This window comes from Chroicocephalus ridibundus, chromosome 1 (genome assembly GCF_963924245.1).
Source record: "Chroicocephalus ridibundus chromosome 1, bChrRid1.1, whole genome shotgun sequence".
NCBI lineage: Eukaryota > Metazoa > Chordata > Aves > Charadriiformes > Laridae > Chroicocephalus > Chroicocephalus ridibundus.
The window spans coordinates 130220177-130291215 of NC_086284.1; the positions used below are offsets into that span (position 1 = coordinate 130220177).

The 71039-nt window shown below is 49.0% G+C and overlaps 1 protein-coding gene across 1 annotated transcript; it reads right to left on the minus strand.

The window, feature by feature from the left end:
• Nucleotides 1–1118: 1118 nt before the first annotated feature.
• Nucleotides 1119–37632, minus strand: CASQ2 (calsequestrin 2). The gene is made up of 11 exons (XM_063351677.1): nt 36962–37632; nt 22475–22559; nt 20873–20973; nt 18577–18688; nt 17181–17254; nt 15626–15756; nt 10859–10904; nt 8373–8427; nt 7593–7693; nt 7159–7233; nt 1119–3312 (listed from the first exon to the last, which is right to left on the minus strand). The coding sequence occupies exons 1-11, from the start codon at nt 37193–37195 to the stop codon at nt 3109–3111; spliced, it is 1218 nt and encodes a 405-aa protein (XP_063207747.1). The 5' UTR covers nt 37196–37632; the 3' UTR covers nt 1119–3108.
• Nucleotides 37633–71039: the final 33407 nt, after the last annotated feature.

The following is a 71039-nucleotide window of genomic DNA, read 5'->3' on the forward strand; positions in this document are numbered from 1 at the left end:
ATGAGAACTGTAATGGGGGGATGAGGGAAGAGAGAAAGGGTGGCCCCATCAAGGACCGCACTGGCATCGTGAAGGAGTAGCAGCCCTAGGCGCAGCCCTTTCATAAGTCAAGGCAAACTTTTCGTAAACTCCTGACACCAGCCCCAGTATGAGCTCAGCCTCACTGACCTCCGTATAAGCCTTAGCACCGCTACGTCAATTATTTTTTCACCCCAGAGTTCTGTTGCTTAATGCGTTGAAATGCGTACGTGCCTGAGAAATACCCGTGCGCTTAACACGTCCGTAGTGCCTTTTTCAGGGTCTGCCTGCTCTGCCCATGTAAGCTCTGCCTCTCGGAGCATCTAGAGGGGGACACGTCAGAACAGATGGGCATCCACAGCGGTAGGGGAGGTACATGGAAAGTACCCAGGCAATCGGGATTTCCGGAGACAGTGCCAGTTAGGAAAGGCGGTAGGGCAGCTCTTTGTTTATTCTTCATGTTTATAGAAATTCGTGGTGCTTTGCGGGGACTGATCTGTAGCTGCGGGGCCTGTGCAGGCTGTTACCTTATGCAGGGTGAAATTGTGTGTGTTTTGCTCCTGGGAATAGCCCCAAGGTAAAGATAAACAAGCACTTTGCTCAGGTGAGTTTTTGTCCCTTAATCACAGATTAGGAGACTACTAAATGGCTAGTTTTGCCTGTTCTTGCTCCTTACCGATGTGCATCAATGAGACCTTGAGTCCAGCTTGCTGCCTTTCTCTCTGAGCCGGGGTTCTCCAGCAAACCTCTGGAGGAAACAGCTGGAAGGAAAGAGCAGAAGAAGGGTGCTGGGCACCCCTCTGTCCAGGAGAGGAGTGGACCTCCAGGCTGAGAGCACTCTGCATTTTGAGCCTTCTGAAAGTCTCCACCAGGTCCTCTGGGATCGGGCCGAGTTGTTCATAACCCCAGTGCGACCAGGTGGACGGTCTCCCCAAATACACTTGGATCAAGCCTTCCAGGCAGTGCTTATGCATCGTAAAGAAGCAAGAAAGGGCAAATAGTTGGCCTGGGGGCTTTGCTGTCCCGTCTATTCTTCTAACAAGCTGTGTCTGAAAAGGACGTGTTGAGTGTTTGATGTTCAATGAGGAGCTAACATGGCCTACGGTCATATACCATATAAGCACAGTATTCATTCATATACACGGAGATATATAGATACCCAGCTGTGTGGTGTTCATGCTGGCACTTTCCACCAAGGGGGTATGGCACATGTAGGAATATATCAGTACTTCAGCTTTTTTATACCAGTAGTTTCAAATTTCTATTTCAGCTAACGTAGAGAGAGAGAGAGAGAGAGTCAAAGAGACTGATCAACAGGCAGGAAAAAAAAAAACACCTATAAAATCTTGCTTTGCAGTTCATCTGATAAAGGAAATATATAGTGTGTAAACCTTGTTTCTCATCATTTGTACAACGAATCTGATTCTTCTGTGCCTCACATCGTTATTTCCACTAACATCACTTACCTCTGACGTAAACCACTATAAGAAAGGTCAGAACAATATTTTTCATCTGTAGCAAGAGAGGACATGTGTACCCTACCTATGCTAACAAGTCTGAACGGCTGGAGAACATATTTATAAATGTATTTATAAAGATAAAACTGCCTCCAAACTCTCCATTCATTGCACTATTGTCAAACCTAATAAGCTAAGACAATTAAAATCTGCCGGCATGGGAAAGCAGGGAGACCTAACACTGTTGCAGTGACCTGCACATGGATGGTGCTGCACTCACCAGGACGGAGTTGCTGACCCTTTGCTTTGTGAGTGACCCCCCGTGACTGCGAACTGGTGCCCTGAGCTCCTTCCCAGTCTGCAGGCAAAAAGGGGCTTCTCACAGGCTACCATGGGACATCCGATTCTCTAAGCAGGGAGTAACTGTGCAACTGAATACTTAAAAGCCAAACGGCTTGAATCCTTTCACTGCTCATTGCCCAACGCACATTATCCAGCATCTAATACAGTTGGACGGATGTGTTCCCGCCCAACGACTTGGTCATGGGAAAAGACGCTACGTAGGCTTTGGGTTAAAAGTCAGCTAAAGCTGGAAGGTCGTGGGGAATAAGGGGGCTTCATGGTGGGCCCCTATGAATGTTTCCCTTGGCAGTAGTATGCTGTGTATCTCATGTGCACCACCTTCAATCCAGATGAGGTTCACCTGAAAGGGAAGATAGGCCCAGCCCAGCCCAGACCTGACTGCGAATGTTTGGAACTGGCCTGGGGTCTGCTCTGGTGTTTCTCTGGGGTTAAGACCCACGGTTTGGCTCACTGCCGTGATCTTCATCCTCAAGAGTCTGGGCTCAGACCTGGATGAGCCTATCCAGCGGTTCAGGAACTTGCAAGTTTTGAAGTCCCATATCAGACCACCTGCACTTACCCTATCTTTCACCTAAGCTTTCAAGAAGAAAGAGGTTCAGATGGGGATCATGGTCTTTGGTTTTGTATTGCTCTGCCAGACAAGAATATACTGTTCTATGTAATCACTGAAAATTTAAATAGTATCCTTAAAACCTTCCTCCCCTCGCACAGCTTTTTGCTACTCCTAGTATGTTAATGAGTAGCTATAGACCCTCGCAGCAGAACTTGCAGGATGGAGTGGTCTTGGCAGAGTAGCTGCAAAGGGCATTGTGTTTAATAAAAGGACTAAACTTTACAGTGGCCTTCCCTATGTCTTGAAGTGAGATTTGGTCTTTGGATGTAAGTGCTGGGCCGATGAGCATGAAAAATACAAATTGTCTCCCTGTGTCCCTCTGGCAGCAAGCAGGCAGGCACTTTCCTCCTGCCCTGGGGCACTGGGGGCAGATTCCCTGCAGATTCCTAATGTCCTTTCTAAGGAGGCATGATTTGCAGCGGTGCTGGGTGCCTGCAGGTGCCACCAGCCCACTGCAAGGGCAGTCCCGGTGGCTCAGCGCCGCTGAGAATCAGGCCAGGGGGGTCCCGGCAAGGGCAGAGGCAGGGGGAGCGGGGCGGGGGCGGGGAAGAGGAGCAGCGGTGCTTGCTGACGCTCAAACACAGGTCTTCCGATGGAAGGACCTGCCACGGAGGGAGGCCTCTCAGCCCCCACAAGTCAAACTGCACAGAGTCACAGTTAGTCATCGTCATCGTCGTCGTCGTCGTCATCATCATCATCATCATCGTCGTCGTCATCATCATCATCGTCATCATCGTCATCATCGTCATCATCATCTTCGGTATTTATCTTCCCAGAAAGCACATCCTCTATCCAGTCCTCCAGCTCCTCGGCCGTGGGCAGGTCATCATCGTCTCTGATCTCCATCCAGATGCTGTCAGCCTGAGGGAACAGGTGATGGGGGATTAGCCACCCCCAGGGACACAGGGAAGAGATGAGGTTTGCTGCTATTGAGGGGGTAAGGGTTGGACCACAGGTGGGATGCAGGGTGGGGGGGGTGGCAGTAGCTCCCTCTCTGCCACAGCCTGTGGGCAGGCTCAGCCACAGTGTCTCTCTGCCCACACATTGGGATTACCACTTCCCCTGAAGTGCTGTTGCTTCTCACTAAGGGCAGTGGGTCGGCTCAATGGGTTTACATGAGTGTGTGGTACTGTTTGCCCCAGGTTAGATGTGTGCCTGCTGCCCGTTCCTCTCCTGCACTGCTTACACCTGTGAGCAAGAGCATCGTCCACCTGATGCATTGTCTTCACCCCATCTGGCCAGTTCTGTAGACTCCAAGTCAACATAAAAGAACGCATAAAGAGACATATGCCAGCTCCCCATTCATCACCCAAGTTCACAGGACATCACAGCATTTCTCTCCTTCCTTCCAAGGCCTCTCTGGAACCTCTTCCTTTGAGCATTTACACCCTACTGTCAGCACCCCTTCTCCCCAGCCTTTTTTACCACCACCTTTGCCTCAGGATGTTGCTCTGGACTCTCTACATGTGATAGCAGCTCCTCCTCTTGGAATAGCCTTTCCTCAGATCATCTCAACCATGCTCCAACTGAAGAATGGTGAAAAACACCGATGCGCTGGACTGTAGGTGCCCCCTGCTCTTTTTCTCCATCTGTCTGCATTACTTTCACAAACTGTAGGGTATGGAGGCATTCAGTAAGAAGATGCTCTCTAAAATGTGGTGAGAAGATGCTGACTAAATTGTGGCTGTTACCCAGGGAGACGAAGCTTAGATGGTCTCTGAGACCTGGAAATGAAAGGTTTTCTCCTTGCTTTGCTATAGGTTCCTTGGGTAAATGCCTGGGTAAGCCCCTTTCCCTTCACTGTCTCCCCTCCATAAAATAGGAAGAGCATCCTATTTTGAAGAGGTGCTGTGTGGTTATCTTGTTCAGCATTTGGTGTTGCAGAAGCAAGTGCTTTCCACATGTCAGAAGAGAACTACCAGCTTTAGCAAACGTGCCCCACGTCTTTCCCTGTCTGTGGTACCTAATTCTCTTTGTCGCATGGCTTGCTAAAAAGCCAGACCAATTTTTGCTTAGGGAAAACTGTTTCTCCCTTACAATATTTTCCTCCTAAAACACCAAAACTGTAACAAAAAAGAGGCCATGGAGAGGCATGCAGCTCTTTCTTCATGCAAATGACCTTGTCCCCAACCTCAGGACTGTTCATGCGGCAAAAAGTGATACCTTTAAATAAGGGGCAGAGGAGCGGGCCCACTGCACCTACAGAAGATGCTGTGCAAATAAATCTGCAATATTTTGCAGGGCGTCACGGCCCTAGTCCTGGGCCACTACGATGTGATGGGCCAGTGGGGGCTGCTAGGAGCTCTGGTGTTTGTATTGGCAGGTTTTTAGAGAAGCAATGGGGTCACGGGGGTTATGTCCACCAAAGCCAACAGCAGTGTTTATTTTTACTCTGCTGCGTAAGGCCCACTTTGTACCTGTGTAACTTGGCTGAATGCAGTGATGTAACACTGAAATAACGAAATGAGCTCAGTGTTTGTTTTAGATATCACCTGCCAACCTAGAACTTTCTTAAATCTCTCTCTTGAGGAGTAGAAAACAGACTTAAGAGGAATGAAATAGAAACTGCAAATACTATAATCAACAACCTGAAACACTTACTATATCAAAGATAGATCATGCATGAGTTTTTACAGGTCTCTGAGTGGCTGATGGATAATAAGGCATGTGTTCCTGCCTAACATTAGTTTCTGTATGATTCTCTTGCCACTGACAATCCTACTCCCATGAATCTCCATTGATAGTTGTTTAACGTAGCTTTGACATCACTTAAACATGGCCAGCTGCAGTAAATATAATGAAGGGAGATACTATGGAGTAGTAATAAGGGCAAAAGACTGGAAGACTTGGGGTCTATTTCTGGCTTGTCTGTTCGTTTCTCTCATGACTTTAGGTGACAGATGCTATCTTGGCCCTCTTCCCTTTTGTGTCTCTCTTAACAATTCTGCTCACAACCCTTAGCCCACTGGGTCCCCACTCTCTAGGTGTCTGTCCCACGTTCTGGAGGATGCTGCTCTGTTACAGGAAGAGCACCGCTCACATCCAGCCAGAGCCACCATCTACTCCATAGCTCCCAAGCCATGCCTGTGTGATTCCTTCTCATTCTCCTCAATGGGATGGGTAACATCCAGGGTCTCCACTTTCTTTATAACATCATTGCTTTGCTTTCCCTACCACGTCTCCCATCTTATGGTCTTGCAGCATTTGTTATAACAGGAGGAACAACCCTCTAGTACTCCCTCCCTGTCCCTCTTTTTCTGGCAAGGTACAGAAGAGACAACATCGGGGCTGGGAGCAAGGTTGGTTGCAGGGCCAGGACCATCATCCAGCCCCGGATAGTTATCCCAGCTCTCTGTCCCTTTTTGCTCTCTTGTAATGAAACATCAGCTTCCCATATGGCTGAAATTTCAAACACAAAGAAGTCAAGCCCCAAAATATGAACACTTCTGCAGTGGAGAGGTTTCTGCGTCCAGAGACACTTACATACCCACACAGGTTCATTTTAAAGAGATTAGAACCACCCAGCACCTAACCATCAAAAATAAACTAAGGTAATAAATGAGCCAGGCTGGAGCACGCCCCATTACATGTTTTTTGATTGTCTGGACTATTACTGTCAGAAAGAGGAAAAATGGTTCCTCTCTGTAGTTGTGTCAGGGCCATAATGCACATTACATTGCACTCAGCAGCTCTCCCCACATCTCTGTTTGTGGGGGTCAGACGGGTCCCTCTCCCACCTGCCGTAAAAACTCGCAGTGTGTGGGCAACCTGGCATCAGTTCCATGGCTTGCTGGCTTGAGGGCAACCATGGTGAAACCAGTAGCTGCTAGAAAGCTGGCTTGATAGCACAGCTGTGGATGCTGTGGTTACCACCACCACCACAGCCGTGCCAAAGCAGCACCTGCCTGTGCGCCTCCCCCTCTGCAGCGATGCCGGCTGCCAGACAGTATTGAAACACTTTACTGCCGCTGAGAATGGGGTGGACACATCTCCTCTTCCCACCCAAATCCCTCCAGAACCACCCGCACGGCAGTGACTGAAGGGGAGGAAGGACTGGATGAACCCCAGTTTACCCTCTTCACGCCAGCAGGATCCCTCCATTACCATTTTATGTCATATCCTTATTAAGGCTGTGTATTTATTTGTGGTTCTTTTTTTTTTCCAATCTGTGCAATTGCTCCCTGTCATCTGTTGGGGACCATCTTTCCCTCCTACGCTCAAGCTGGGCCATTCTGCTTCTGATGCAAAAACACCTTCCTTTTTCTCCTCTTCTCCTCCCCCAAGCACGGCTTTCTCCCCCGCTCACAACACACACACTTTCCCCGCACAAGCACTCCCAGGTTCAGTCAGAGCACGGCACGGACAATGGTGCATGCTGTGGGCTGGGGTGGGCCTTGAAACCAAAACAGGGCAAAGCCCTGAAGCTCAGACCACAGGGGCTGGTCCTCTCCTCGGCAGACATGGTCTGTGTGTCACTCGGCAGCAGAAACACTCTCAGACCAAAGCCCTGAAGCCCAGTCCTGGAGATGTTATGAACCCAGCTGCACACAGGAGTGGTGAAGTCTTTACACTTTCTCCCTTGGGAAAAAGCCTGGTCTACCTGCACTCAACGGCAGAAATCCCACAGATTCTGGAGGACCTCAGATCCTGTCCTTTCTAGCACCCTAATCTTGGGATCGCTGGATTTTCTGGGCACGTGCTACTCACGTCTGTGACGTTCACCACCCCGATCTGTGGTCTGAACAGGTCAATCTTGAAAGTCTTCTCCCAGTAAGTGATCAGCTGCAAGAGAGAGAAGCAAAGCTCAGACAAGGATGTTTGCTGTACCCCCTTGCATTAATCCATCCATCTGGGCTGTGGTGCAGGGAGCGTGCATCCATGAAAGCACAGGAGAGAAGAGAGGCCCAAGCCTGGGCCACCACACATGGCAAAGGAAAGTGCCCAGCTCTGGGAATGTTCTCTAGACACCACCTTTATGGAAGGCAGACCCCAACAAGCAGCTCTCAGGCATCACCCGTGGTCCAGTTTCACATCTTTCCCTGTCCCACATTCCCTGGGGCAATTCCTGTGTTCATACACACACACTCACACACTGCATCCATGAATTAAACCAAGGAAGGCAAGGAGCCCCTGCCACTCACCAGAGGAAAGTCGTCGGGGTCAATCCAGACAATGCTCAGGTCAGGATTATCGGTGTTGTCCCTGGCAACCTGCTTCAGGATTTCCAGGAACTCAAAACCATCTGAAATGATATATGAACCGCTGCAGCCCACTCCTGCAAACACGCAGGCACTTTTCGCTTGCGGGGCTTTCAACTTCCCTCACCCCCCTATGCACACAGGGGTTGTATATAGATCTCATTAAAGTGCTGTCTCCCAGCTCTTTCTTCTGATAATAAGGCTTTTAATTTCAAGTATCCTCCCCGGGTATTGAAATTAGTTACACATGAATTAAGTCTCATAATCCTTCCGTGGAGTGGAACAATGTCACTATTTTCTTGTGGCAAGGGAGGAACCGAGCCCCCGAGCGGCTACAGCTTCTCGGCACGCTGATGGCGCAGAGAAGCACCGATGCCACGGCTTTTCAGGAGCCGATGCCCACGGGTTTCCCGCATGCACATCACACACCCAGCCCTCAGCACTTTCTCGGAGCCACACAGCAAGACGGCTGCAGAGTTAGGGAGCAAATCCTGGCACTGGGGTTGGGGGCAATGACTTTTTTTTTCCTCAGTCAGACATCCATTTATATCTAGAGACCATAAGTTTGAGTCCCAGCTAGCACTCCTGCTAGCATAAACACCCAGAAGCATCCCTGCTCCCTGTCCCGGCTGGGGTGCAAGGCTCTGCAATGCCAACAAACCACATGAAACTACACCACCTTGAGTGATGGAGAGTCATGTGAGGAGGAAAACGGACTCCTACCTGGGTCATCTTCTTCGGCGAAGGCCACAATGTGGATTCCGTCCATGTCATCCTCCTGGAAACAACAAAACTATTACTGGTGGGCCAGGGAGGGAGGAGAGTCCAGGCAGTTCCTGGAGAAGAGGAGCAATGGGATGCCTTCAAACGAACAGGACAATTGCAAAGAGAGGCTTGACTGGACTCCCACTGAGACACCAGAAATGGGACCTGAGGTGAGGCTGAGTCATGGAGGTATTAGGTGCTGAAGTGGGTACTTTGGGTAGCATTGCTGAAACCCTTTAGCTAAAAATGAGGTGAGCACAACAATGGCAAAGGCTCTCTAGCATGGGAACATAGGCTTACCCTCCATGCCCGAGGCCACCTACCCTCATAAATTTGCAGCTGCCAGGGGATGGTTTGTGGGGAAACAAAGATCTGCCACCATGCTCAGACCCCAAACGTGCTCCTTTGGGGCCAGCAAAGGAGGTTTCCTCACAGTGTGAGAGGTGAGGTGGATCAGTTGGGCACCTTTCAGGAGGTGATGGGTCACTTGCTCTGGCTGAGGGCCTCCGTGAACAGTGAGAGGAATTGAGTGGGAAGCTCATTTTGGGGCTCCAATGAGTGGAGGACAGAAATGACAGCCTGCTGGACTGCTTTTCTCCATGAGACACGTGAGTAACGGGTAATGATATTGGCAAAGGCCAATAGATCTGGCACCCGGTTCATCATCTGCCTGCTATGAATGTCATCTCTGAATTATCCCATGGATCGGTTTTGCCTTCCTCACCCGCTGCTGGTCCCGGTTTCCATTTCAGTTGGTTTTAATGCGAGCAAAAAGTCCCATCTAAATGCTAATTTCTTTTCCCTTCTGAGCCCAGAGGTGACAAAGCCACCATCAAAAACTGAAAGGAAAAAAAGCCCTGAAAGACTAAGTGGAAAACATTATCTTTCAAAACAATAGCGGATGCTGGGCCTTTGCTGGTGTCTTCAGGGAATACGTTTTTACCAGGGTATTCTAGGCAGATTTACTTGGGATTCAGACCGCTTACAGCTAGCAAAATCTGCACTGTTGCTTTTTCTCCATATTTGCCCACAGCATTGGCAGACAGCAAAATAATTTAAAAAACCCCATATGCGATATATAATTATATACACAGCTATATAATATAGCTACATTCTGTCCCCCAAGGTAGCAAACAAAACGAGAGTAACTCCAGTGAAGGTATTGGGGATGTCCTGAACTTGCGGCGAGATCAGAATCCAGCCTGTTGTCACCTGTAGGTACGAGTTCCCTGCTCATAGCGGAGGCAACTCTGTACTCCCAGGATGCTGGTAAAGTGAGCATCCCACTGCCCACAATTCACGCTTTTCCTGAGGTTATTTTAGAACACATTCAGTATGAAAGCAAAACCACTGCATGTAAAATTTGCATCCCACTGAAACCCTGGGAAAAAACTTTGAGGAACTTCAGTGGATCTAGGAAGCTGTCTTCTGTACAGAATCTGTATTTCAAAACAAAATGAAAAGCTATCATGCCTAAGTGACTCGTAACTCCTGCGTCAGTTTTATTACCTCTCGCCTTGTTGTCCTAAAGACTCCCAAGGTTTTTGGTGCTTCAGAGTCCCTCAGCGTTTCATGTTACAAAGCCAAGCAAGGATGTAACTCAATTGCTGTTAGAAATGTGCCGAGCTTTTTGAAGGAATGACTGCATCTTTCTTAGCATCTGTAAAGCACCTGTTTATCTTTGGTTTTCAGCATTCAGCTCACACTTGACGGTCCCTGACTGACTATTAACATCGTACTCATTCACAGAGAAAGGATAATTTGTTATACACAATTTTTCTTTCCTTTTCACCCTTCCCCTTTTCCCCCACACTTGCAGACCAAGAGAGTCCTCTGCATGTCATCAGTGCCAAACCGCTGGTTAGTTCTTCACAATCGCTGACGTGCAGCTTGCTCACACCACGAGAAGTGCAATCAATGCGCAATTTGCTCCGTAACCTATATAATTATCTGAACTGCCTGCCCTCGCTTGCATTTTGAATTGTATGACCACCCCAATACAATTTTCGTGAGTCATCTGTTCGGTACAATCTCCATAGCTCGCCCAGTGAGCAGGCCACTGAAGTGACCCCACCACCAGCACTGAGGTGCATAAGATGAGACAGAGCATCCTTGGGAAGAATGCCCTCCATAGCTCTATCGCAGCCGCTACAGAGGCACAACACCCTCCTGGCACACTTGGTTAGCTTTCCCTGAACCCTCTGGGGAGCAAACGGGACCCAGCTCAGCTGTCCACCGCTGCTGAGCAAAGCAGTTGAACACACCGTTTGAACCCAGGCACTGGGCATCACATCCAAGGCTTTCCCTTCTTCCCAGAGGAGGGGAAGTGGCTTTGCAAGGAAGGAAAGACAATGTTTTGCCCAGCCAGAGGCTTCAGCTTTTGAGCAGCGGTTTCTTGTTGGAAGCTAGCAGGGGACGCAAGGCTTCCCACCACGCGCGCTTACCCACGTCTCAAACATGTCCTCTGGGCGCAGTTTCCTCAAGGTGGCCCTGAAAGGAAGACAGAAATGCTCTTTGAGGACGCGTCCAGCACTGTCACACATGATGCCGCTGGCATCATGGAAAAGGTCACTGTGGCTCATTTGGTTGGTGGCTGGAGTCAGCGCCATTGGCCACCATGTTTTGAATGCAAGCACAGGGGCACAGTAGGTCAACTTATGCTTTTATTTATGGTGATAAAACCCTGCCCTTGACCCCACTGGAGTTACTGCAGACGCTATTTGTGCTTGGGAAGATGAGATGCCTCTCTGTGCTGGGGTACACTGGTGAATTAGTCCCACACATGGCAGATTGTTCTGCCCATGCTGAGAGCATGAGGTGACCCATTCACTTGTGTATTGCAGTCCCTGTGACGTTCCTAGTGGGCTTTGTTCCCCTTTTTCTCCTGGTTTTACCCCAGCATAATTCCACCATAAAAATCCTTCCAAACTCTGCTGAAGCAAAGACAACAGAATAACCTCTGGCAAAATTTAGATCATAATAAGCACTGGTGAGAAAATTTAAACTGTAAGACTGGCCAAAGCAAATATTTTTGAGAAGTAGCTCATAAAGACCAAAAAAAAAAAAAAAGATTAATAAATGTTTTCAGACACATCCGTAGCAGGAAGCCTGTCAGAGAGCCTGGCAGGATGAGAGGTGACTGAGGTGTCAAAGGGGCACCCAAGGAACACAAGGCCATAGCAGACAAGCACAAGTAGTCCTTTGCAGTTCTGCTCCCTCCGGTTCAGGGAGGTTCCCCCAGCAGAGCAGGACTCCCGGGCAAACCAGCCCCGGGAGCTGTCGCAAAGAGAAGTGTCGGTCAATGAGGCCCTACAACAAATTGGCAAAGGGAGTAGCAGCACATTGCCAGGACCAGGTGGCATTAATGAGATGTGTAACCTGCCGCTTTGGTTTGCCTCGCTGCAAGAGCAGTGGAAACAAGGAGCGTTTTTTAGAGGTTCCTAAGGGACCTGAGGAGCCACAGATCTGAAAGAGTGACCTCCTTATGGACACGATGCTACCAGAAGTTGTTTAGTTAACAGATGTTTGAAGGAATATGACGTGATAGGACAAGACACATGTGGCCTTTAAGAGGAAAATCATGGCAGTAGATATGCTGGAGTTCCCCGAGCAAGTCAACGGGTGGGCAAAGGTATGCTGATCAATGCAGAGAGCTGCCTTCAGAGGACCATTGGACAAGGTCCCTTACTAAAGGGTTTCAGAGAAACTAAGCTGCAGTTAGGTCAAAGGATAGGTCCTCCTGTGGATTCATGACATTGGAAGATGAAAGGTGGAGATGAATGATCAGCTTTCACGACAGAGGGAATGAACCAATTAAGATTCATAGATTGTACTTTAGCATGATGATATGCAGAACATATTCTCACATAATCTCAAAGAGACAGAAAATACGAATACGGAGCATTTCCTTATCATATCAAATTCTTCAGACAACCAACACAGGCCTGACTATGAGGAGATACAGAGGGATCTCCTGAGACTTGAGTGTCTGCATGATAGACATAGGATGTAATGCACTTGCAGAAAAACAACCCTGATTATGCAGGTGCAACAGTGGGTTCTAAATTAGTTATAATTAATTCTTGCTTCTCAGGAAAGGGGCCCAGGTGTCACAAATTGAGAAAGCATCATCTCCAAAGGCAAAAAGAAGGTTATAAACCGTTGGGAAAACACATCATGCCATTATAGCACTGGACAACTGCACTATGCACCTCCACAGTGAATGTATTTTTGATTCTGGTCACCCCATCGCAGAAATTATACGGGACAACTGAAAAAGGGACATGGAAACGTGGCAGCTGTGAACGAAGGTATGGAATGACCGCTGTTTGGGGGAGATTAAATAGATGAGAACTAGTTATCTTGTAAAAGAGGTGAACAAAGAGGATATTGGTAGGGGGTCTAAAAGATCAGGAGTGGTGAAAAAAAAAAAAAAAGTGCAACAACAGGGAACGGCTAGTCATTGTTTCTCATAACACAAGAGCTAGTAGGCACACAGTGAATTATTAAGTAGCAGGTATAAACCGAACAAATAGGAATGCTCTTTTGATGCAATGCATAATTCAGCCACTGAACTCATTATAATTGGGGACATTCAGCATCAAGATAGAAATGAGGTAAAAAATGACTATAGAGATTGAAGAAATAGCCACTAAACACAAGATCAGGGATACAATTTTTGACCCAGCAAGTCTCCTCATCGCTGATTGCCAGAAACTGAAGATTATATCAGGTGAATGCATATTATGTACTTGTATCTGGCTTTCAAGATGCTTTCCCTAGCTGTTCTCTGGGGGCAGCTTGGAGAAAGGAAACTTGGTGGGAAGGATTTGATCACACCCACACGTACCGATTGTTGTGGAGTTACTGAAGATTTACTCTGGTTACTCCCCAATGCCGGAGGGAGCAAGATAAGTGGGGTTTAGGTGAATAAGAGGGAGCAGAATTCAGCCCCCACATTTGGCCACCACAGTCACGGAGAACGGGGCTGGGGCGCGGTGCCCACCCCTAGCATTTTGCATGTGAAACATGCATAAACCCAGAGGCCTCTTGCTGTAGGCAGGGGAACTACCACGTAATTTGTATTTGTGCAAGTCAGAGCAAAATCTGGGCTGAGACCTTGGCGTGACGGCACCCAGCCACCGTCCCCAGCCGGACACCTATTGACCTTGGACAAGTCATGCCACTGTGCTGAACACCGGCTTCCTGATCTGCTCGGGAGAGGATGAACTGTCTCATCACTGCCTGCAGCTGCCCAGGGAAGCATCAGCCAGGAGGCTGCGTATGGGGTCCTCCTGGCCACTCGCTTCAGTTCCTGCCTTGAAAAATCCCAATTTCCACATAGGGCTGGAGAAAGAGGTGGTGAAGCCTGCCTGGGCATGGCAGTGGGGACCTCTTTTTAGAAGGCCTGTTTAAAGCATGCCAAAGAGCCTGGGTACCGCTGAGCACTGTGAGCTTTCCCCGGTGATATGATGGGGCTCCTTCTGCAGGATGGAGGAGAGGTGGCAGAAGGGTTTTGCACCTCAGCGTAGGGATAGCCCATGCCTGCTGGATGGGGTGAAGTGAGAACATCTGTTTTGTGAGGGCATGGAGGTAAGTGATCTTCTACACCTTCCTGCAGAGCAGAAGATCCTGCCAAGTTATCTACAGGGAACCAGCACATGGCAACTGCTGAGGTCACTTTGTTTTTCTCTACAGGCCCGATTATCTCTGTGTCTGACTATTTCCACTTCCAGCCTTTGGCTTTAAGTCCTTTACTGGGGGCAAGGCAGGAAAAAGCACTTCTGCTCTGAGAGACTCAGTGTTAAATGCTGAGAACATATCACTGTCACCCCAGGGTTTTTCCACTGTCATGGCAGCATCTTGGCAGGTTTGGGGTTTCGGGTATCTGATTTCATGAGATTCCTTTTAATTCCCTTCTGAGCCTCGGCACCAGCAAAATATATGGCCCAACCCCTTGCTCCTACCAAGCACAGCACAGCATCTTGAAATATGTAAGACTTGGTGGGTTTCCACTGCAATTTTGTGCTGGTGAAGAGCTTGCCTTATTAGGCTAGCAGTTAGCTGACTCTGTTTAATCAGCATCCTGACACTGCTGCCTGACAGAAAGAGCTTAGGAAGAAAGATGGGAAGGACTGAGGCCAGGAAGTCCAGGAGGTCAGCAAAGTGACCTGCGAGTACATGGGAGATAGAGGACCCGTTCATATTTCAGAAAAAGCAGAGATCTGTTTCCAAGTCTGGTGACTCGCAGACTCTAGAGATGATCTCCTGTCTCTGAAGCCTCTGTGTGCGAACACAAACCTCCAGCTCAGCCTGATTTGGGCTCCCCTAACACTATCAATGGCCCTGCTTTTCTTGAACTCTTTTCTGCTCCCTTGAATATCTGCTGGGCAATGCAGTTGTAGGAGCAGCAGATAGCCTGTGCGACTCTCTGATGTATTTTTAAGGGCGTAAAAATACAGTACCTCATAGATAATTATGCCCTTATTTTTAACCCTGTGCTTTTAGATGGGATCAGCCTTTCCGGTTGCTTCCAGGCCGTTGGTGCCCAAGTCCCTAAACAACTGTGCAATAAACCTCATCGCAAAAAGCACGGAGCATCCACAGCTCACGCTGACTTGATCAAACATTGTAGGTGCTCAGCACCTTTGCAGATGAGGACTAAGACAGCCATAACAGCAGTGGCTTCCTCTCTGCCCCTGCAGTCAGCAGGGGCCTCTCAGTCCATCGCAGCTCCTCCAAGCTTGGTCTGAGCTCAGAACTGCCTACAAACATATCTGGCACCAGGAGAGGGATATACCCATTAGTGAAGCTGTTTTGGGGAAAGAGGGGACTGGACAGAATTTGATTTTGGCTTCAGAGGCCTTGGAGAAGATCATCTTCTAAATTAAAGGCATTGGCAAGTAGGACAAGGTTTCCACTCCCCACTGCCTGCAAGCCTCCCTGCTCTTTGAGGGAGGACTAACCAGGGAGGAGGAGGAGGGAAGCTGCGTCGTCACAGCCCCATGGTGGTGGGCTCTGATTGTGGCACAGATACTTTCACTTCTGGGTGTAGAAAAAGACCAGACAAAATCTCAAAGCTGGGTCAGCAAATTGCCAAAAGGTGGTCATTATCCTAATTTTTACTGAGGGATGCCCTAGAGTGATAAGCCTGTGATGAGAGACACCTTTACCGATACCCTTTGGCCAGGAGCATCCTGTACGCTACGTACCTTTTGTGCTCCTTCACAAATTCAACCAGCTCCTCTTCTGTGTAAGGCTTATCAGGGATGTGAACAGGTTCATCCATAAATGGTTCATAGAAGTCCACCTCATTCATCTTCAGACCTAGCTTCTTGGCAACCTGTTGCAGTGCAGATGGTCAGAGGTGAGTGAGCCTGGCGTGCCTCTTTGCCTACCCAGAGTCTCTCCCAGTGGCAGAGCTGAGGTCAAGGTGCTTGCTCTCTCTTCCAGAGCATGCACTCTTAGGGGTGGCCAACAAAATATGGATGGACCCTTCCTTGGTTAAAAAAGACTGATGCTCTACACTACTGGTCTCAAGCACTGGGGCAGAGCAAGGCCAGAGTCAAGATCCTGCAAGCCTAATGTGGCTGGTTTCTGAACCCAGGACCTGCCTCCAGGCTTGGAGCAATGGCCTTTTATAGAATCATAGAATCATTTAGGTTGGAAAGGACCTTTAAGATCATCAAGTTCAACCATTCACCTAGCACTGCCAAGTCCACCTCTAAACCACGTCCCTAAGCGTCACGTCTACACAACTTTTAAATACCTCCAGGGATGGTGACTCCACCACTTCCCTGGGCAGCCTGTTCCAATGTTTGACAATCCTTTCTGTGAAGAAATTTTTGCTAATATCCAGTCTAAACCTTCCCTGGCACAACTTGAGGCCATTTCCTCTTGTCCTATCGCCTGTTACTTCGGAGTAGAGACCAACCCCCACCTCGCTGCAACCTTCTTTCAGGTAGTTGTAGAGAGTGGTGACGTCTCCCCTCAGCCTCCTTTTTTCCAGGCTAAACAACCCCAGTTCCCTCAGCCACCCCTCATAAGACTTGTGCTTGAGACCCCTCACCAGCTTCGTTGCCCTTTTCTGGACCCGCTCCAGCACCTCAATGTCTTTCTTGTAGTGAGGGGCCCAAAACTGAACACAGTATTCGAGGTGGGGCCTAACTAGTGTTGAGTACATGGGGACGATCACTTCCCTAGTCCTGCTGGACATACTATTCCTGATACAAGCCAGGATGCTGTTGGCCTTCTTGGCTACCTGGGCATACTGGTGGCTCATGTTCAGCCAGCTGTCAACCAACACCCCCAAGTCCTTTTCTGCCAGGCAGCTCTCCAGCCGCTCTCCCCCAAGCCTGTAGTGCCACATGGGGTTGTTGTGACCCAAGTGCAGGACCCAGCACTTGGCCTTGTTGAACCTCATACCTTTGGCCTCAGCCCATCGGTCCAGATCCCTCTATAGAGCCATCATACCCTCAAGTGGATCAACACTCCCACACGACTTGGTGTTGTCTGCAAACTTACTGAGGGTGCACTCAATCCCCTCATCCAGATCATCGATAAAGATATTAAACAGAACTGGACCCAGTACTGAGCCCTGGGGAACACCACAGGGCCAAATCTAAATGCGGACACCAACAGCACAAATTACAGGAACACTGAAAATGAGAAGCTAGAGCCAGATATTAAATTTGTGAGCATCCTGAGCTTCTGGAAAACAAGTGGTGGAGGCTATGAGCTCCCACAGTGGGGTCCATGGATGCTTACCCCTTTGTCGAATGTGGCGAAGAACTTGATGTAGGGCTGGAAGTGTTCAGCAGCTTCTTCAAATGCTTTGTAATCTGGAAGGAGAAAAGGGGAATGAAGAAAAGATTTCACAGGCAGCTGGCCATGCTCTGATCAGCACAGAAGGAAGAATAAATATAAATTATCACAAAATACATCAGATGGCAGCACTATGTTTCTTCTACCCTTCCAGGGTTTACAAACAAGGACCATTTCATGTCGAGTGAACAGGATGCATGTTGTGCACCCCCCACAACACTCAGCAATACTACGGATCCTGGTAAGCCACACTTAACTGGGGCTGAAATCAGCAGCCTGGGAAATATATGGAGTTGCTCCAGCATTAATGATTGCTGCCATTCCCTAAACAGTCATCAAGCATGATTAGGCACTCTCCTCCTGCTGCAGGAGGAAGGGGGAGGAATGAGGTACGTTCTTACTGTCACCGGTATCAGGTCCTCAGCTGGGGTCAGGATTGACGCTCTCAGCCTGGTGAGAGCTCTTTACAACAGGTATTTCCCACCTTTCTTCAAAATACTTATTACTGAGCAGCATTGTGTGCACAGCCCTGCCTGAGCTGTCCCCGCAGCCCATTTTGAGCAGGTGAGAAAGCTGACGGGAGAGGTGGAGGGGCTTTTGCGGTGCAGCAGACCTGGTGATACATTGCTCGCTCAGGTAAGAATACGCCTGTCTTTCTGCTAAAGGCAAGTCTTGCAAGTGTGGGGTGCCACCTGGAGAGCAGGGGGAGTGCTCAGGCTGGCAGAAGAGACTGCTGGAGCCTGCTGGGGAGAGACTTGGGTGAGGGTTTCTCAAGGCTCATGAACAATGATGGTTTTGCCTGGAATGGTCCCTGAGTTGCACGTCTCTCAGGGCATGGGACCAGCCTCTTCTCAGTCTTGGGGTTCAGCAAGGAGAAACAGGTCAGTCCCCCTGCCAGGCTGCCCTAAGGCGTCCTGCTTGCTGCTGCTGTATGTTTGCCAAGTTAGCATTTAATGAGTGTCCCCCTCTTTCCCTTTGCCTCCCTCCCTCTTTTTTTGACCTTTTGGGCTCACTGCTCATAAGAGGTGAGCATTTAGGTGCTCACCCAGTGTAACTGTAACCTCAGCTGATTTTGGGTGAGGTAGACAAGTTCTTCAGGAGACTCTGGATAATCACCCCCTTCTCTTGCCAGCAGACACCGTGCAGAAGCATCACCGCTGTTGGTGTTGGAATGGGCTCATGCATAGCAACAGCAGAAACTTGCCTGCAACCCCACCACATCCTCCAGCTACTTTGCCATATACTCCCACAACCTTAATGTCCATGCAGAAGAACCAGCGCCTGGCCCCCAGCGCCCCCAGCCAGGCTCCAAGCCCCATGAGGAATAGATTCATCTTACGTTCAGAGTCTTCTCCTTTGAAGTAGCCAATGAGTTTGATTTCCTCATCGATTTGGTCAAAGGCCTGAAGCTCCAGCTTGCTGTTTATGATCTCCACAGGGTCTTCTAGCAGCTGCCATGACAAATGCATTTGATAACGCAACGATTTGCAGCAGGAACCTATGCCTGGCAGGGTGTGTCACTAGCAGCCCAAGTGGGGAGAAAGAGGTCACCCAATTTCTCTGCTGCTGGAAACCCTACTTAGTGCTCTCTGCCTTAATGTGAGGAACCGAGAGATGCAGGTCACCTTCAGAGGGAGTCATTAGTAGGTTCACTGCGTAGGTTGAAGCATCAAGAGGGAAACTGAAAGACATCTGGGTAACCCAAATTGGATGCTGAGGGACTGCTGATATGAGATAAGGGGTAGCAATTGCAACTGGCTTTAGAGCAGCTGAGAAAAAGGGCGAGCAGTTGAAAGGGGCTGGTATGGAGACTGTGAGCTTCTGTGAATGATGGATATATTTGTTCGTAACTGTAATTTGCTGGAAGGGGTTACTGCGAAGAACTGGCTTTTGGAAAACGTTAAAACTAGCATGCTAGAGCGTGGCCAAACAGTGTTTTGGAGCAGTGAAATGTCTGGATGTGAATTTTCCTGGCTGATCCTCCCATGCAGAATGGGTTAAACCTATGCTTTGTCCTCAGACATGTAACAGTGTTGATGAGGAAGATGAAGACCTATCTGCTGCTTCAGCCTCTCCTTAGTCTAAACTTTGTTTCTGTTTTCTTAACTAGCCACTGCTGGTGAAAAGATTGGGTCTGATTATTTTGCCCAGCAATACTGGTGTAAATCAGGTGTGGCTTCACTAGGAAAAAAAAAAACCAAAGGCAGGCCACCCTACAGCCTACAGAGGAGGAGAGGACCTCTGGGTTTGTTTTCCTTTGAGAGCAGGCTGCCGAGGCACCACAGATGTGTTTGTTCTTATTTCCCTGCTTTGCTGGGTATTTTCCCTCTCGAGTGGAAAATACACCAACAGAAATCTTTGTGTTTTCGGTTTTTCGGCGGCGTACCGCAGAGCAGAGCGAACAGAACCTCACAAAGTGCCTTTACGCTGCACCCCTTGCGAGTGATGCTCTGGCATGTGGCTGTGCCTCTGCTGTGTCCAGAGCAGGGTGGGCAGCTCCCTGCTGCCGTAAGTGGCCTGAGCCACAGGAACCAGGGATCCCACCGCTGCTGGGGTCGCAGCAAAGCCCTGCCCTGCCTGTGGCCCTCCTGTGTGGGGCAAGATGCCTGCTTCTGTCCCTGAAATCACTTGTATACGTTTTGGCTATAGTATGTGATGCACGCAGCCACAGCTGCATTGCCGTAGGAGAGCTGAGGTCCTAAGGAGCTCTTTCTCTCCCCGAGAGGTGCCTTTCACTACTGGCACTCCTGCACCACAGGTCTCCATTTAGGCAAGCTGCCACCCTGGGAAACAAATCCTGCCGGCTTCGCTGCTTGCCTCACCTCCCTTAACTGCATTACTGCAAGGCTGCCCGTAAAGGGAGCCTTATTTCAAAGGAAAGCCAAAAAGCAGCAAAATGTTTTCGCTTCAGAGCAAAGACCGTGTTTCTGGGCTCTGGGAATAAAAGGTAGAGAGGAGCGCAACACGTTGGTGAGGGGTTCAGCATCTCTTTTGCATTTAGGCACAAAGGTGAGTACACAGTTGTGCCCGCGCACAAAATGACCTGAGAGCACTAAGCGTGAGGGCCTTGATCTTCTCCCACTCATGGCAGTGCAATTCGGTAAATTCACTGAAGGGGCAGTAGTACACTACGTTGTTTGCGCGGTTGTGTCTAGAAATGGGCAAATAGTTTGCAGCATATACATTTTTCAATGAATTGAGCTGCTGTTAGCTGCTCCATGAGAATGCCACTTCTTGTATTTATTTTTTTTAATAACTCTTCTTTTTTTTTTAAAAAAAAAAAAAAAAGAGTGAAAGGTTTCTCAAATGGCAAAGTGTTTGCACACTAGCTTGGTAACTGAGGTGGGTGACAAGCAGTTAGTTATGTGGGATTGCTGCTTGCTTCCAATCCAATACACCATAAACAGGAAAGAGAGCAAAATACCTTTAAGATATAAGTGGTTGGTGGGATAGAAAGGGACCAGCTTTCCTGGGAACTCATGGTCAGACGAGTATTTGGGAAGCTGGCAAATGTCATCTCTACCAGTGTGTAGCAAATAGGGATGGAATTTCAAATAAAGATAAACCCATGTTCTTTAGCAAAGTGAGTATTTGCAATGTCTTCTCTGAGAGACTTTATCTATCTCTGTGCTTACATCCAAGAGAAATTCCACCAAGACATCCGTGGCCAGTTCCCCATCAAATTCAATCAACCGCTCTTCCTTAAAGACATAGAGACTTCCCTCTTCAACCAAGCCTGAAAGAAGGAGACAGGAAAGACAGCAATCACTAGACAGAAAACAAATTATTTCCCAGCTGCGACCAGGACATGTGGCCAACACATCACTAAAAGCATTTTTACTACAGAGTATCTTGCTTGTCGTTCTAGCAACACCTCCTGGAAAACACAATTGCCAATTCAGCATGTTGGTCCAGCTAGAAACAACCTGAGCAAGATCCTGACTGCTGTTTCGTAGCACAAGGGACAGATGTCAGCCAGAAGTTGTGCTAGTTTCTTCCCAAATGTCGAACGTTTTCATTCTGGTCACAGTTTGGCCTCAGTTGGAAAATTTCTGTACCGGGAACTTGTTTATTGCAGTAAATAATACTGAGCTCTAACTGATATCCCGAATTTGAACAACCTGACACTAGATGAAAAATGGATTTTTGGTGCGGGCTGTACTTTCTGCCCGAAGAAGGCTGAACTATGTGAACATAAACAGTGAACGGGAAGCCAAAGCGAGCTTCAATCTCTCTGTCTTAGCTAGCCTTGGCAAAAGGATTAGAAACCTATGGTAGAGACGCCGCAGATGGCAGGCTGGCAGATTTGTATGGTATATCACTGGGCTGAGGACTCGTTGCTGCAGCATCTCAGTGGAGGCTCCAAAATCACCGGCACTAAGCTCCTGCAATGCATTGATGGCAGGGTAAAGGTGGTTGGTAGTTTGGTCCTTCTTGGAGAGGCAGAAGCTCTCAGCTTTAGTTTAGCTTCCACCAGCACACTTAGCCTCTAATTTAGGAAAGAAAATCACAGTCCAGTATACAGTCCAGTATGCTTGAACAGTCTCTGACTTTAAGCCTAGTGGTATATTTGTGTGCTATTGTATTTATGTGCCATAGTATTTCCACATTGCTTTGTGGGCTAAAATATGAAGGAATCGCCAGGAATTTCCAGGGGTGAGCAATGCAGCAGCCTTTCACCTTTGCAGGAGGTTTCCTATTCTGCTCTGTGCAGCAAGTGAGGAAGGGCTGGCACCTGGCTGCCAAACCATTGCAAGGCTGTAGCTCCCCTATTAGTGGCTGGGGGTCACCCTGCCGAGGGCCTGGTGACATTTGGGGGCCTATGTGATGTCCCTGTAAGCTTTGGTTCTGTGCCGCTGTGTCAGACCTGTCTCTGTACAGGAAGAGCATGGGGTTGCTGCATGACACCTGTCTAGTTTCTGCTCAGCAAGCTGTGAGCTTCCACCCTGTCATCGCTATGGCATGAACTGGTTTTCTTTTTCACTTGGTTTGGTTTTGTTTTGGCACTCTCAGCCAGGAAGCTTTTCCCTGGAAGGGTGTTGGGTCACCCCTCTCATCCTTGCCCCCCAACTTGATCCTGACTATGTTGGGGTAGGCAGGTGCTCAGTCTGCGATGGCCAACATCACCCTCTCCATCCTGGTGACAAGGATTTGGCTGTCCTCTATGGGGCTGGCTATTGGGCATCACTCCAACACCCCCTCCAAGCTATTCCAGAGATATCAGATACGGGACTCACCTAGCTTTTTAGCAAGTTTGGCATCCTTCTTGGAGTCTACCATCCCGAAGCCAATGCTCCTGGGCTCCAGGACCTGAGCCGCCAGCTGTGGGAGGAACCAGAGAGCCCAACGTTAGCGGCATTAACACCACAGGGTAGCTAAAGGGCATCATGCCCTGCTACCATGGCACGACAGACACAAGTGACCCATATTCTGCTTTCAGGCAGCACCAATGGGTGGGATGCATCACATGCTGCCTCCCCGCTGAGATAACACTGCCCAGAGGTCACAAGGGTTGGGTTTCTTCCCACTGTGTCACAGCGCCGAGTTTGCTGGCGATACCACATGCTGCTAACTGCTGTTTGACACTTGGGCACAGGCAGAGGCACTCTTGGCCGAATGGGGGACACCAGAGCACTGCAGGCATGGCTGGGAGAAAAACCTGTGCCACCGACACAAAGCAAAAGCTGTCTCCTCCTTTGTGCCTTGGTGGCCCCCTGCGGGGCAGCGTGACATGTGGGCACCATGGACGTTATAACTCTGAAAGTGCTTGGTGCCAGGCAGTAGTGGCTGCAAACTGGAGGGGATGCAGGGCACTGCAGCATCACATTTCCTTCATACATGTGATGGGGTGGCCAAAGCAGGCTCCCAGCGACATAAAGCAGAGGGACTCCTGGCTTTGCAAAAGCTGTCCCTTCTCCTATGAAATGCTTTAAGTCATGTCTCCTGGCCAGGCTTCTGTCAGCCCTCAGTTCCTGGTCCTTTCTTTTTCCTAAAGAAATAAGTCTAATCCCAGCCATGCTCGCATTTGCCTCCTTGCAACTTCGGAAACCACTGCCTCCCATTCCCACCATTTTTGTCGAAGGGGCCTCTTGAAGATATCGAGTTCCTGCCTGTTTTGTGAAAATAGATATGTGAGGAAAGGAGAGACGGTCTGCAAGTGCCCCATGGTGGGGAGCGGCCCCGGGTGAGACCCTGTGAATTCCAGACAGGCTCCATAGAGTTGCAGTGACCCTGGGAAATGAGTCCGCTTAGTCACCAGATGACTGACTTAAGAACACCAGAGACCCTACAAGGCGGTAATGATGCTCTGAGACCAACAAGCAGCTGTAAGAGCCCCCTCCTCTTCCCTCTCCCTTCCTGCTCCACGAATGCCACTGGTGCTGACAGTCTTCTTGCTGTCCCTCCTTCCCAACCCTGACAGAATAGGGGCGGGTGATGGGGATGAGGGTTTGGGGGCCTCCAGGGCAGGAATGTCCCTATTAGGGCACAGCTGCTTATGTGCAGTGGTGGGAGGTTGGAGGGGGGCAGAAGAAAAGTGGCCGGAGGGATGGCAGGCTGATTTATGAGGAACGCCCTCCTCCAGGACCCCTTTTTGGCACACACACCCCCAGCCTCAAAGCTGGTTTGAATGTCACCCAGCGGCACTGTCCCCATGGCCATGTGGCCCCTTGGCTCCCCTGCTATAAATAGCCTCCGCCTGCGCCCGGCTGCTGTGAGACCGAGCAGCGATTAAAGGCGTCGGGGAGCAAAAGTGGTGGGGTAAACCCCCCACCTGCACCCTGGGGCATCACAGGGCCAGCCACCTCCCCATGCTGGCAGTGTCCAGCCTTTCCCCAAAATCCTGGGAGAGATGGCAGGCACCCTGGCAATCAGGTCTCAGGGACCTTGCTTAGAATCATCAAATGGTTTGGATTGGAAGGGACCTTGAAGATCATCTAGTTCCAGTCCCCTGCCATGGGCAGGGACACCTCCCACTAGACCAGGTTGCTCAAAGCCCCTTCCAGCCTGGCCTTCAACACTTCCAGGGATGGGGCATCCACAGCTTCCCTGGGCAACCTGTTCCAGTGTCTCACCACCCTCACAGTAAAGAATTTCTTCCTAATAGCTAATCTAAATCTGCCCTCTTTCAGTTTAAAGCCATTACCCCCCGTCCTATCACTACACTCCTTGATAAGGAGTCTCCACCTTTCTTGTAGGCCCCCTTTAGGTACTGGAAGGCCAGAGCCTTCTCTTCTCCAGGCTGAATGACCCCAACTCTCTCAGCCTGTCCTCACAGGAGAGGTGTTCCAGCCCTTTGATCATCTTCGTGGCCCTCCTCTGGACCCGCTCCAACAGGTCCATGTCCTTCTTATGTTGGGGGCTCCAGAGCTGGATGAAGTACTCCAGGTGGAGTCTTATGAGAGCAGAGTAGAGGGGCAGAGGCAAAGGGGAGCAATGGAGAACACGGTTGTCTCCTCCCACCAAATACGCATCCCCAGGACTGTCCTGAAGCCTTCCAGAAGGACATATATTCCACCAACCATCACAGCACCACTGCAACCTTGATTCCCATGTGGCTACCTGGCCTGTTGTCTTTAGAGGGAAATGCCACTGTGTGAGGCAAAAAGGGTTCCCCGTGTTATGCAGGAAACACATGGTCTCACTACTCTTTCCTTGCTCTCTGACAGTGCTTTGAAATAAAGGTGAGGTTGCACGTTCAGGGCTGGTGTTTACAGGGGATACTGCCTGAAGGGGGCAGAGCAGTGGTGCATATTTGCACATCCATTGATAATGCATCTCAGCACAGGTCTGACCAGTCTGACATCCCATTTCCTGGCTCAGGCCACAGCTGTCCGCATTAGAGCACCTGAGAGCAGTTGGTACCCGATAACACAGGGAGAGATGGACACCTCTTGTGAGCTCCCCAGACATTTGCAAGCAGGTGGCGGCGAAAAAAGCTGTTTTCTGTTCCCCATTGTGGGGATCTGCCTTTACTGGACAAAGGGATGGAGCCTGTAGGTTCATCAGCTTTAGGGGATATTGTCAGCAAATCCCCACTTTTTGGCAGTTGTGTAGGAGAGCAAGAGGTTCCTCAGAGTCAACACTTGAGGCTCTGGCTGCAATGTGACCAGAGGTAAAACACAGAAAGCCCAAGGGAAAAAGATTGTCCAGTCACATCCAGTCCAGTCCGTGTTTGATCTAGCTATCTACTTACAGCTATGTTAGCCATGTGCCAGACAAAGTCAAGGCAGTTTAAGACCAATAGTTCTTGACTCCTGCACACCGGAGATGGTTAGGGTTTCTTGGGGGAGTTTGAAGCAGCTCAGAAATGTGCCTTCATTGTGTGAGGCCACAACACCTGCTACAGACAAGTAGTTGGGTGTGAGAGGGGACATTTGCGAGAGAGGAGGCGTTGATCGGGAGTAATGTATGTGAGCATGCAGCGTACGCGAGGTCAGTCTTCGGAGTGGTGGAGTGGTGTGGGTGCAGCCGCATAGCTGCGAGCGTGGGAGCTTGCTGGGAAAGAGCAAACGTGTCTAGAAAATGCGGGTGGTGGGATGAAAGCCTCTTTGTGTGAGACTCTGGGAGTGTGCACTTCATTAGGGCTCGGGAGGCAGAAAAGGTCACAGTGGCGCTGGAGGTGTGCCTGTTGCTGTGGCAGGGCTTGCGTGACCGCGTCTAGCGAGACTGTCCCTAGGAGGTGTATGTACCGTGGGCAGGAGTGTTTGGAGGTGTTCCTCTGAAGAGGCGTGTCCCAAGAGAAGATGTGCCACAGTGTGTGACTTTCATGCTAATGAGATAACGAGGTGAGCGGTACAGCCTGTGCCCATCTGCAGAGCACTGGACTCCTGCACCAGGGAAATCTCTATGCAACACGAGACTCTTGGGAGCTCTTTCCACTGGGGCAGCGCCCGGAGGCAGGAGACCTTTGCAGAGTGTCTGTACCTGTGGTGGCTTTTTCTAGTGCCAGCTCTGCAGGGGCTAGGCATTGCTCCTGCCTGTGCTTTCCCTGCTTTCCACTGCGGCAGGTAAATCTGACCAGTGCTTAGGTGAGGACGAATTCCCACACTTATATTTGAACCCCACAAGGCAACAAAATATAGAGTATGCCAGAGGCACAGCAGCTTGGCTAGTTGGCCCCTGCTCATTACAGTATCAAGCATTTATATATCCCCTTACAGTATTTTCTGATTCCATAATGCTAGCGGGATTTGAATGCAGATAATGTTTCTAATCTTGACAGTCCTCTTGGCTCAGGACCCTGGGACAGAGACAGCTGTAATGTAAGAACACAGCCCCTCCTCCTCCTCTCTCTCCTCCTCCTCCCTTTAAATTCATATTGCCTGAAGTCTTGGCCAGCCAGAGCCCTTGTCTTTGTGTCAGCTTCTATAGCAAGTAATTTACCTTGGGGAGATGGAGGGGAGGAACTGCCCTGGAAGAACTGGACCTAACTGGTCATGCAGTCCCTGAGGTACAGCAGGAGCGTTGGGCAGGCAGAGCTGGCTTAGACCATAAGCAAAGACCACAAGCAAAGACCACAGTCGCTTGTAAGCTCATAGCCCATGCACAGTTTGCAGCCCTCCCTTCATGTGCATGAAGCCTTTGCAGTGCACGCTTTCTAGCCACAGGATCACAAGCTGTGTCCTGCGCAGTCCTCAGAAAAGGAGGTGTGAGTTTGGGAGCACTTCCTCCTTTCTCCCACTTCCTTCAGGTAAGAGCCATACTTGGATTTGGGTAAGGTGAGGGAATGCATGGCCGTCTGGGTTGTGTGAGAGGTGCCAGCCCAAAGTGAAGCTTGGGTACCACCAAGTAAGCAAGTGCCACCTCATTTTGGACAGTGTCAACAGTTGCAGGCAATCTGAATAATGGGGATGGAAAGAAGCAACTCCCTGCCAGAACATCTCAGCTTCCCACCTACCATACCTATCTGAACCTAGGTGTGACACTGGGACATTTAAGAAGACCCAGAGGGTCATTCTGAAATCTTAGGTTATAAAGCAGCAGAATTGTCACAGGCTGCCTGACCATGCTCCTATTCCAGCTGCAGACAACACTAATTGTGTCAAACCTTGCACTTGGTGTCAGTTTTCCTGCTAAATGGCAGAAAAAACCCAGCAGAGAGGGTTACAAATGCGGGTGGGAGGGGTGGATGTCTCAGCATGGTCAGTTTTTCATTGTGGAGTGACATTATGATTTTGTGGCCTGGACTTTCTTCCTACTTCTACAGCAGCTGCCTGGAGCTCCCACAGGCAGTAAGGTTCATCTTCCCCAGCCGCTCAGGTTGGGAAGCAGGATGTTGTGTCTCTGTGAGAGCCGTCATGAGCAAACTTCTTTTAAGCATGGGGAGCTTTCTGTTCCCCTGGCTGGCAGCGGTGGAAGAACAAAACTCAAGCAGTGCAAGGAGGAGAGCAACAGGAGACGATGAGGGAATGTCCCTCAAGCAACCTACACTTCTTTGCAGTTTCTCTCCTTACTCTCTTTAAAGCTGCAGTTTATGTTGGTGGTCAGAACCTGGTTGATGATGATTTTATATCCCAAAATGTTAGGATTTTATTTTCAGAAACAGCAGGAGGAGATGGCAAAAGATGGCATTTCCCCAAAAGCTTTGAATCCGTATGCAGGACTCACGCCTTCATGCTACAGTTGGCTTCTCTGTTGTTAGAGCTGGTAGGCAGGTTATTGGAGAGCAGAGGGGGATATCTCTCCTTCCTAATGCTGTGTGGTCTCCTCTAGCATCCCCTTGCATACCTCCACCAGCAACATTTTGGGTTCTTGCATAATTCAGACCAGCGAATTACAGGTCCTGACACATCATGGTGGTCAAAGGGAAGGGGCAGAAGCCTGCGGAGCAGCTGCCACTAGAGGAGCCACTCTTTGGCAGCCGAACTGGGGGAGAGCATGTTGGTCCCACCTTCCTGCCCTTTTCCACCACCTGAGCTGCCAGGAGAGGCTGTTTATGGCTGAACCTGCCCTCCCTGGGAGTCGCTGCTCCTCGGACTAAAAGGCAAGTCCCCAAATATGGAACACCCAAAGGTCACTCCTGCGGAGGTGGCTTTCACAGGTAATGCTCCAAGAACGCCTTCCCGGGGCTTTAATTGCCGCGCAGCCGCTCAGCCCGGTCAGACATACGATGTGCTCTTTGGCTGCCTCCCTAAAGGTTTCGCATAGTTAGTATTTTTATCCGCAGCGGGCATCCCTAATTTTAGCGAGGGGTAAGCCAAAGCACAGCCTCCCCAGCCCTGAGCTGACCGGGGCCGGTGCCCGTGCCCACCCAGCACCCACGGGTGCAGGGGCCACCTGCCACTGCTGCCGGCCAGCCCTCGCTGGCACCGCATCACAGGTGTTTTGCCGACTCAGCTGGGCAGCTGGCACGCTGGGGACAGCCCGGGCCGTGCGTCCGTGCGTGCGTCCATGTGCTGACCCAGGCTGTGGGCTCTGGGACGGTGCCCAGGGGCCACCCCGCTAAGCTCCCCTTCGACAAAACGGAGACCAGAGGTGCAGCCTGGAGGCTGTCCTCGGCAAAAGTGAGGCTCTCACTGCCTTGTTGTCCTTCTGGCCTCAGAGAGGCTGCTTTGCAACCCAAGGCTGGATGCTGCCGTGAAGCCTACGCAGGGCACAAGCTGTCTCCTTTCAGTAGCTGCTGGAGGAGGGAAGCATGCTTGATATTCAGCCCATTCACCTCCGCAGACCATTGCCCATGTCATTCCTACACCTCCAGCTCCCAGGAACAGGTCAGATTTCTCGAGTTTCTGACCAAGTGGGTGTGAGCCAGCGCCTATGAAACCCCAGAGAGCCCAGGACGCTGCAGGCAGGAGCGGGGAGCTCCCATCCTGCATCCGCAGGAATCATCAGCGAGGGGGTGGTCCTGCGGGAATGGAGGGTTCCTTGAGACAAGACAAGCCTTTTACCCAAGAAGGTGAGAAACAAGAACTGAGGAAAGCCTTAAAAAACACAGAGCCCCATTGCGCAGGGTTCGAGGTGTCAGAGGTCTGCTAGCTGACAGCATCCCATCTCCTGCCAGGGCAGGACAGGGTTCCCAGAAAAAGGACGTATCATGTACGGCAGCTGGCCTTCGCCAGGGCTGTGCCAGCGAGCGGGCAGGAATGAGCACCATCAGCATTGCTTAGGAGGGAGCACTGGCCGTCCCAGGGCGCCAGGGAGGGGAGGAGCGAACGCCAGCTCTGCAGCCCCCCCCGGGGAATTGAGTTCTTCACCGCTGCTACTCGTTCTATTTCCTCAGGCAAGGTTTTGTCTCATGTATGTAGGTAAATCCCAATGTGCAAAAGAGAAAAAAAAAAAAAGAAAAAAAGGAAAAAAAAAAAGGAGAACTTGGACCTTGCTAAGTCACTTCTTTCCTAGGCCATGGATTCCTTACCTGAAGCCTGTCCTTTAGGGACGGAGGCTGCAAAAGGACATCTCTGGTCATCAAACCAGGGACAGTGTCATTCAATCTGTCACAACCCGGTCAATGTCCATTTAAATCTCGTTGGGCTGTTCTCCCCTTGATGTCTTCCTCCTCCGGTGATTAGGGACTTCCTAGTTCCCAGACTTGGTTTATTCATAGCCAGTTTGTCCTCAGGCTTGGTGCTTAAATAGCTCTTTTCCCTCTTGGGTGTTTAAAGAGAATTATCGTATTCCCTTTCCACTCTTCCCCACAAATGAAGCTCAGGCATGAAGGAAGGGCAGTCATGGGCTTTGATTAGTTCAGTTTTAGATGAAGGGCACTGGCAGACCAAGTTCTAGTGTAAGATCATGGTGGACAAGCGCAACATGGCCCACCAGTCTGCCTCGCAGAGCAACAGCTGTCCCAGCCTGCGGGCAGGCTTGCGAGAAATGTCAAGGTCTGGGGTGGAGAACACGAAATGAAAACTGTAAACACCACATGTGTCCACTGAGTAGGCGAGTGTGAGCTCAAGCTAGTCCTTTTGAAGGCCTCCACTCAGGATGGGGCAAAGGCACCTCCTTCTACAAGAGTGAGACCCTACCTCCCAGGAACCAGCCCAACAGGAAGACTAACAGGAAACCGTCACCAGCACAATTTTTGGGAATCTGACTAGCGTGGCAGGATGGCTGAGACCTAAGAGGATGGGATTTTCAACTTTTTTCCCCAGTTGCATTTCTGAAGGGAGGGGTGACACAGAAGGAGTCTCCATGTGACTTAAGGTCTTGCATGGCACCTACAGAGGTTGTCTGCTCTCCAGCTGGATAGTGAGAAGAGCTCCTCGCTTTGGGGACAAGAAAGCCTGCAAAGCCTGAGCAGACTTGGCCTTGCACTGTGTTAGTAAGTGAATCCAAGCTCACAGGGGTCTGCCATGTCTCCAGATAACATTTGCATAAAGGCTGGGTCTCTCGATGAAACCACCTTGATTTTCTTTAGAACCTGGGCTTACAGCTGGTCTCTGCTCTGAGAACTGCTGTCAGCACACCTCCCTCCAGTCATACTTTAGCATCTGAGAAAGGTGCCTTTCAAAGAGCTGTATGGCCCCGAAAAGGGGGTCTTATGCTAGATGCTGCCCTTATGCTAGATGCTTCTCATGCAGCAAGTCCAAACTTACTGCTGGCAACTGACAGAGGAACTTCAAAGAAAGAGACTGGGCAATAACAGGTAAAGCAGCCTTGGAAATTGTTTCTGCCACTGTTATACAGAAAGACCAAATCAGATACTTGTCCCTGGATGTCAGTGTGCCCATATGTGAAATGAGGAGCTCTCTGCAACTTGCTTTTGTGACTGGCATGTCAGTAAGTGAAGTCCTCCTAGGTGCTACTGCTAAAAATCAGTGCTCTGCTGGCTGTTGATGAATTGAGACCTACTTACATGGTCTCAAAGGGCAAAGTAATCAGTGCACGCTTTTTCCTTTTCTTTCCCTTCCTTCCTTATTTTTGCATTAACTTATCTGTACTGGAAGCCACTGCTTTAGTAGCCATGGAAACCAAAACACCTCTTTTATTACAGGCAAGTAAAAGGCACTTGCACTGTAGGCTTCTACACATACCTATCCAGCCAGGTGTGCCTTGTCTCTCACCCTGAGGACTTGTTCTGTAGAGACCCAGGGACCTGGCAGTTTCTGTGACACTCAGTGAAAGTCTTGTATAACGTGTCAACCCAGCCCAGGAAATTGTGTTGAGGCACTGTCTCATGAACATGCCCATTTTCAAAGAAAAAGACTGAAATCTGGGTCTGTGAAACAAACAGAGAGGGCTGCTAAAAAAGAAAGCTTATATTTATATTTATATTTATATTTATATTTATACTCTATCTAGAGATGGGGATAAACTAGAATCTTGTGTCCTGGTTCCTATAAATTTCTGGGATAAACTACACACCTAAACTTGTAAACCTTTTTCCTTTGTTGCATCAGAAGCAGAGAAGGACTTTTTGCTATATATTACATGGCTCTGAACTCTCATGGGAACATCTGCTCTCCAGGGATTTCAAGACCATGTGGATTGAACTATGCCCAAACCAGCTGATCTTGCACCAGTTTTTCCATCCTGAGCTGGAAGCTGCAGTAGTTTCAACACTTGAAAATAAATCCTTGCTCTTGAGTGAACTGGGAGGTAAGCTTTACACCCAGTTTAGCCCTTGCCTTTTGCTGGATTCAAAATTTGTCTTTCCCTCTCACACCACAGGTAGCTACTGGCTGTGGTTGGGCACGAGGAGGATCTCATGCAATGTAGTCTCTTGGATTTATATTCCCAGGTTCATAGGAGAAATTTTCCCTTGTGTTACAGAATTGGACAAATACGTTAAGCAGTTTCACTTTTTCCGGCCATTTATTGCTAGAGACCGGGCTGATCCTAGACCTTATCTGGAAAGTGGAGTACCACGTCCCTCTTCTCTTATCTCTAATCAGAATGGTTTGTGCTAGGACAGTTCTCCATGAATTTTTGGACCAGGGACACTGTTGCACTGAAGGACCTAAAGTACCTGGGCTTGACAAACCACTTTTTGTAAAGGATATTACACACGCACACAGATGACAAGGAAAGAATGACTGGGGAGCCAGGACTGAGCGAGTTTCAGCAGAGGAGGTGGTAACGCAGCGCATCGCAGGCAGCCTGCTATGGTAGTGAGACAGCCTCAGTTGCTGGAAAGAGCTTCTCAGGTGCAAAAGGAAAGCCCCTAACCCCACCGCTCATTATTTTTCTACATGACTCCTAGAGAGGGGGGCTGGCCCACTGGGAAAGTGGAAATATCCCTAGGAGATTCAGAGATGAGAGGGAGAGGGGAGAAGGTCTGAGAAGCGGTGGTATGAGACAGGATGAAATATGGTAGGGGAGCTACAGAGGAGAAGAAAAGCAGAACAGATATTTCTCAGCTTCACTGCTTTGGTCTTTTCCTCTTTTGTCCCTTCTTCATGAAAGCTGAGACCTTTTAGGACAAGTAGCTTTTTTTCTTACTTGTCTGTTAAATAATTGTTGTGAAGCCTTGTGCCTGGCTGTTCCATCTGCTTCTTCACTGTGCTCACCTCATGGGGCATGCAGGGCTCTTGTAAACATCTCCGCAGAATAAGAATAGCCACCGTTAGCCCTGGGACTGCCTGGTTCTACCTCTGCGTTGGCCCATACAATGGCTTTTCCCCACTCAAGCTGCAGGTGCTTTTCGGTAGTCAGAGGTGCAGAGTGAGGTCATAGCAGAAGGGCACGCAAAGGAGAAGAGTCCTTTAACCTGGGCTGTGAAACAGTCTGTGCTCATGCTGGTTTTGCTCTGGGTTGTCTTATAACAGTCTTTCCCCAAATCTTTTCCGCCCTAGCCAGAAAGCAGTAGGCAGCTGTATCTTGAATCATTGCTTTGATTGTTTTCCTGACAGACTAACCCAACAGCTCCCAGCTTTCCCACCCTGACCTGGGCTCCTGGCACTGCCACCCTTGGAGCTGTTGTCAGGCACAAAGGATGGTCCAAAGCTGCTGTTTCTCCCAGAGGGGCATGGTTATCTCCAGACCCTGTCCTTGCCAGGTAGCACCCAGCAGTGTAAGCGGCAGGAGCTGTCAGGACTGCTTCATGATGGTCTTCACTTTCATTCTCTTTCTAAACTGGAAATGGACCCTGGGCTCTGTGGCAATCTGGTGACAGCTCCCAGTACACCTGGGTACGGGGAGCTGAAGACCCCGTGTGCTGTCCCACTGTAATATCAGCTTAATGATGGCATCCCTTTTCTGGTGATAGCTGGTGTGCTTTGACAGCGCCCGTCAGTCCCGCATGCTGGGCTTTTGTCCTGGGGAGGCAATTTTTCCTATCATATCACTTCCCCCTCAGTCAGTTTGTAGTTATGGTTTGGTAAAGTCCTTAAATATGTGCTTAACTTTACTCATGTGCTGTCAGGTTTTCAGCTTGATCTCCTAAGGATACGAGACCTGTGTGATTCTCTTCTCTCTCCCCCCAGGTCCGTCTGTCAGCTGCCTCCCCTAATAATTTTTCTAGCTATTGGCCCTTTTCAGCCAAATTTTCCAGAGGCTGGGATATCAGCATAATAAAGTTATTGCAAGTTTCGTGAAGAGCAAGACTTGGAAGGGAAGAGACTGAAGTGCTCTGAAGGAAGGAAATGTCACCACATGAGCTCAACCCCTCTTAGACACCAGAGGACCTGGTAAGAGAACCTCACAGGCTCCTCACTCATGGGAGAAGCCCAAGTCAGAGCTTGTTACTGTCCACAAGGTTCATATTTCAAGGAAACCATGCTCATGGTCAAGGGACCTTTTTCTAGGTTGGAGGAGTGTTTGTCTACACCCATCTTGCCCTTCTTCGGCAACCCCCAGCTTTGTAGCTGTGGGTTTTTTTGACTTGCTGAAGCCTAAACTGGTGGCTGGATCTGGAGTCAAGAAGGAACTGGTCGTCACTGGTGGGACTTTTGTTGGCTTCAGCAACATGCCATGTCATCTACTATCTGGACACATCTTGGAGTTTCTCCTAGCAAATTTGCAGGAACCTGGGCATTGGATCTCTCATTCTTTTCTTGGTGTCTAAGATATTTCTTCAGGTCTTTGGTCTTCGGAATTATAAATTTCTTATAAAAAGCATGTGAGAGGAACAGAAAGAGTAGACTCTTTGGGTTTTTTCTGGACTTAACATCCATTAAGCCCCTTCCCTCCCATGTGCACACACACTCATGTTCATCAGACAATAGGACATAACAATGCTTAACCACCCAGCTCAGATCTCTGCTTAGCTCCACACCTGCCTGTGTTTTGGTTGAAGGCTCCCTAGTATTCCTAGTGATGGAGACCAATGCCATTTTATGGATGAGAGGCTAAGGACGTGATGTTTCCCAGGCTGTGGAAGCAACACCTCTTGTTGTAAGTCAGTAGGTAAATTCTCAGTAGAGTAAGACGGAAAAACATGAGGTGCTCCAGAAAGACATCTTACCACAGGCTTCGTCCTATGCTGGGAACCCCCCAGGCTGGCTGTCAGGGAACACCAAGGGCTGGAGTGTTTGCCTCTTAGATACCTTATTTCAGGCATAAAGGACTTTCTGCACTCCGAGCCCTGAGTCCTCTACGGAAATTAGATACATAAAGCCTTCCTGAGTGAACTTTTCCCAGGTTTGGCTGGAACGGGAGGCCCTGTCACTGTTCCTGTGCCTACCCAGCAGCTCGCTACTCTGGGTACTTACTCAAATTATGGGAGAGCTGGGTTCATCTGCTGACTGCCTCCAGGGAGACTGATCCCAGGCAGTTCAACTCCCGGATGAATGGCTCCACACCTCAGCCACGGGGCCACTGCAGACATTTCTTTCCCTCTCCCTGTCCTGGTGAACATGGGGTGAATTCCCACAGCCGGATGAGCTCTGGCAGGGCAGATTGAGAGTGACCCCCATGGCACAACACGTTATGGTTTGAGGTAACGGAGGAGGGAGCAGACCACAACCTGGCTCGCCTGCTCCTTTCACAAGTGCTCCCATGGTTGACTTAGTACAGAAATCGGGAGCCCCAGCACCTTGCTGGGCTGTGACCCATGCAGGATAAGACACATCCTATCTTCTCGGTTGCTTTCTGAGAGCCTGTCCCCGTCTGATTCTCTCGGGTGACAGAGGCAAAGGAGTGCTCAGTCTGCAATCGCCCTTGTGCTTGGGCTGTCAGATTGCTGCTGCTGCGGTTCCCAGTCCAAGGGAGGACTGTGAAACTTTGAGACATGCACTGAATCAGCATTGCAAGCGCTTGGGAAATTTTGAGGTCCAAGCCACAAGCGCCGGTTGCTGAGGGGCACGCTTAGCTGCTAGCTGAGCATTAGCGGACCAGAGCACTACAATTATGTAAAGTCTCCTGAGGATCTAATCCTAAATCTCTCGCCCAAGGTCACATAAGAAGTCCGTGGCAGAGAGACAACTGGAAACCAAGTCACCAGAGTCCTAAGCTAATGTGCTCACTGCTGAATCCAACCCTGCAAAATAAAAGCCTTAAGCCCGAGTGTATTGCAGCCATTGCACCCTTGATAGAGCTGATTCTTAACACGGGTATAGGTGTCATGGGGACTAAAACTGATAGTACACAACAGATACCTGCTTCTGTCAGATTTCTATAAATATGTATTTAGCAACCGCTTGCCATCTATTGAGCATGAAATAGCTATCCTATTAAATAACAACGCAATTATACCCCCAACCATAAACATTTCAACGGCAGTTCCAACATTATTCTTTCTTTTCTTTGCCAAATTTTATTTTATTGCTCACTGTCCTGGTTTGAGGAGCAAGTAACTGTTTCCTGACAAGTGAGTAAAATCTGGTGTAGTTTTTGAATCTTCCTTCTTGTCAGACTTGCTGAGGAGGTCAACAGACTTTGAACTTGACATTGGACTTTTTCAGGTCCCAGACCTCAACAAGTGTATTTTCTAATTCATGTTTGCTATACTCCTAGGGGTGCAATGAGTTTTCTCTCCGGATCTGATAAATACAGCTTATATGTTTCTTCTGCAATTCTCTCTTTCTTTCCAAATGTGTCTTTTAGTTAAGAGGGAATATTTCTAAGCCCCTGGTAGGAAACAGGCATCTAACAATCCAGGCGTGCAGCTGTACGATTCCCTAGATTACAGCTATACTACAGGAAAGAATGCTATGAATCTACTTCACAATTTTTACCACGATTTATTTTACTGAGGATTATTTAATCATTCTTTCACCAAAGAATTAACAACACTTTTTTTTCCAGCACAGAAACGATTGGTTGCATTAATAAGCAGCTACAGACTGATTCCAAGCAGGCAACCCAGTGTCAGAAAAACAAAAAGGGATTTAATGCTGCATCAGTGAGAGGCTTTTGAGATGGGGAGCTAGGGCACCCGTTTGCAGCACAGTTTGGTAAGGCTTTTTGGTTGATTACTCCTAGTGGGATAGAAAATGGGACCGAATCCAGAATACAAGGGGGATACTGGCTTGCACAGAATGAGAAAGGATCTAAAAATTTCAAGCTACGGACTCAGGTCTGTGCCGAGATTTGGGAAAGCTCAGCTGAACTGAGTTCACATTGCTGAGGTTTGCAAGGTTACTTGCTACTGCCTGGGTTTCTGACGTGCAATCCAGAAAGACTATTTCCCAGCAAAACAACTCAGAAGAGCACAAGAGAGGCTTTTTCCTGGGCTTTGCAGAACTCAGGGGCTTACTCAAATCCAAGTAAACAAACCTAAACTTTTGGGTGCTCAACCTCCCCCCTGCACCAGACCCTTAGACGGTCCTCTCCCGTGGCTCCTCTCCACGGCTCCAGGCAATGCTGTGATATTGACCCCGGCTGGGACATGCAGCGGCGCTTACCTCCAAGACCATCTCTGTCATCTGGAACTGCTTCTGGGAGACCTTGTCAGAGCTTACGGGCTCGTGGAAGAGCAGGCAGAGCATGTCATACTTCTTCAGGGCCTGCTTGTAGTTCTTCTCGTTCAAGTCGATCACTCGGTCTTTCCCATCATAAGTGGGGAAGTTCAGTCCCTCTTCTGCCTTGCAGCAGAAAAGCAGGTAAAAACCTGCCAGGATCCAGCAAGTCGCCTTCATAGGGGAGGCCTTGGAGTGCAGCGGAGGACAGGTAAACGTCCCCCTCCTTCTTAATTTGGGAAGAGGGGGAGACCAAAGGCTCCAGGTGAAGTTTGACCTGAGTTTCTCTTTCTGCTGCCTTCCTAGTGATCAGCCCAAACCCTGCAAGGCTGGTGGGGAGCAGCAAACTCTGCTGTCCTGGGCTCACAACAAAGAGACAGACAGGAGAAGCTGTCAGGCCAAGCCCTGGATACCTTACATAGCTGTGTCCAGCTCCCGTGTCATTAGGAACTCCATTTTTAGGAAGCAGTTGTTTCAGGCTAAAAATAAACCCTGCAATGAATAAAAAGGACAGATATGACACCATTGAGGGCCTTGCTGGCACTCTGCATCATCTGAGAGAGAGGGAGCGAGCAAGAGGGAGGGAGTGGAAGATGTCGATGCTGGGAACACGCAGGCAGGGTTTGCGAAGGGACAGACTTCACTTGCACAGGGAACCAAGCCACAGCCTGCCCTACTAGGGCTTAACAAAAATAGAAGGTTACTTACTGCATTTTTTAATAAGGGTATCTCTCTTTGTAACCCCTTGGGCATCACAGTGATTAGGCTTTGGATAACAGATCTCAGATTAAACAGTTTCAGAGCCTCATCGGCACCGCTAGAGGAAAAGTCCCGTTTCCTCAGCAGCAAAGGAGGTGAGCGCTCGTGGGACTCCCTCCTCCTCCTCCTCCTGCCTCGGGCACCAGCCGGAGCTGCCGGCTGACATTCAAACTCTTCTGAAGAACCTTCTCTGCTTACAGGGTACCAGGGGAATTGCTGGCCCTTGGACTTGTGATCCCAAAGCAGAGGGCAGCTTACGCTGCAGCCTCCCTGGCCCACAGCAGTCACCAAGCCCCACACATTGCTGGCGAGGGGTTAAAACCTTATCGTGTTAAGGGGGATGAAGGGTAGCAGGCACGTGCCCAGGCCGGTGTCTTGGAGCAGCAGGCAGGGTTCTCCTCAAGATGATGGACAGATGCCACCATCACTGCTGGCCTCCCAGGCGATAGGACCTGCCTGCTGGCCCTAAGGGGTTTTTTTTCCCCAAAAAAGCAAGCTGTCCTGCATATTCCTTCCTCTTCATTTCCCAGGAATGGTGACCGGGAGCTGCCGCTTTGCTGTGCCTCCCACATCACGCTGCTGGGGGAGGAACGGCTTGGTGGCACTGTCTTTCACCTCTTCCCCTCCTCTGACCGGGGTGTCACTGCTGCCCCATGACTGGCAGCAACAGGCAGGTGGAGGCAGGCCAGCTGGCCGCATGCCACCACCGGGGCTGACGTGGATCCGCTGGAGAAGGCACGCTGAGGGGCTGGCAGAGAAGAGCTTGACAGGGGGCACGGGTCTCTCCCCCCTGCCAAAGTGACGTGCAGAGAAGTGGCCTTATCAGGCCTCCTCCTTGCATGTTGCTCCATCCCAGCCTTGCTCCATCCATGCCGGGGAGGAGGTGATGTCCCTTCTTGGTGCATGCAACTCTCACCCGGACCAGCTGTTCCCATTTCACTGTAGAGCTGGGATTATTTCAATATTTGGGGCAAAAGGCGAGCATTACTTAGCAATTACAGAATCATAGAATCCTTTAGGTTGGAAAAGACCTTTAAGATCATCGAATCCAACTGTAACCCTAACAGTGCCAAGTCCACCTCTAAACCATGTCCCTCAGCACCACACCTACAGGCCTTTTAAATACCTCCAGGGATGGTGACTCAACCACTTCCATGGGCAGATTATACCCATCTCCTGGGTGATCTAGGAACTCACATCCCCTCAGCTTTCACTTCCAACCTGAACAGCCCACGACATACTGACTGGAACTCTGTGGGCAACAGTTCCCAAGTCTGTCTTATTTCCAAAGCCTGCTCAGTTTCTGCTCTTGCCTTTTCAGAAGTTCAACGTTTGCCTGCAACTTGAAGTCCTAATGATGAAGCCTGAGGAATGTGGGTAGAAGCCAGAGCCTCAGGAACACACTCCCTACAGAGGCACGCCCTTCAGGGGCGGTCATTTCTAGAGGGAGATGTGACAAACCTGGATACGTCCCATTGCTTTTAGTGAGAGACGCAAGCCTTGTGTCACAGTGGGTGGCAATGGCTGGCTAGGCTTTTGCTGAATGTTTAGGCTATAAAATGCACAACTGAGCTTGTGGGATGACCAGACATACACCAGGCTGGCTGGTTGCCTTTGAAGGACCCCATGGATTTGGGGTGCAGGAGTAGACTTCTGCTGGCATCAGAGTGTGTCTTAAAGCAGGCACACAACAGACAGGGCTGTAAAAATGAAATGTTCACAGCTACTTCCAAATTGGTTTCCCAGACTCCTGCCCTCCTTTTATTCTTGCAGATCTTCAGCAATTGCCCCACTTTTGTATCACTCAAGCTATTTTTGAGGCATTTTATCTCTAGTCTGAATAACTTTTTAATCTGCCTAAAAATAGACGCAATCCAATTTTCATTTTCTCCTCTTTTTGCTATCAAAAAAAAAAGGAACAAAAAAGCTTTTTATTCACAAAAAGTGTTACCTCGTTAGCCCCAGACACATCTATTTTATCTGCCTGTGGCATGAGTAGCAAAGATTTGTGACTGTTAGGCTTCACCTCTGCCGCAAAGGGAATTCCTCCAGCAGACCCACACTGCGTGTCGTGGTCACTGGAAAGTCCATCTCTTTGTCTCATCACTCAAAACTTCAGTAGGACTGTTAGTGCAAAATCCAGTGGACATTTTGGGGCAGGCTCACTGTCGAGAAATGGACACTGTGTAGACCTCACGGATTTGGGGAACCCGAGCTTTGTTGAAGGCCCATTTCTATAGGATACTGATAAAAGCTTTCTCTGTGTGACAGATCCTTCCCCGTAGGGTAGGAGAAATAGCAGTTCCCCATAGGAGGGGAGAAAGAGGAGGACAAAGAACTTTTCTGTGGAATCTTGGATTTTGCATTCACAGGTTCATCACAAGTACTTTGTGCTATCTTTCTGCACAGTCCAAGGTCTTCCTGATCGCATTTAGCTGCCCGTGATTGCAATACATCTGTTTCTGTGAGCAGTGCCATGAGAGGGAATGATATGGTCAGCGCTGTGTCCTGCGACATTTGCCCTTCAGCTCATTCCCTGGCAAAGCTGACATCTATTAGTCTCTGATATAAGGCTCAACCTCCCGACTTTGACTCCTTAACCATCTTTTAGACCTGCTTCTAGAAATCAGTATGATGCTCTTCCCTGGCAAACCATCCCACCATCCACCTGAAAGCTCTCTGAATGATGAGCTGATAGGGCTTAATGCCCATTCACCTGGGCAGGTGCCCACATCACTCAAACAACCTTCGGAACTGACCCCAAAATTTCAGGCAAAGAAAGAGAGAATTAAAGGAAAAGCTTGCTGTTGATTTATCCACTATTCTAGGCTCTTTGGGGTATATGCATTAAGCAAAATCCTGGCTCCAGGGAATTAGGTTGTGAAACCACCCCTGACATGTGTTGAAGTAGGATTTTACCTTGTTTCTTTAAATTTTGTGAGGACAGGTAGCGACAGAAATACAACGGAAGTGCTCAAAACAGTACAATCTCAGCCCTTCATTTCAGGCCTGTAGAAAAGCAGGGTGGGGATGTAGGATAAATAAATATCTCCTTCTTGTTGATTTTTTTGTTCTACTTGTATTAGAAATTAGGGATATCCACTTGCTGCTCCTCCCTCCTGGCTGCTGCAGCCGCACTCCACGCTGCCATTCTCACCTTCATTGTCCTTTCTAGCTCACGCAGTAAAGGAGGTCCCCAGCCACTGCTGATCCAAATGCTTCGGTGAGCCTTTTTTCCAGGGCTTCAGGATTTAAGGTTCTGCTTTAGCTAATCTCTTTTCAAGCTTCTAAGACCTTGTATGTTTTGCAAGATAGGGAGTATTCAGAAAATATGCCTTTTGCCTCCAGCTAGCCAAGCAAGGTCACAGCACGTAATAACTTTGAGTGTAATGCTGTCATTAAGGTGAAAGCCTCAGAAATGCACTGAACCTTTCTAAGGAGACTAAGGGGATCGCTATCACCTCGAGGAAAGCACTGCAGTGCAAAAAAAAAAAACGTAGTTCTCTCTCCCTTCCCTTCAGCCCTGAAAGGTGACAAGTCTTTCATGGTGCTTTACATTGCCTGTACTCTAACATAATCATGTCAGTGATGGCAAGTACAAGGCACAGAAGCTGTATCATTTGCCCTCCCTCCCTTTTTTTCCTGTTTTTAAACTTCCAGAGATCTCTGTATATTTCGACTGAGGTGTCCCAAGACCTGCCGTGTGATAAGAAGATGCTGTAAACCCTCCTGTTTTCTGACACACGGGCACTGCTTTTGATGAGGAAAATAAAACACAGCACAGACAAAAGCACTTATACAAAATTATATAGAAATTGTAAAGGGAAGGTCAACGAGACAACTCAGAAGTCCTGACTCACTTGGAGCCATGAGGGTCTCTGCTCAATGACATTTCAAAAAAGTCTTGTATTTTTTAGACATCATGTCCCCCAGAGTAAAGTTGCCCTGTGCCTACTTATGGGGATCATTGCACCTCTCTGTCTTTGAGAGTTGGCATCTGTGTCTTATACAGGTCAGAAAGTAGTTTAGAAGGTCATAATCAGGACTGTCCCAGAGTTCCTCCTAATGAGTTTATAATCCCTACACAGCAAGAAGGGATTTCTTGCTGTGTAGAAACTCAGATTTCACTCAGGGCCAAATGGAAATGGGCCCATTGGCAGGGATGGAAATGGCTGGGAAGGAGAGTAATAAAATGAAAACGAAAAGCACAACAAGAAATGCTGGAAGCAGGGAAGACCACTTCTTCACGCAGAGGGCTGACAAGGGACACCTGAAGGCAACCTGCTGCCGGTGGCTGGGGGGACCCATCAGGTGGACTGGAAAAGGCTGCAGGTAGCCTGCAGCAGGACAGAGAGGCAGCGACCTGCCTATCCCTCCCGGTGGGCTGGGAGCTCCGCCAGCCTGTGGGAGCAGCGTACGACTTATCCACACGCAACCCACCCTGGAAAGGGTGGAGGGGATCCCCAAGGGGGCTTCCTGCAGGCAGCACTGGGATGGCAGGATTTTCTCCATTGTTCCTATTGCTTATACGGGAGACAGCAAACAGATGCTACCTCTAATACACCCAGACAGTTTCAAAGAAATAAGAGCTTAAAATTGGCATTTTATGAATCCTAATCGGGGTGACAGCTTTGCACCTGGCTGTACCTGCATTGCGTTAGGCATATTAGAAGAAGCCTGGATCCTACTAAGGAGTGGGCAGAGAGGTGGTAAAAAAACCAACACCCTGATCTAAAAATATTCCAAGAAAGGCCATTTCATAAGCTGCAGGTCCCAATCATATTTGGTAAGCGTGGAGGGCTACACTCAGGTGTCCCATCACTCCCTGTGCTTTCATCTGGAAAAACTCCTCTCTCTGAGGATGGAGTAACTGGGTCCCTGCCTAAAGAAGCCAGACCCAGATTTATTCACTGGGCCTCTGACAGGAGCCCATGCCCGCAGTTTGCAGGAGGTTGCCTCCACGGGGGCCGGGCACGGGGGAGCTGTTTGTGGCTGTTTGGGTCTGACAGGCAATGCCTTTTCAGAGCCACTGGAAGGCAGCCTTGTTTGGGCAAATAATTAGCATTGGGAAGAGACTTTGGAGCAATTATTTGGCTTTCTGGCTCTATCTTACCTGAAAACGGGGAGATGTGACTTAGCCATAGCCTGGTTAGTAAAATCTTCGCCTTTCCAGTAATCGCAAGGTCCTACAGATGTGTGCCAGAGCTCTGCCGATCACACACTCAAAGCAGCCTGAGCAGAGACCTGGCCATGCTGTTGCCTGCAGTGGCCTCCTGCCCACCTTCTCGTCTGCAGGACCTGGGAGCAAGGAGGGGTCTGACGTGCAATTTGGTGCTGGAGCTTTCAACCTTTTCTTTTGATGTACAAACTCCTAAAATCATTCTAGTGTCAGTGCAGATCCCTGCGTAACATCTTCAAGCTGACTGATGGGAGGTCCTTTTGTTCCCAGATACCTCTAAGTCACCCTTCTTCAGAACAACTCCAGTGCCGCATGCTGAAAAACTCTCCCCGAGGACAAATCCCATGGCATGTCACTGCCACCACCACCACCCCCCGCCTCGTTCTATGTCACCCTCCTGTGCTGTGACATCACAACTGATGAGCTAAAGCAGTTGCCCCTGAGACAGGGGCATAATCTCCCCAGAGGGGGAAAGGTGGGGACAGGTGCTTCAGGAGGGACAGGAGGTGGCTGTGGGTAAGAGATGGTGTTATGGTTTGAGAAAACCCATAACAATTTATTGTCATTTAGACAATTATTCTATCACCCGATGACCTCTCCCCACCCAGGAAGGGGAATCGGGGAAACCAAGGAAACACAAGGGTTGAAATATATGTAGATTTAATAGGATAAGACTAAATAACTAACAATAATACTAAAGAACCAGTATTAATCCCAATACTAATATAAGATGTACAAGGATTACACTCAGCCAATTCCATCAGCGGGAAGCTGTGCACTCCCAGCCGTGGACAGCAAATGTCAGACACTGCGAGCGCTGCGGCTTCGGGAGGAAGGGAAGGGCTCAGGGGTCCGGCAGCGGGGCAAGGAGTTTCTCTAGACTGCCGCCATCAAGGGAGAGAGAGACTACGCAGCAAACTTTCTAATTCATATCGAATGTGGTGTTCATGGTATGAAATAATCCTGTTGGTCAGCCTGGGTCAAATGCCCAGGCCTTGCTCCTCCTCAGCCCTGCACCCGGCAAGGCTTGAAAACACTGAGACCTTGAATCCCACATAGCCTAGCTGGCTATAAAGTAAATATTTTCACAAAGTCAGACACTAGAGTCTTCCAAAAGTGGAGTTTTCCCCAGCATTAGAAGAGAAATCAGTCCTGTGTCGCTCAGCCCAAGACAGATGGGCATTCAAATTTTCCTCTCCACAGGCTTCCCGTGGGGCTTTGAAAAAATCCCTCTGTGTCTCAGTTCTCCATCCGAACTGTGTCGGTGGGGCCCAGGGATGGTATGAAGTTGTAAGGTGCTTTGACACTAGACTGATGGGGGTTAGTGCTTTAGGCAAGCAGGGAGACTGGGAAAGGTCTGGGCTACTGAAGCTTTTGGCATGCTGGAGAGCCTGAGAAGGGGACACAACTGCTGCTGGCAGCGTCTCCAGCAGAGCAGGTTCAGACACCTGGCCAGGCATGTTCCCATGAGAGATGCTGAGAGCTGAGCTCTGGGTGACCTGCTTGAAAACATGGTGATGCAGAGCCAAGCCCTGAGCCAGTGTGAAAGCATGTCCCAAAGCTGGTCCCCTGAGAGCTGAGGTGTGAATGGGTGCAGGCTGAGCTCTGGCCCAGGGACCCCAGTAATTACTAATAATATACTAATTATATAATTACTAACAGCAAAGTAAAAGAAATAAACCATGTGATCTGACACAGCATGTTCCCTTCATGAAACCCTTGGGGCACATACAGCCCAGTCTGGCCGTTTCCATCAGTCCCCCTGCCTTTTTCTTGGAGGAGGTGGGATCACTGGACTCCTGCCTAGTTTGGCCACGATGGGTATGTCTGGGCATACGTCCGTGCCTCTGCCTGCACCTGCCCGTGCAGGCATTAACCACCCAGACCTCTGGAGCCAGGGTCCAAACCGAGGATCCTGCACCAGGCAGGGTTGGGGGTGGCCAGGTCTGGGCTGCCACTTGCACCTCGGGTTTCTCCTAGCCATGAGCGCACCGGCATATTTAATAACATCTTGATGATTGGAGGGGTGTTTAATTTAGCAGCATGGCGCCGGCTGCTGCCGACAGAGCTGTGCCCAGCAGATTTACACCTGTTGCGCTGGAGTGGCGGCTCAGCTCTCCTTCACCCCCGTCCTCCTTCACTGCCCCTCAAAGCTTTCCCCCTCCCCTGCCCGGGCCGTGACGCCTGCCGGGGCGCAGCTGGCAGGACTGGGAAGCTCTGGGGTGAGCTCACTGTGCCACCAGGAACCTCATTCCTTTCGGATGATGAGCTGGACAAGCTTAGCGTGCTCCTTAATTTTGTAAGGGGACAGAAAGGATTTGCTGCTCTTGAATTTCTGCTCCATTTTCACCTCCCTCTTCTCTAACGGGACTCTGTACAGTCTGGGTCGGCCTTGAATCTTTTTAGAAAGTCTGTTGGCACCTGTCAAGCATGTGCATTTCTAGGGTGAATAGCTTTCCAGGCACTACTGATGTCTTACAGGCAATCCTTTATGTACGGTCCGGGCATGCTTTTTTTTTTTTTTAATGTCAGGCAACTTTTTAATTCAAATTCTTCTGTGTGAATAAGCCTTACTGGCAGCAAACGCACCATAGATATTGTTATGCAGCTGGGGTACAGTTACACAGCATTCCCAAGCATTCAGAAGTAATGACTCGGGTATCCCCTTCCCTCAGATCATTAAGTCAGCCTAGAAACCGGGAGATGTGAGAAGTGTCCTGCTTGTGATATTTTTCCCTGGCATGGCAGCTTCTGGGTGCCTGTGCTCAAGCATTTACCTGCAGCCACAAAAGAGGTAAAGGCTTCTCTATTAAAGCTTTTCTGTTTGAAAATGGAAGCCGCAATGCTTGAGTAATGGTGTGAATCCTACCCTGAAGAGCCACGAAAGGACCAGAAAATCACAAACTATATGATGATATGGTGGAAGCTAGCAAAGAGGTGGAGACCTCACCTCACTCCTTAGGGATGGCCGAAAACTGCTGTTGCAGCTGGTGGTGGGAAGAAGCATGTCTCTGCCTTACTGGAAATCAGCTGCTACCAGCAATTAAGGATGTCTAGCAGCTTTTTGGCCAGGGGAAACATATCACAGCTCCTTTTGAATCTTTTTGCACCTTTCCTTAGAAATTGTCACCCGTGCTCGAAGAGGCACCGGCTTGTGCTGCTGAAGAGTCTTCTCATCCTGGCACAGGGCACTTCTGAGTCTCATGGTTGAAGGTTGGGAAGTGGAGGCTGAGGCTCCACCTGGTGAGGCTGGATGTTCAGAGAGGCCCTGCTGGAAGGAAGAGACCCCAGCAGCAGCCTCCTGCACCAGCCCTGTCCTGGGACACAAAAAAATAAGCCAAACACAACCCAAAACATGCAGCCAGCACTTTCCTGGAGAAAAAGCAGTAGTTGTGTCTCTCCAAGCTTGGGGCCAGCAAGGTGTTGTGCCAGAGCATGGCTTCGCTTTCCTTTCTAACCTGAGGTTTCTTGCTAAGCACCACCTGGCAGCACCCCCGGGCTGCAGCCTGGGCTGTGGCTTCCATAAAGGGCTGCTGGGTTTGCTCGTATTTATAACGCTTGCCTCCACTGCAGCATGCCAGCTTGCAGAGGTCAGCTCTTCCCCGGGCACAGGGAGTCATTCCACAGGGTGCGCTCTTCTTTCCATCCCCGTGTGCCAAGGGGCCCGCCACCTCCCGGCAGATGGCACCTGGAGGTGGCTGGGTGGGGGGCACGACAGAACGGTTCGGGGGAGAAAAGGGTATGGGGCAAAGAGGGTGCACAGGAGATACGGTGCTCGGTTTCTAGTGGAAACTCTGGGAGGTGTGTGGCTTTCTCTAGCGGTGCAGGGGAAGTGTGAGCCACTACAATCTCGTGGGAGACAGGCTGTCTCCAGGAAGGTAAAGAATTTTCTTCTTCAGGTGCTGCTGACAAGGAGGATCTCAAAAACTAGGGCATGGCTTCTGCACTGGATATTGCTTGGACCCTTCTCTTCTAAGTTCATCAAAGATGGCTTGTTCAGCTGCCGGCTGTACAACATGGTACACTCCAAATGCACCACTCCAAGCGCACAACATGGTACGCACTCCAAGAATTGCACCAAAGAGAAGATTAGACCACCTTATGCCAGCCTGTAGCCAACGTTCAGATATTCCTCACGGTTTGACTGGGAAAGAAAGCTATGGCGCTGCTCTCAACAGGTCCCTCGCAGAGTGCTGTGGCCCTAGTGAAGGCTGGAGACCCCTGAATGGGGCATATTTTGGTTGACAGGAGATACAGGTCATCTTGGAGGATGTGATGGGTTTTAGGTAAGAAGTGAGGTTGCGCATTGATGATGTTCTTATAAATATCTTAAGGATGGGTGTCAGGAGGATGGGGACAGACCCTTTTCAGTGGTGCCCAGAGACAGGACAAGAGGCAATGGGCACAAACTGAACAGAGGAAATTCCATCTCAACATGAGGAAAAACGTCTTTACTTTGAGGCTGGCAGAGCACTGGAACAGGCTGCCCAGAGAGGTGGTGGAGTCTCCTTCTCTGGAGACATTCAAAACCCGCCTGTGCAACCTGCTCCAGGTGACCCTGCTCTGGCAGGGGGGTTGGATTGGATGATCTCCAGAAGTCCCTTCCAACCCCTACCGTTCTGTGATTCTGTGACTCTGTGATTCCGTGATTCTTCGTCCTCTTCTCTCTCGCAGCGGTGTCAGGGCCCAGCACTGCAAACTCGGCTCTTCCGCCTCTCGGGAGCTGCACGTCAGGGCCGTGCGTGGCATCCGCACGCTGAAGGCTGCAACTAAGCTCCTACAAAGCTCCCCAGATTAGCAGGTGGGGATATGCAGGGCAGGGACGGAGTAATTTGAGCTGGAGTTACTGTTAGTTAGTGCAGTTAGGCAAATGTCATATGTGAAAAGAGGAGCCAGAATGATCTCGCACTGCAGTTTGTGCTCAGTCCTTACCAGCCAGTAGCAGGAAACAAAAGTAGCTTTAAATTAGTAAATATAATGATTCTTCCCTGGTCAAGACCACCTTCTTGTCTTTTTTTTTTTTTTTTTCTCCTTCCTGTTTTTCTGTGTATTTTTTCCCCCTTTCTTTCCATTTCAATCTAGTACAGAGGAAAAGATTCCCGGGAGGATTATGGAGCTTTCCTTATGCTATCTGGGACGTTTTGACAAGGATACAAATGCCTGCCTTGTCATAAAGTGACATTTTCTGGACTACTTATATTAGTATTTTGTCTGAGTTAAAGCCTGCAGATTTATGAACACAATGCTCTTTTAAAGACCAATTTCAGGCTGCAGTCGTTTCTGGATCACTATTTCATTTGCAAGGAGCAGATTTTCAGGGTTTAAACAAGCAATTAGATACTTAAGGCTAGTGAGGATGAGAAACTTATATTTTTTTGTCGCTTCTACAATTCGTTTTGGTTACTGTTTGTCCAGATTAGAGGCAGAAAGCAGAGATTTAGGCAGCTGAATGACTCAGGACAGGGCCTGATTCAACGATTCATTTCACATTTTTCAAATCTCCCAAAGACCCCAAGTACTTAAGACTTGAGTAAGTCCTCTTTACTTCCACATGTTGTGAACATACACAAAAATATGGGGCTGAACAGCATCATTTACACTGACAGCGTGGACCCAAATAACTGCACAAGCCAGAAAGGGGAAGACTACCTAAGAATCATCTCAGGCAGACCCTCAATGACATTAATTGAAGTGCTAATTGAAAAATATCCAGCTAAAACTCTCCAGTGGCAGAAAGCACAGATTCTGTAACATAAAGGACTTAACAACTGTGTTTTAATTTGACAGAACCGTTCAGATAAAACAGTGAAAATATTTCTTTTGACATTTTTAATTGCAATATTTTTATTTTAACCTAAAAATTACCTTCTGTACTTAATCTGTGTCTCAGATGAGAGCTGGGAAACCACTTGCTTGAGTATCAGGCCCTAAAATCCTCCCTTCCACTGGGAACATCGTAAAGGAAACCCGGCAAGCCTGGTACCCAGGGAGACGGTGCAGGAGCGCGCGAACCTGCCCACGGTCCTCAGGCCCTGAGAGACTTTGCTTATTGAACTCTAGTGAACCAAACACGATGTCCAGCTGCTATCTATAGCTACCCAGTGACAGTAGGTTGGCTTTTTTTTGCCTGTAAATTACTGGACACAGGTGGGGAATTTATTAGCATATGTAAAATTAGGAAGCAGCTCTCCATCCGTCTCCCCGCTGATGCTGATATGCTGCGAGATGTTGACCTTCTCTGAAGTGTTAGCCTGGGTTCGGGCAAACGCAGGGAAAACACTTAGGCCTGTGCTTAATTTTGCATCCCATTAGGTCTGCCCTTGCGCTAGAAGTTAAGCACGTGGGTCACCGTTTTCCTGGATCAGAGCCCAACTCCTCAAGGTCCTTCAAGATTTAACTAGATAGAGCTTGTCAAATGACACAGTGCAATTAATATAAAGGGCTTCTGCTGTCTTTCCTATTAGTGTCTGATTTATGGTGGGTAGGCTGGGCAGGTCAGAAGTATACACCCAATCATCAACAGTTTTTCACAAATTATCAGCTATACCTACATTGGCAATTTCTAACTAATGAAGTCACTTCTGGGGTGTCTTTCTGTAGCTGATCAGGGCTGTACCTTCTCATAGACCCAATGCCCACTCACAGTGGTCTAAATTAGGACCCAAACTCTGAAGCTCAGAAGTGACTCTGCTTCATTTGTCAGAAGCTGGTGACTCTCCAGTCTGGGATATGGCCCCCCTGTGTCACCTACATGGTGGTGTGCCTGTCACTGCAGGAGACAGGGACTGATCTCTCCGTCTCCTCTGACACAGGCAAAGTAGGTGATGGGATGACCACATCCTCCCAAGTGAAGTTGCCCTGTTGAGCCTGCTGTCCTTGACTTCTCTGCCCTTGGCCTCTTGCTGAAGTCACCCATAGGGTCTTCTTCCTTAAACAGGAAAACAGCAAACAAGCATCCCTCACTCGCAGTCCCAGAGCACGGAGGAGCCCGGGTCAGAGAGCAGGTAGCCACGGCACTGGGTGCTGCACAAGCACAGGACAAGGAGGGTCTCTGCCTTAGTGGCCACAGCAAATGCTGAGGGACACACACGAAGATGCAGAAGTGTTCCTGGCCAGCGCACACTGACGTCTCATGGGGCAATGCAGGCAGACGTCTGCTTTGTGAAGACGTCTGTCTGGTTTTATGTTTACAAGCGAACTACATCCCCTGAAATAAGGGCTGAGCTCACAGAGCAGCTCAGTAACACAGGCAATAACCCAGCTTCTACCTCCGCCCGGCCACCTTTCCCCGCGAAGCCTCCTGTAGGGCACCATTCCACGTTTTTTTTGAGACCCTCCCCATTTCATCAGTTTTAGATAAAAATGCCCGTCGGCTCAAAACCTCAAAACCACGCGGGGAGCTGTTTTTTAAGACTTCAGCTATTGCCCACGCAGCACCACAAGCACTCCATCCCTTGGGAAATCGCCGCTAAACAAAGAGACTCCATCAATTCTTCGTCCCTGCCCTCCCCAACACCCTCCGTTCCGGCAGGGTGAGGGCCTCGTCCCACCGCTCCGGTACCCCACCGCCTCCCCGTGTCCCTCCCACCCCAGCCCCGCCCGCGGAGCATCCCCTGCCCGTCACGGGAGGTGCCGCATGTCGCCGCCAGGTGGCGCCGCCGCTCCGCGCGTGGCTCTGCCTGCCGCCCGCGGGATCAATGCCCGCCCTGCCTCCCCACTCCCCCCCCCCCGTCACAGGTGCGGCGGGGGCCGACAGGTAAACCCCGCGCCTGGGAAAAGTAGCGGCGGTGACGTCATAGAGCGGCAGGGGTTGGAAGGGACCTTCGGGGATCACGTGGTCCAAACCCCCCACCCCGACCTCCGCCAAAGCAGGTTCTCCCAGAGCAGGTTGATAGAATCGCAGAATGGTTAGACTCCAAAGGGACCTTAAAGATCACCCAGTTCCAACCCCCCTGCCATGGGCAGGGACACCTCCCACTAGACCAGGTTGCTCAAAGCCCCATCCAGCCTGGCCTTGAACACTTCCAGGGATGGGGCATCCACAACTTCTCTGGGCAACCTGTTCCAGTGCCTCACCACCCTCACAGTAAAGAATTTCTTCCTAATATCTAACCTATATCTCCCCTCTTTCAGTTTAAAACCATTACCCCTCATCCTATCACTACACTGCCTCATAAGGAGTCCCTCCCAATCTCTCCTGTAGGCCCCCTTTAGGTACTGGAAGGCCGCTATAAGGTCTCCCTGGAGCCTTCTCTTCTCCAGGCTGAACAACCCCATCTCTCTCGGCCTGTCCTCATAGCAGAGGTGCTCCAGCCCCTTGCTTATCTTTGTGGCCCTCTGCTGGACTCACTCCAACAGGTCCATGTCCTTATGTTGGCGGCAGGACAGGAATGCCTCCTGGCAAGTTTTGAATATCTCCAGAAAGGAAACTCCACGACCTCTCTGGGCAGCCTGTTCCAGTGCTCTGCCACCCTCAAAGTAAAGACGTTTTTTCCTCATGTTGAGGTAGAACTTCCTGTGTTCCAGTTTGTGCCCATTGCCCCTTGTCCTGTCATTGGCCACCACTGAAAAGAGTCTGGCCCCATCCTCTTGACACCTGCCCTTTAGATATTTGTAAGCATGGATGAGATCCCCTCTCAGTCTGCTCTTCTCCAGGCTAAAGAGTCCCAGCTCTCTCAGCCTTTCCTCATGAGAGGTGCTCCATTCCCTTGATCAGCTTTGTAGCCCTCCACTGGACTCTCTCCAGTAGTTCCTTGTCTTTCTTGACCTGGGGAGCCCAGAACTGGACACAGTATTCCAGATGTGGACACATCAGGGCAGAGTAGAGGGGGAGGATGACATCCCTTGATCTGCTGGCCACACTTATTTTAATGCACCACAAGAGACCACTGGCCATCTTGGCCACAAGGGCACATTGCTGGCTCGTGGTCAACTTGGTGTCAACCATGACTCCCAGGTCCTTCTCTGCAGAGCTGCTTTCCAGCACATCAACCCCTAACCTGTACCGGTGCATGGGGTTATTCCTCCCTAGGAGCATCACCCTACACTTGCCCTCGTTGAGCTTCATTAGGTTCCTCTCCGCTCAACTCTCCAGCCTGTCCAGGTCTCACTGTATGGTGGTGCAGCCTTCTGGTGTGTCAGCCATTCCTTCCAGTTTTGTGTCATCAGCAAACTTGCTGAGGGTACACTCTGTCACCGCATGTGGCATCATGCCATTTTCTTCCTCACCTGCCCTGCCAGCTTGCTGCTGCCTGCCCCGTAATGCCATTTGTCTGACGGCTGCTCCCTTGCTGTGCTGAGGCAACCCTTCATGGGGAGACACCACAGTCAGGATCAGAGAATGGGTCCAGCTCAAGAGAACCTTCTCTTTTTTCATCCTGTGCTGTTTTAACCAGGACCTTTTCAGAGATCTGGGCTCCAGTGCCATGTGAGAAGGGGTGTCTAAGAGTCAGAGGACCTTGGCGGGGGGGGTGACAGCTAATGTGAAATTTAGATCTTGGCTTTCCATTTTTAAAACCTAAGGTTCCCCCCAGCCTCAGAGGTTGCAGAGGGCAGCTTGAAGTCATGATCCACAGCAGGATTTTAAAGGTTCAGAAACTGGAGTGTAAAAAAGCTTGCCCCCTCCCAACCAAAAACACACACACAAATTTGGTTTTTCAATTTAAATGTTGTGATTTAAAGATGATCATGTAACTTTGATGGCTATGATTTTTGAACAGGTGGGGATGGGTCTACTGGGGTTTAAAGGTGTGATAAACCCTTCTCCAAAGGTTGAACCCAGCCGCCAGGCACCTTTCCCATGGTGGGATATTGCACACTCTTCCGGCACCGATGGAAACAGGGTCTCTCAGCCCATTGGACCCAGGTTTAGCTTAGTCTGCTGGGCCCATGTTTCATGACAACTCAAACAGCCTGGCATCACTCCCCTTTTTTGCAGACCAGAGAGAGGAGGAAGCTGGGGTCGAGTGAGTGAGTGGAGGGGTCTTTGGGCAGCTCTCCATGAGCAATGGCAGGCGCAGATGGGGTTATCCTCCCCCCGAGGGCTGCAGGGTGCCCGCAGCTACGCTGGTGTGGGGCTGAGCAGGGCGCTGGGATTTGCCTTCGCCCTTTGCAGGCCAGGGGCTGGCGATTTGAATGACAATGGGGCTAGGAGCAGGTTAGGTGGAAAGATGTTTCTCTGTCTGCGTGGGCTGCTGCTGGCAGCTGTAGTCCCGCAGCCATCCTCGCCTCCCCTATCAATAGCCTTTCCCCTGAGCTGGAAGGACTAAGGGATAATTTAGTCTTTATGCTAGTTTGGACTTTGCCTGATTACCAGCTGAGCCCGATTACACAGGCCTTGCCGTCCCTTCTGGGAAATAGTCCAGACAGCACGGAGGGGCCGCTGCTCCTCCTGCCAGTACGGCCACCGCCGAGCCCTCTTATTTCATTTTGCATTGCAAGATGGGCTGCTCGTTCTCTCTGCTGTCCTCCCTGTGCACCCACCACCTGAGACCGGAGGACCAAGTTTTTTCTTGAGGTCCCTAAATCATGTTCACACACAAGGCTTGAATGCAAACGCGTAGAGGCGGCTGCCGGGGAGCGGAGGTCTTGTGACTACTGATGACATGAAGCTGGGCCCTGAAGCAAGGAGGGCAGTGGAGCCCATCTTCAGGTGGCCCTCCTTACCCACCCCAGTTTCACCTTTCTTTCACAGCTTGGCACCTCAGTCCCAGTCTGCGCCAGTCCGTGCCATAACCACACTGGGTGCGTTGGTTTTCCATGTAACTGGGAGCAAGAGTGAGCCATCAGGTAGAAACTGGTTCAAGCAGCAAAGCTGAAGGTCCACTCCAGCTGAGCATCCCAGCTTCAGCTATTTCAGTGACAACAGAGCGAGTGGCAGGCCGGGCAGAGCTGAAGTTCTGGGAACTGGCAGCAGCTAGCAGTTGCAGTCCAGCAGCCAGCCCATCCTCCCCCATCACGAAGGGATTGCCTCTTTGGAGCCACTTGGATCAGACAGACGCAAGATTCAGATCTCCGTCCATGTCAGCAGTTCTGCAGACTGCAGATGAAGGGAAGTTTTGGCTTTGGACTTCTGCAATTTTCAAAGCTAATTAACATATGGTGTTTTACTTGCTGTCTCCAGCCCCTTTGTGTTAGTTGTGATCCAAGTTTAAACACTGTAGATGGATTAGGATGGTCATGGCACCACATTCGTTTGGAGGGGCATTAGGCGGGGAAATGGAGGGATATAATGCAAAACTAGAGCCAGGACCAGTTTAAAAGCATCCCTGCACAGCTGAGAGATTTCTGGAGCGGCATCTGTTGCACAGAGGAGTTATCTCAACTTCTAAAGCTCAATGAGAACACTTGACCCTTGATTTGAGCTGAGACCTCTGGCTATTGATCACAGGAAGATTTAGGAGAGAGGGCAGTCGCATTCTGCCTGCAGTGGCTCTGGCTTCTGAATGGTTCCACCTGTTTTTATGAGCTGTCACATTGAACTCCCCCTCCAGCCTCTCCGCGTCCTCTCCCCAGACGGTGTGAGAGTTTGGCCCCATCGTCTTTGGAGCTCCCTTTGAAATAAGTGTAGCCTGCATCTATATTATCTTGTAGTGTCTCTTCACCAGAGTACAAGCCCATCTCCTGTAACTTTTTCTCATAGCCTATGTGCTCCAAGCCCCTCACCATCTCAGTTGATGCTTCCAAGTTTTTCAACATCCCTCTAGAACTGGGGGACTCCAAACAGGACAAAATATGTAGGTGCAGCCTCACCAGCACTGAGCAGATTGGGGTTATAACTTCTTCAGATCTGCTGGCCACCCTCCTCCTAGTGTAGTCCAGTATGGGCATGGCATTATTTGCAATGAGGGCACTCTGCTTGGCCTCCACTTGTAATCCCTCTATCATTTTCAGCTGGGTATAAGCAGGTACATCTATATTGACAGATCATGCAGGTACCAGCAGGAGCAATCCTTGGCCCTGAGTCCTCAAATGCCCACTACTAGCTGGCTTTTGGAATTTGGTCTTCTGAGCCCCATGGGTGGTGGTAGTCTGAGCACTTGTCCATTTTCTGTTCCGGGCGTCTGAATTGATGCGAGAGCTGGGGTACGGCAGGGCACATCCAGCTGCTCACAGCTGCCGACCCAAGCAAGTGTCAAAGGATGGAGCTCAAGCAGTGTCTGTCTGGTGGCACCAGGACACAGCCTGGCACAGGCTGATGTCTCCTGTGGCACTGTAGGCTCAGGTAGCACAGTGCCGTCCTGCGCTCTGAGGCACGGATGGGCTGAAAGAGACTCTCTTGTACATGACGGAGCAAAACACGACAAGCAATTTTGTGAACAACGTCATTGGACCGCAGAGCTGTCCTTCAGCCTCCTGTTTCCACGCTTGGCTAGTGGCAGCTGCATAGGGAAAAGGCATAGGTACCAGGAGCAGGATGATTTTGTCCTTATTAGGCTTACCTGTATATCTCGGAAATACCCCCAGAGAGGAGTTTGATCAACCTTCCTGTGACACAGAGTAACTGGAGGAGGACGACTCAGAGCCCGAGCCATCGGCTGTCTCTGCAGCTGCACTGTGAGCTCCGTTTGATTGTACGCAGGCACTGTTCCCCCCACAGGCAGTTCAAAGGGGGAACATCTCCAAGTTATTGAAATGCTCTGTTTCAATATTTCACTTTCAAGCAGCTTGTCACTTAGGCCTTTTTTTTTTTTTTTTTCAAGGTAAACCAAAATATTTTCATTGATCTGAATCTTGTTTCTTTGCAAAGGCTTTTTGTTAGATGTGAAACATCAGATTCCAGGCTGCTTTTCTGGTATGGGGTGGAAGCAATTTGCAAATTTGTAAATTGCCTCTGCCAAAAAGACAGAGGAAAACTAAGGAACCTCAATACTCCTAGACTTCAGCTGACCCTCTGACTGTTGAGTTTTGATTTTTTCTGGACTGCTAGGGTTTTTTTTTATTTTTCTTCCCTTGTAAACAGGTTGTAATGGTCTGGCTGAAAGCACTGCCAGTCCTTGCTGGGAAGAGGGAAAGCTGCTGAGCTGTGTCATGTTTGCTGAGCCCAAACTTCAAGTGTTTTGCTTTGAAAAGCTTGGGGGCCTGTGTTCCTTGGTTGGCTGGATTTTTAAGAGCAGGATCTATTCTCTGTTCCTGGTGCCACGCAGATGGGCTAATGAGCAAAGTGTCAGCCTAGAGGTAACGATGTTGTGCTTACAGGCTACCGAAAATGGTGGTTGGTGGTTTGGTCTCTTCTGCTGACTGTTGCCTGCCTAAAGTGCCGAGCAATTAAAGCTGACGTTCATTGCTTGCGAGGGTGCGGGCAGACCGTAGGGTGAATGCTGCTAACTGCAGCTATTGGTGCGTTGCAGCCCCCAGTCCTGGGCTGGGAGCACTGGGAGGTGTGCTGCAAAGATACGGGGGTTTCTCCTGGACATGGCCTTGTACCGAGCGATGTGTCCTGGCCTGGGCTCCTTTTGCCATGCTACTTGCGCTGCCTTCACTAACAGTGAAGCCTGAGGAGGGCTGTGCTGCCGGTTTGGGCCCACCGGGGTTTATTATCTGTGCTCTGCACCACGCTGAAGTGACTGCCCTGCTTCAGGACACAAGCTGTGCTCCAGCTATTAAGTGCAGTTGGGCCTGGGGTGGCTTGCCATGGACCTAACACAGAGGCCACCACCTTCATGGTATAGCTTACGTGCAACTGGGACCCACCACCTGCAGAGCAAAGCCTTTCACTCGGTCTGCGCCAGTCCATGGCTGGGTAGCCAGGGCAGGGGGCTGCATTTCGGATCTGCCCCTGCTGCTCTTATTTGAGCAAAATGGACAACCCTGCATGGAAAAAAAGTCGGCAGAGGGTACCTTGCCAGCCGCTCATCTGCTGGCAATAACAGAGGTACTGTTGCTTCTCTGCCTCGGCCCTCCTGTGATCTTTCTGCAAACAGCCCCTGCGGGGAGAACCACTTCATTTTCTGGTCTGCGTTCCCTCCGCTCGCAATACCTGGGGAAAAAACAACAGCTCTCTTTTCTTGAGACTACATGTCAAATGCCCGGGGCTGTAATGAAATATAGATCTACCTGATGCTGGACATAATACATGGGTGTTCCCCTATACACTTGAGGAAAGAGCCTGCCGTGTCTCCAGCTCACTCCTACTGCAGCTGGAGGAGAGCCACTCTCGAGCTTCCCTCACCTTGTTACCCGACAGCTAAAAAAGATAAGATGTTCGTTAGGGTATAGCAAGGCTCCTGGGGAAATACGATCAAATACAAAGGTCAGTCGGGGGCTTTAACCAAGGACCATATTTGGGGAATTGGTTCCTGAGTCTACTCGTTTTCACCGGTGTTTGTTTCTGAGCCGCCAAGTGCCCGTCACATTTCTGATGTGGTGGCTGCTTGTTAAGCAGCTGCAGATGCCTGGTACATCTTCCCTTCAGGCCTGACCCCGTTAGAGCTGGGGAGGGCAGGTGGGCACAAACTCCTGGAAGAAGGACGAGGCGGCGGCAAGACCTGAGCTGACGAAAAACCCTTTCCACACTGCGGTGAGGGTCACCACCCGGGAAGGGGAGCAGAAGCTCTCTGTCTGGAGGAGCTTGCCATGATCCAGCAGATGACCCGCTCTGCCATGGCTCCAAGCATGGTCTGACCCTGGTGTGTGGCTGTGATATGGTGGCTTAATGAGTTGCCATGTGCCAGCTGCGGTAGCCATCTGTGTGTGCCCTGCCCCCGTGATGGATGTGTGGCATGCAGCGGGGTGCTGAGGAACACTTCTCACCTCCCCGTCTTCACAAGCCAAGCTAGTCCAACTGGCTTTGGGTTTGTCACGGGCTGCGGGTGGTCACCTCTGCTCAGCTGTCACAAGGTGGTGAGCCACCAGGCTACAGAGCTTGAAGTTGCTTGTCCTTCTCCAGAGGGAGAAGTCAAGCTTTGCTGGAAGGAGATGTTTCCCTACATACTGTCTGTGCAGGCATTCACTGCCACAGGAGATCACTGAGGCCAACGACCATGCCTGATTCCAAAAATGTCAAATATTTGTTTAAATGGCACTCCCAAGAGCTCTATCAGTAAATATGGAAAAATATGCAAGAGCCATGATGGAAACAGAAAGACGCAGTTTTGAAGGGTCATGGTGTATCCTGGCTGCAGAGTTTGTGAGGAGATGTTCTCAAATGCAAGTAGTCCATCATGGCTGACAGCAGGTTTTTGAGCACCTTTTCCAGAAGAAGCAGCCTTGGCCCTTGCCAGGAAGCTGGGCTGGATGGGCCTCATCCCTGATCTGGCGGGTTCAGTGTGAAACCTCTTCACACAGCTCATGTCAGACCAAGACACAAAAAATGCTCCCAGCTCAGGTTTTAGGCTAATTTCATTACAATCTTTCTTTTAAAACAGCCTCAACACCACATCAGTTGAAGGTTATTTTTTTAAATTGTGCAGCTGAATAAAAAGGAAATGACCTATGAGGGCTTTTGAAAAAAAAAAAAAAAATTAATTAGTTGGTGAGGAGTCATCCTTGGTAAACGCCTAGTAGCTGGCTCGATGTGGGTCTTCTGTCTGCCTTTGTGTGCGGGTACATATGGTCTCAGTGGATGTGTATGGAGTGGAAGCAGTCCTGTTCTGTAGGTCCCCTGTGCTCAGGTTTGTGTTTGTGTACTGGGAGAGTTAATGAGAACAGACTGCCTTTCTTTCCCTTCGTTCCCCAATCCCATCTGTTCAAACAAAAGGCTGAAAGGGAGAGAGAGCCGAGACCCTGCTGGTCAAGAGGGGATGGATAATAACACATATCCTTGGGCTACATTTCAGCACATGCAACCCTTTCAAGCTGTGCTAAAGCTTTTATTCAGGCAAGAGAAAGAACAACCAATATAAAATAAGTTTTTTTTTTCTTCTTATTCTTTTTAAAAAAGCTGCATCAGTCCTGGAGGATGCTACATTCTGTTCTATTCCTCTAGCATTTTATAAAGCTAGATTATCAAAAAAAGAGTTTAAAACAGCACTGATCATATATATGTATGTGTACAGACAGAGCGCAGTATTGGGCCAGAGCGAGCGACATATGCAGAGGGGCCAGGGATGGCTTAGAAAGTCAATTTTCACTGTGTTTGCACTTGGTAACAGTTCCAGATTCGTGTAATTAACTATACATCAAAAGGGTGTGAAGGAAGATATATTCCTCTCCACCTTGGGGATTTGATGGGTACTTTGCAATTCATGGTTAACCCCCCATTCATGTATTTGTCATTATGGTCATGCCAAACAACTCATCTGAAGATCAAAACAGCTTTCTCGGGGACTGTTACAGCGAGAACAGCACAAGAGATGGCACCTCGAATCCCAAAGCGGGTACCCAGTGGCAGAGAGGGATGCAGCCCTGGATGGCAGCGCTGGTGCTCAGCCCTCTGCCAGCCGTTCCAGGGACGTCGTAATGGTTTACGGGAGAAAAATGGTCTCAAATGCCATTAGTTTAATGCTTCATAATGTCGTTGTGTCTGTTTTAAATGCAATCAGGGAGCTCAGGGGACACCCAGGACTAAAATAAAAAGGAGGAAAAGAGCTTCCAGAAATGTAACGATGGAAAGGGAGGCAGGGGAATCTTTGTCGAGTGAAGAAATGAGATTCACTGATTCTTTTCCATTGAGCAGGTAGCACCTGAGTAACCAGTGTGGGACTGTTAAAGGGATATTCACCATGAGAACTGATTGCACCCAGGCTGCAATAAACACAGCAAAGTAAAAGAATCAGTCTTGGGGAGGAGAAGAGGGAGTTCTGCAAAACACAACATCTGGTCCTGGACAAGATTTTCAGAAACAGTCATTTCAAGTGAGATTTCTAGTGCCGTGACAGTGGCTCTGCCTCATTTTCAGAAGTGCCGCACAACAGATCCCACCGAATGTGTCCATCATCCCCTACCAATACAGCAAGTTTATTGGCGTGCATGTGGATGCCTACCTCCAGGGTGCCTGACTCCCACTGGCTTAAAGACGGGGAGCCAGAAAAAAAGATCAAAAACAGAGAACAAGCTGAAGCTGACCTGTTCATGCCAATAGAAATGCAAATAATTGCATTTAAAAAGCAGTGAGTACAAGTAGTGTTTATGCTCATGTAAGCTTTAGGAATCTTTCTAAGTGTCTCACGTCTCGTTTCAATCACACAGGTGGAGCTGTTTCCTTGTGGATGAGATCCTCCCTTGGTTGGCATCTCCCACTCCTAGAGAGGCAGGTACATGCTCCTTTCAGATAGGAGCTGTTCGGTTTCAGCGGTCAGCAGTTATTCTTCTCCAGAGTGGGATTAAAAAAGGTGTGGGGATCATGGGACTGGCCAGCACTGCTCCTTTGTGTCCCTTTCCCTTTGAATCCTAGCAATCGGGAGCAACCTCCTTCTGTGCGTCGATGCCGGGGGCTAATCTAATGTAGGAAATTTGCATGAGCAGCGCAACCCCTCTCCTCTTCACACCTCTTCTTACAGGGGATCCCTCTCACACGTAGAGTGCACACTTCGGCCACTCTCCTGTCTATCATTTGGAAGCAGATCCCTTCAGCCCGGCCTAACGGCGCACTATTGATATATTAGCGGGACGTGCCTCGGCTGAATTCATCCATCAGGCAACCACAAGAGGTGATTTCTAGGGATGAATGCGCTGGTGGGTGTATGCAGAGGTTGGAAGGAGAAGGGATCACGGTAGTAGCTGGTTTATTGAAGAGACGGAAAAATGAGTGTGGCAGAAATAGAGCCCTTAGCATTGCAGATAGGTACAGATCAATAGGGGGTTGCTTTCAGCTCCTTTATTTGCTTTCTGCAACAGCTATTTGCAGAAAACAAGAAAACGCAGTTTTTGACAACGCTTTCTACGAGGCTGGTTGCATTACAAGAACCTGTTCCCAACGTCTTACAACCTAGCCAAATGTAACCCTTGAGGGTGAGATCCGCCGTGGCGGATGTCTCTGGTGGTTTGGATTGGGGGAGCTGAGTTTAATCTGAAGCAGTTCAAAAGCAGTTTCTCGGAATGAGGCTGGAGAAAAAGAAACAGATGTATCCGTAGTTTAAAATTGACTCACAGTGCCTTTCTCTGAGAAGATCTAAAGCTTCTGTGGAGCAGAGACTGGAAATTTGGCTTGAAAAGGCCTCCACTGCAGGGGATACGACTTCTGTCATATCCTGAAAAAATGTCCCAGTTTGGCCAGATTGTGAGCCTCCAAAGAAAACCAGAGTAAAACTCATTTGCACCCATGCCCATCCTTGGCACGCACGACCACTGTGCATGACCCACCACCACGGAGCAAAGGAGCGTGCAGCCCTGAGCTGTATTTTCCTCACAATGCGCTTAACCTTGTGGGGCTGCTTCGGTGCTGGGTACCCCAAAAGAGTGCATGGAGCAGGGATTGCGGGAATACAACTAAGAGGCATATATAGGGAAGTTCCTTTTGCATTTCGCCAATGGCCAAAAGTGTAGCTGGATTAAACTTACAGCTTCAGGAGTTCACTGAGCTAGGAGAAAAGTCAATGGAGTAGATATATTTGCTGTCATAGGTGAAATAGATAAAATTCTTCCTTTAGTTCCTGATGTGAAACAAATAAACTAAAGGGAATATTTTTCACTGCAGGACATCAGAGACAGTTTTTGTGATCCCCAAATATATTACCTGAATGTGATCTATCAGCAGGCTTCCGGCACAAACAAGGCTTTAGAAAAACAGAGTGCATGTTGGCATGTGTTCAACACCCTTTCTGGGAAACACCCCTTCCTTTGATTGATACTCAGGCTGCATTTCACATCTTACCCCCCCCTCCCAGGAAAACACTGGCAAGGCTGGTGGCATAAAGATACTCAGGTCTGCAGAGGTGATATTTGGATATGGGGAAGAACACATGACTGGTGGCTTGGAGCAACTTTGGAAAAAGCTGGAGTTTCCAGATGAACAAGCAAAACTATATATTTCGTATGATGGAAATGATGTGTCTGAAAGAGAAGTTAACACAGCCAGGTAGGGAAAAAAAAATATGTTCAAAGGGATACATCAAAGATATTCAGTAACTGAAAAAATCAAAGAGAAGAGCCAAAGGTGTTTTATCCTGGCATCAGAAGGCCAGTGGCATCAAGGAAGCTGATGAAACTTGTCAAATATCTAGAGAGAAGTAACAGAAATAGTAGGTTTACCATGAGCCGAATAGTAAGGTTACCGTGAATGAAATATGAACAGAAATATGAGTCTGTGTGAAACCACAAGGAGAAAAAATAGAGCAAAGGTTGAAAGGCTGGTCTGTACTGAGCATCAAGGGCATGACTGGCAGCAATCAAATTTGTACGCATTGAGGAAGATGCTGTTTATGTCAAGCCTGACTTTAACAGGACCCCAGCACAGATATCTCCTCAGCAGACATGGGCTCTTATAAACAGGAGGATGGCAGGAAGGTACAGCACATTGAATCTGCTGCTGATCTTCCTGTTATCTAAAATAGAAGGCAGGCAAATATAACCGTGAGATGCCCAAAATGAGGAATCGGAGGCATTGGGCACCAGCTGTTCCTGAGGTTTACGGAAGCTGAAGTGAACAAGACTCTGAAGCAAAAACTCATCCTGCAAAGACTGCAGACTCTGAAAAGGTATAAAGGACCTGTGCAAAAAAACAGCTGTCAGCAATCGAGAGCATTCCATGTGCTTGAAAGCATTTTTTCCTGGATGCATTATACCTGATACCAAAATGTCTGCACTCCCCAGTCTATTGGGTTGGCTGGTAAAGTACTTACTGAAGAAGGACACAGAGCCAGTTTCAGATGGATACTCAGCACTGTTACAGTTCAAAGCGGTACTTGTGGTGTGGGTTGTCATGTGGTCAATAGGAAACTGAAAACAAGCAAAATGCCGATAAAAGTGCTGGGACTCAGAATCCCTGGGGACTCTAATATATAAAAAAAGACAAGATATAACAAGCAATATGTGATTCAGGGACCCAGAAGTTGCTATCATGCATCCTGAAGGATGCATAGGAGGCAAAGTTGCAAATGGTGGGATTAGCCCTGCCGCTACGGAAGGCTGTTGTCAAATAGACTTGTCAGATAGATGAATACAGTGAGGGAAGAAGGAGCACGTTCTCACAACACCAGTGAAGATGGAGCTGGAGTGAGGCAGCCTTCTTTTTGGAAGGGCCTCAGACAAGGACAGCAGAATAATGGTGAGACAGTTGATATAACATGACCACAAAACATGGACTTTCTGTTGCTTACCAGCCGTGCTGTTGTTCTCTCAAAAGAGACCTTGAGACACAATAGACTTGACATTGTTGGACCAGCTAATCCAGCGACTAAATGGATATTTCCACTTTTTGTAGGTATTTATTCAAAGTTCTCTGCTGCAGGGATGTCAAGCAGGGATCCTGTTATATGATGAACTGTATCACTAACTAGTTTTTGGGACAAGCAGGCAAGAACAGCTGTGGGCCAGCACGTATGGAGACTCACGTCATACTGTACCATCTATGCCAGGAGTGGGTGACGGTGACCTCCATCGAGATCCCTGCTCCCGAGTATTTGCTGAAGGGTGCAACATTTTACTGCCACTCAGTAATTAGCGAGGATTTCTGCTGTCATAACACAGTGGCCAGGAATAAAGCAGAGGCTAACCCACAACTCTCAGTCAAAACACCCTGGGATGTTGAACTGTTCGAAAGCTGGCTCCTAGTTTGGTGATGGATCTAATAACATCTTATGGAGTTGGCTGACTACAGGTGGGCAAACACAGACGCCTTGCGCGACTACTCTCAAGCAGTAAGAGTCAGTTCTTGTTTCTCCAGAGGCGTGTACCAGAGTAGCTCAGTCACCTCATGGGACTGAACAGGCATCTGTGTTAGTCAAGGGTTTATATAGCTGTCATGGTGGAATGGAGTTAGGAGGGACTGGTCAGCTACAGAGACAAGGCGGGATCGGGTAGGCTGCGAATCATCCTGCTGGGTAGGTCAGGTCCTTATACTGCTGACAGAGCGTTTGCAATCTAAACACGTAAAGGGTGGAAAAGGGAAGCATATGTTGTCTCCCAGGAGGATGTGAGACACGGCGAAATACCAGACTGGCTGTGAGATTCAGAGATTGAGAGAAATGGCTTTGCTGGTGTCAGTCAAGCCAGAAGCTGCAACTCTTAGAGAAGCTCAAGGAGCCACCATGCACAGTAAGAAGGAGTCAATCTGGTGTGGACAGTTATCCAAGTGTGACAGTGGTATAACTTTCACTTGACAGAAATTCCCCTGCTGAAGATGCTGTTGTTTTGGATGCAATTATCTTTTACAAGGTTGTTCCAATCCACCTAATCATCTTTATCTTAATGTGCTTTTCCTTTTTTACATTGTCACGTAAAATCCATTTCCTTTCAATTTACTTCAGATCTATCTGCATCCAGATTACTGCAACTTGGACGCACGGTAATTAAATGCGGTTTGTCTGAGTAGAAAAGCAATGAATGCTATTACAGCTTGTTTATGCTAGCAGGCAATGCAGGTTTCTTTGTGCCATCCTGCCAGCGTGGCTTAACCCTGCCCTAGAGAGACTGTATTTTAGGCCGCGTGCAAGCTTCACCGTGTATTTTGTCCTTGGGCCATCTTCTGAGATTGCTGGTGAATGCCCCTTGGGCTTCAGATTCTGAGACTTCAAAATATTCATCTCACTAGGATCTGCCTCAGTGGCTCATAGTGTGCTCGCTCTCACCTGAATCTCTATTTCTGAGGAAAATATTTAAGAGACTACTGACACCATCTGCATGGCTAAAAATGTTACCAGGGGGTTTTACCCTTTGGCTAAAAAAGCAGCTGGGTGCTAGAATGTCCGTGCGACCGATGGGACTTGACACTGGCCTTGGCCCCTCGTAACACTATGCGCTCTGCAATCTTGTAAATCTGTCCTCTGAATCCTGTTTCATGTAGTTCTTTCACCTTTAGGGTGCTACTGAGAAGTAAGTCGATTGGTAGCAAGAGTCATGGGTGTCTTGAAATTATACAGAGGAGGTATTATGTGTGTCTGTAGGTCAAGCACACCCTGTAAACCCACCACTGAGAGCTGCTTTAAGAGTGATTCAAGAAACGGTCAAGTGAGGCAAATTCACGTTTACAAAGTAAGGTTCAAATCTTGGATACTGTTACTGGGTGAATGGAGCAGGGAAGTCCTGCACTGGTTTATTTTGTACATTGTCTGAAGATACTTCATGGGTCAAGAAATCTGGTAGTTCCTTCTCAATAAGTCCTTTGGCATTGATGGGCTTTGTGTGGGCCACCCCAGACTGGGAGAGCTGGGGCGTTGCTCTGCAGTTTTTTAAAGATAGTTTCTTTGAAAGTCATGCTTTGTCTGATATAGGCTGATCTAGAGAGTGTAGACTTTGATGCAGTCATATGACTATGTACAGGAAAGTGATTTTTGCCTTTAAAGATCATTTCTGAATCTCTGGATCTTTTTTATGCTCTGTTCCCCCACCAAGAAATCAGGGATGAGCATCCCCAAACCACTTTTGGAGACTCCACACCTAGCTGAGCAGCAAGACCTGGCTCATGCTTCAGGTGGCTTCTGGCCACAAAATTTAGGCTGGTCTACTTATACTGGGATTGTCTGAATAACTACACATGGTGTGGCCCCACAACTGCTTGTGTGTTTGAGACACCTTTAAATACATAAGAAGCCCCAATGGGATGAACTTAGAAGATGATCAACCATTCCCGCCCTAGTTCATGTACTCTCCTGTTCTCACTATTCCTATTTATGTCATCACCTTAACCTCCCCTTCCTTTTCCTCTTCCTGTTTCTTTCTCCTTTCTGCAGTTTGAATATAAAGTATGTCAAATTTTGTTAGGTTTTGATGACCAGGATGGCTGAATCTAAGCTCTTAAGTCTCTCATCAGTCCATTTTTCCTTTAAACGCTTCCAGTTGTCATCTAGGGCTTATTGCTAGATTAATTTTATTTAAGGTCTCCTGAGCTTAGGTGTGCTTGGGGCAATTCAAGCAAGGTAAGAACTTGTGACCTTGACTAATAGGACCTACCTGTTCAGCAGGTAGTCCTGTCCAAGTACGGACTGAAAAAAAAATGTCAGGACAAGAAGGTTGGGACCAAATTCACAGCAAGACCCCATCCTGCATTTGACCATTCTACTGTACCATGATCATCATCATTTCAGGATCCTTCTTAGGATTGTTACTCTTGTGACAGTCTTAAGTAACTCCATTGAGATCAGTGGAACTGCTTTAGATTTACCTTTATGTGTCTGACATCAGACTCCAGCCCTTTGGCTTTCAGGAAAACCGCATTTGTTTTGCTTATTGCCCCAGAGAACAAGCTCTCCGCCCTCTTGATCCAAAAGGTCATATTTACCTTGTCACATTGGCCCACTGGAGACTTACCATACAGAGAGCTTTTGTGTGCAGGTCCAAAGCGACCGAGGCTTGAAAGAAGTGGCCATCAGTCAAAGAGCCATTTCCTTCAGATCATGAAGATGTACGTAAAAGCAGTTGCACTGTGCCAGACCAAATATCTGTCTATCCCAGCATCCCAGTTCAAACAGGGGCCAAACCCAGATGTCCGGGGAATATCACCATAGTGGAGGTATATATGAAGTATCACATATACAGCAGGAAGTATCCTGCTAGAAGTCTGGTGGCCTTCAACCATTTATGGCTTGAGGAGAGCCTGAGTTGGAAGCAGCTTCTACACATTTAAAAATCCTCGGCAGATTTCTCTTTCATGAGCTTCTGTCCTTGAACTTCTTTAACATTTTTGCTTTCACAACATCCTGAGGAAGGAGTTCCACAGCTTTACTGCACATGGTGTGATGAGAGACCTCCTTTTATTTGTTCTGAACATGGCACCCTCCAGTTTCATTTGATGCCTCCTGCTATCAAATTGTATTGGAAGAGACAAGGAACAACCGATCCCTTTCCACCATCCCCTTCTTAACTGGGATACGACAGCTTTCTGTTAAATCACCACTGACTCAGTCCTTTTCACTTAGTGATTTGTTGTGTGGAAGCTACTCCAGGGTTACCCTTGCTGCCATTCTCAGATGCTTTTGCGCTCCTACTGAATTCTTACTGAAAGACTGGAGGACCAGAGTGGCACGTGCTATTCAGGATACAGGCTTAGTTCAGTTTAATGCAGTGGCATAATAATGCTCTCTGTCTTGTTCTCTACCTGTTCTGTTCTCTCTGCAGTGATAATAATATCTGACATTTCATTTTCTTTTTCCATGTCACCAGGAACCAAGCCGATGTTATCACGAAACAATATATCATAACTACAAGATCTTGCTTCTAGGGTTGGCTCAGGACCTATCAGTTATATGTGAAGCTAGAAATGTTCTTCCCTGTGTGAATCACCTTATCACTTTATTTAGATGGAATTTCTTGTGCTATTTTATCAGTCTTGCACAGTCCTGCTGCAATTTTTCATGGTCAGTCCTTCTTGTTATTATCCGGAATAACAAGAGTCCAACACAGGTCTGTGGCTCTACCCTATGGGGGTCTTTTCTGGGAAAGCCTTGAAGCCTGTCTTAAATCTTGAGATTGTTTAAATGGGCAGAAGACCCTTGATGTTGGGAGTGTTGAGTCTGAGATGTGGGGAAGAGTTGTCTTTGAACGTTGTGTCTGCACATAGAGAAATGCTGCTCTCTCCTGCTCTGCTCTGCTTTTCTTTTCTTTTCTTTCTCTGTGTTTATCTTGTCTGTGAGCCTGTGCTGAGCTCTAGCCCTGAGGTTTGCAAATCGTTCTGCCACTTCCACGCACAGAAGATATTGGAGGGAGAAGAATGACAGAAGACTTCTCTGGACGATAGATGTTATATGACAAACCCCTTCCTTGTTTTTTGGTCCTTGAAAAAATGTTCTTGTGCCAGTCCATCACTCTGGCCACAATTAAAGTTGTGGTGATCTCTACTCAGTAGTCTTGAATGTCTAATTAATGACTCCTTTCAGTTCCCTCCCTGCCTGGATGGAAATCGCTTCTAACCCCCTGAATCAGCCACCTCTGGCTCGCCGGAGCATCTTCTCCTCATCGTCCCATACCAGGAGCTCTACCCAGCTGCTCATACCCTTCCCCTTCCTCACGCTTTCTGCGGCCGTCTTTTCTCATGTTTGTTGCCTGCCTTTTCATGTGCTTTTTCCCTCATTGCTCCATCTGCGTATGCCCCAGGTTCACTTGTGGAGCCCACCACCCTCGTGCAAAATCCCTCGCGTTATGCCCAGTCTGATTGATGTTGTCCTTCCACCTGGCTCCTTCTGCCTTTCTCTCTTTCACCCTGCACTGCTTTTGCTTTGATTTAAGCACTTTTAACGACACCTTTTTTCATCCCTTCTCCCAGGTCTCCTCTGAATTCTCCCCAGAGCAGCTTTCTCTTCTCTGATCGCCTTCACGTTTCAGTACAACTGTCACCTGTCGCTTTCCAAGCGACCCTGTGCCCTGCCACACCGGGAGCTATCCTTGCACACACAAGTGTGTGTCTGTGAGCGTGCAGGAGAGCCTGGGAGGTTAAAGCACTGAAAACAAGTGGGGTTTTTTGTATGAAATCACTAAGAAAGCCTGACTCAGCCATGGGGGTGCGAGAAGAGTGTAACTTCCGTAACATCACCTGCTCTCTCAGGCCGATTGGGCAGAAGTCTGCACAGATGAGAGAGGAGGCGAGCGACCAGCCCTGCCGCTCTGCCCCTGAGCTGGAGCTCCAAGCAGCTCCCCGCGGGAGCAAGGAGCGGCTGCGCTGCAGGGCACGGGCTCGCAGCGATGGAGGAGCAGGACCTCCCCACGGTCGTGCAACTCTCAGGGACCTCAAAGGGCAACGCGGCTGTGGGGGGGAGGCCAGGAAGAGCGGACGGAGGCAGGGGAGGCAACGAGCTACACACAGAGCTGGGCTGCCAGGAGCTGGCGGAGAGCAGAGGAGCCAGCTCTGGAGGGACAGGGGGGAGGCATCAAAGCGTGGTGGTGGGAAGAGGAGCCTGCTCTGGAAGGAGAGGGAGGAGACATCAAAGCACCCAGCAGGGAGCTGAGAAAAAAAAAAAAGCAGCGTTAGCTGGTCCAACTTTGTGCTCGCGCTCCTGTGGCTGAAAGTGGACGGGGTCTGAGCTGTCTTTCATTTGAAGCCTGAGTTATTCCAGCCCAGTGACTGATTTATTTCTGTCTCTGCTCCTGACATTTCTCTTTCAGGTGGCTGCTGCCTGGTTTTGGGTGGGGCCGTGGGCTGGGGTGACTCATGTTTTCAAGCTCTTATCGGCATCAGTATGATGTTCTGCTTTTCTTTTCTGTCATACGGCATCCCACTCCCCTCCCCTTCTTCCCCTCCCTCCGCCGGCTCCCAGAGGAGGCGACAGACGGTCCTGTAATTTGGTTCCATTCGCTCGACTGGAGCAACACCTGCCCCCCTCTCTGGGGACGGGAGGGTCTCATCCCAAACCGTGCAAGGAGCCAAAGACGAATCTGAAGCCCACATGCAAATAGAGCCCAGGATAAAACAACACGGCCATTCTGGGCAGGAAAGGCAAAATCCGTCACCAGGGGAAGAGGCAGGAAAAACAAAATCGCCTCTGAAGAAATAAATAAGAAGTGCCAGGAGATTGCCTTTTCCTTTTGGGTTGGTTGCTTATTGTGGTTATTGATCTGTCCCACTCTGGAGAATAAACTGAGAGTACTGAAAAATAATGGCTGATATCAGAACACATTTATTCACCCTAAAAGGACTGGGTTAATTGGGTTACAGGATGGCTAGATGGCTAGATACGTGAATAGATAGACAGAACGTCGCTGGTATTTCTTCATGGCTATATAATGGAAACGATCCATTTCTTTGTTGAATTTCATATACAGCATCCTCTTCAGCTCCCCACCCCCCCATCTCTCTCTCATACACAGACACACTCTTCGCTAGAAACACAGCAAAGAGATCAAATCACATCCAAGACCCTCAGAATTTCTCCCCTTGAAGTATCAGTTGTAATATCCTACCTGGTTCACCCACTTTTTAACACAAGCAATAAGGCCGGTGAGTAGTGTGTTCCTGAATGCACTTTGCTGGTGAGTTAGAATCATGGTCTGTGTCTAGAAATCCTTCCTTTTGTATATGCATATCTAATAGCAGCATAAATGCAAGTCTATATTTTGGAATATTTTGTGCTCTAGGAAAGTGTATGATCCTCAGAGAAACAGCCCTCCCTTAGCTGTACGGTCCTGTGGAAATCAGTGCATTTATTTGTAGAAGTTACTTTTGGCTTGCTCTCTGTTCTCATTCACAGTTTCGGGGTCAGGATCCATTTCCAGGGTTCAAGTGAATGCATTAGATGCCCTGTTTCCTAACGATACCAATGTGAACGTGTATTGTGCCATATGCCCATGTCTGTCCATATAGGTCTGCAAATGTGTCTTAATAGGTGTTACTGCCTTACGTTAAGGGTGTGCTGGATATCGGTAGTACTGGGATATTCTAGATCTACCCATTGGAAGTACTTCCTCTCTGTGAATGCTGGAGGTTTCCATGCTATGTTTTATATATTCAGTTAAGTCAGATTTAAAGCACCTCTTTCAGCCTCAGCTAAAGGTGCAGAGGCAGTGCTCTGCCTTCTCTGTCTTTGAGTATGCTTTCTTTCATGGTTCATAAGATGAGCTTCTCTTTAAATGTGAAAGAAAGGTATCTGAATGTAGCTCTAATCTTAGCTTTAATCCCTAAAACCCCAGTAAATATTAATTCTGTGTTTCTTCCCTCCCAATTGTTGGATTGGTCGTGCATGATGTAACCTTCCACTGAAGCAGTTCCACCCTATTCCTCCTATAATATTGTGCAAGGTCATTCGTTCTTGTATTGCTGAGGGAACATAGATGTCAGCAAAGTAACTTTGATTACATAATTAGACTTTATTGCTGTCTAACGCAGACTTGCAATGAGATGGAGTTAAGGTTGTTTACCCGTTCTTCAGAAATCCAGACTTTTGAGCACTTAGCCATGCAGCCTTTTTATTGCATTGGCCTTGTAACTTGTACAATCTACACACATCTTTCTCAAGAATAAAAAAGGAGTGGGATGGGGCAGCAAAACCTACATTTTGTCTTCAACAGTCATCAGCTGCTAGACGAGAATGAGTTTCCTTCTTGATGCCAGCAGGGAAAATAGAA

Excerpts from the sequence above, each read along its gene's own strand:
- CASQ2 (XM_063351677.1), bottom strand. The coding sequence starts at position 37,195 with ATGAAGGCGACTTGCTGGATCCTGGCAGGTTTTTACCTGCTTTTCTGC. Across the intron at positions 22,560-36,961 it reads TGACAGAGATGGTCTTGGAG|CTGGCGGCTCAGGTCCTGGA; the intron begins GTAAGCGCCGCT and ends TTCCTCCCACAG. Across the intron at positions 20,974-22,474 it reads CAAACTTGCTAAAAAGCTAG|GCTTGGTTGAAGAGGGAAGT; the intron begins GTGAGTCCCGTA and ends TCCTTCTTTCAG.